The sequence below is a fragment of the Homarus americanus genome, unplaced genomic scaffold (assembly GCF_018991925.1).
Source record: "Homarus americanus isolate GMGI-L3 unplaced genomic scaffold, GMGI_Hamer_2.0 scaffold7626, whole genome shotgun sequence".
Taxonomy (NCBI): Eukaryota; Metazoa; Arthropoda; class Malacostraca; order Decapoda; family Nephropidae; genus Homarus; species Homarus americanus.
Genome location: NW_024718273.1, coordinates 13,520,628 through 13,571,126, shown reverse-complemented (window position 1 = coordinate 13,571,126; position 50,499 = coordinate 13,520,628). Strand labels below are relative to the sequence as shown.

Below are 50,499 nucleotides of genomic sequence, written 5' to 3'. Positions count from 1 at the left end.
CACTTTTTCCAGTTAGTTGAAAATCACTCTTAGGTTCCCCCAATAAATCCTACAATGCACAGTGCTACAGGCTGACTATGTAAATTTGTCTCAGAAAATGAACTTTTTAACACTTATTCTACCCTATATAAAAGATGTGGCTTAGAAAATATAAAACAATAAAATAAGAAAAATTAAGAGCATGGGTGTGTATTTGTGGGAAGTGAACTACACTGACTCTCCAGCCCAAGCGTTGTGTTTATTGGACATACCTGTAATGAAATCATAAAAGTTGTGGAAAAATCATTACAATATTCTTACTGTGGCTTATAAATAAAGAAAATCTAATATGAAACTATTAATAAGAAAAATAAAGAGCGTGGGTGTGTATTTGTGAGAACTGAATGTGTGTGTGTGTGTGTGTGTGTGTGTGTGTGTGTAGGCAGAGGGCTACGACTACGTCGCCGACTCACCACCCCATTGGGTGTGTATGTGTAAGAAGTGAACGTGATGTGGTAGCAGTTATAGCCAAGGCCTTGCTATAACTAAATGGCTGAATTGCCAACCTGATATATTGTTACGTGTAATGAAACTATAAAAGATATGGAAAAATCAGTAAAATGCTCTAATGTGGCTTAGAAATAAAGAAAAATATAAAACTATAAAATAAGAAAAATGAAGAGTGTGATGTAATATCATGGCAGCCACACATCTGTGTAGTCAGCTTGGCTGAAGTGGGCCGCGTTGCCCACAGGGTGGTTTAAGTGTGGAAGGAGTTTTTTCTTTGTACCTGTACATAAAATATGTGTTATTGTATTTTATGTAATGCTATCTGTCGATTTTTTTTATTATAGCCATAAATATGGCAGCTCATCCCCATTGTGTGTGGTATTTAAACCTATGGTACTTGCTGATTTTGGAGGAATTTTTATTTTACTATCATTATTTCATTCTGGTGCCAGTTAGTTGAATCTACTGGTTGCCTGGATACAGGGTAACTGGGATTCTACTGTGTATGTATATCCAAATATATATATATATATATTCTTCATTCACAATGAGCAGAAGAGCCAATTTCATAATCAATTTCATGTTTTCATTCCTAACGATGCCATGATAAAAAAATGTCTAACAGAAAAATCAATAAGTGCAATTCATGTCCTGACTGGGTTCAAAAGGTACTGGTAACTCCTACTGCTGTACTAATCCTTTCATGAGATGAAAACCTCAGCTACGATATAACATAATGGAATATGCACATTTTTCTCCTACAAGAGTTGCATATTCTTTTATCTCATCTTCATCATCAGAAGGATACATTCCATACCTAAGCAGTTTGTCTTCATGCAGTACTGGTATCTAGAAAGAAAGAACAAGTACAATGTATTTATAATAAGCAATTAAAGGTAAGAAAATTATTCAGTAGGTTGAGTGGTACACTGGTACAGTATAGTATAGTACAGTACATATAGGAGACTAAGAGTAAAGTTGCAAACAGATGAACCAACATTGTTTGAGGGCAAAAGTGTTTCAGAAGTATGTACAGTAAAAGTCCAAAAATCCGGATGCCAGAAATCCGGACCACCCGAGAATCCGGACTTTTCAAAAACTCAAACTTTTTTTTTTTAGCGGGCTTTTGTGTTTATGTGCGCCTGCGTGAGCGCCACAGCTGCACAGCGACTACAAGCGACCACGTAGTTGCCACTTTAATACGAGCAATCAAACTGCGACAACATGTGTAATTTTGAGCCCTACTCTTTCCATTTACAGAGTACTGTGCAAGCCCATAATAATGGCTCCTAAAGTAGATAAACTTCGTTGTGTGAAGAGAAAGAACACGTTGAAATTGAGTGACAAACTTGAAATAATTAAGAAACTAGTACGTGGTGTGAGCAATACTGTTCTAATGGAAACATACCACATTGGAAAGTCTACAATTTATGATATAAAAAAGGTAAAGAATAAAATTCTAGAATTCAAAGCTTTTTCTTTAAAACTGCTCGTTTTGAAGCATGCTATATTTGCTAACGAATAGATTATCAAAATGTATCTGTTCATCTCTTCTTTATTCCTCCTAAAATTTGAATTTTAAAAGTACTGCCTGAGAATCCGGAAAATCCGAAAATCCGGACCGACCCAATCCCCAAGCAGTCCGGATTTTTGGACTTCTACTGTATATATACTGTATATAAAAGATGATTTAACATAATTATATGAAATAAAGAAAACATTTTTCATTTATATTTCTCAGAGAGATAAGCCATGTAAAAATCTGAAAAATACACAAAATACAGACTACACCAATGATGGCTACCATTTAAGAGTTAATAATAGCCTAAGACCAGCTCCCTCATTTGGTAAGTATTTATCATTTACATGAAAGGAGATTTACACTGGATTTGTATCTTTTAATTTAGGGGAGGTGTTTGTGACACAATCCTCCATAATTACTTAGAACCATGTGATCACTGAATTACAGTATACAGTATATAACAAAGAGAATATTTGTTTGACCTTAAGGTCCGACTAAGAGCAAACCATGTGATGTAGTGTGACTGAAATCTGATGTGGTTGTCCTGGTAAGGGAGCTTGATACAGTGATTGGAATCATCACCACCAACATCCCATTTTATGGAAATTTTTTATGTTTGCATGGGTTAGCCATGATTACTTGGTGATTAACTGACAGCATGGTCCCATTGCCATCAGGCAAATCTGAAGCAGGTTTTACACTTGATGCCTTTCCTATTACAAACCGAGTTTTACAGACTAGGAACTAAGCATTATACTGTATGTATGATTTGCAAGTGCTCTCTTAGCTGACAACTGTCTGAGGTAATCAATGTTTACCTGCCTACCAGAAGGATTGGACAAAATCCAGATATGCTCATAGCAAATATAAAAAGCCTTCTCAACAGTGGGTATCATTCTGGATCAAAACATGAAAGATAACCACATTATTTCAGATCCTAGTTATGACCTCTAGATTTGTTGGATGTACAGAGTTGTGTTATTTTCACCGTCAAACGACATCTCTACAAGCAGTCACACTTGCATCTATACAGGTGTGGCCACAACCATAAATTTATTTTATCTGGCCCTAAAGATTACAGAAAAAGAAGCTTGAATTCATGCTCCCAAGTAAAGTGTTTGTGAAAATAAGGGCTCCCAAAGCTGTAGGGCACCGAGTGTCAAAGAAGAACTTTACTATTCATACTTAAAAGGAGATATAAAAAGTTTCTTACCTTACAGATGTCCACCTGTCCATTTTCATCAACAGCAGATGGATCTTCATGTAATCTTGAATATTTTGCTAATTCTAATTTAGGTAAAGATTTTTCAATGGGAACCCAAACATATGTTTCTGGACACAGCAGAAAGGAGGGGGTATATTTGCCCTTATAGCGCATTTTGGGACAAGAATGAATGTAGAAGCCCATGTAATACCACTTTAAGGATGACACTCTACGTTGCAGTTCACGAGTCAGTGCTAGTTCTCTGTGGAAAAAAATTAGTGACTTTTGAGTTTAGAAAGATAAAACATATATAATATAATCAAAGGAAAAATTTGAGGAAAAAGAAAGTACCTGTATAGTACCAGTATTGCAGTTTACGACACGACTATAAGAAGTATTCCTAAGTGTCCTAGAGGTGTTATTATTATTTCCTGGAATGTCAAATGTTTCATATAACATTTTGTGTAAAGGAAAGAATCCCTATTCAGCACCCTAAACATGAAAGGCAGAATACACTGTAAATGTGATGTCTGGATAAATATTTCCATGAACGATCCTGTCGACAGTGTAGGAAAAATCCCATTATAATGAAGAAAATATATATCTAGGTATTTTTTAGTCTAGGGTGAAATAAATATTCTTTATCATATTTCATTAATTTACAGATCATTAAAAAGCATCTATTTTTCTGCTAACATCATTATGAAATATCCTAAACTGTGATTGCTGTAGAGTGAAACACCAGGTACGCAAGTCACTGGAGAATGGACAGCGCACATTGTCACGGTCCTTTGCTATCCGTTGACCCGCCGGGTGTTTTTTGTTTATGGCGTAACGGCAGTTAGTTTGAATGAGCTAACGGTGCAGTGACCTTGGATTATATAACCCACTGTGCTTACGTTTCACGAGATTCTTGTTTAACTATTATCAATTCTTGTGTACAGTATTAGCGATGAGTGAAGTGCGTAAAGTAAATCTTCAATTGTGACAAAACTGGGATTTTCTGGAAGCGCTCGCCTAAGACCACTTTCATTGCCAAGGATGAAAAACAGGCAAGGGCGTGTAAAGACTTCAAAGGACAGGATTACAATTTTATTCACAGCTAATGCAAGTGGATATTTCTCGATGAAACACCTGGTTGTTAACCGTGCTGCTCGTCCTAGAGCCTACCGTCATGCCAATATGTCGCAGCTCAATGTTTATTGGACGTCTAATAAGAAAGCGTGGGTTACAACGTCTTTACGCACCGATTGGTGTGACAAGCACTTTGTTCCTGATGCCCAACAGTACTGCCGGGGGAAGAACATTGACTTCAAAGTGATCCTGGTGATGGATAATGTTCCTGGACACTCTTAAGTTTCTAATTGGACACCACCCTACTGTACAAGTTATCTTCCTTCCTCCGAACACCACATCGCTTCTGCAGCCATTTGACCATGAATTCATCAGCAAAGTTAAACTGTTCTACTACAGTATTCAGTCACTATAAAGACTTTCATCAGCAAACACTCATTAGTTGAGTTACAACAAATCGAGGCAGAACTCTCTGACAGTGACCACCTAACCAGGAGGAGGAGGAGGAGATGGTAGACGACCCGACTCCTAGCACCTCACCAACCCGCAACTGTGAAGTGTTATCAGTTTGTGAATTTTGGAAGAAATATAATATTAAAAATGCAGTGGACAGAATTGTTGAGGCTTGGCGTAAGATTAATGTTGCATGTGCTACATGCATGGAAGCCTTTGTTAGCTAACTCCGAGATAAGTGGGGCAGAACAGACCGAGGCAAGCTGGGAGAGGCAGTCCGTGGCGGCAGCACGGTCAGTCCCAGCACCGGAATTTTCAGATGTTCAGGTTGAAGATTTGCAAGAAATCGTTGGTCAACATCAACAGCAACCGACAATTGAAGAAATGTTGGAGGAGGATGAAGAACAAGATGAACAGCAACCAACACAAGAGGATGACGTTAAGCCTGGTGAACCTACAACACGCCAGCTAACTGAGTTGCTCACAAACATAGCACGTTTCGGTGAACAGCTAGAAGAATACGATACCAGGCCTCATCCTTGGAATCTTATGTGCCCGGCCTGCCCTTAATAAGAGTACAGTATAGAGGAATATACCTTGTACATGTCCCGTGTTAATGCTCATCAGCAGGCCCTTAATACTCGGTACCTGTGCAAGGCGCAGCCTGTTAATAACTTGGCAAACATCGCTTTAGGAGATGATGCTGGCACCACTGATGATGATATTGAAGTGTTGGGTGACTTACTGGTGGAAGAGCTGCCTCAAGACTTTGAAGGATTTGATGCTGAGGTTCGAGGAGGTATAGAGGAGGGAGCAGGGAGGAAGCAGTAACCAGCCCTCCCCCTGCCTCGGAACACATCAACCAGCCCCGTCAAGCATTTCACTGATTCCATCAAGGTAAGTTATTCTCCATCATGAGTGTAGTGTATACAAATATTGTTATCAACAATAAATACAATATAATATGTATGAATACATTACAGTAATGTTATTTTTTTGGTGGGTTGGAGGGTTTGGGCAACACCGCACAACTGATTAGGCTTATTTACATGTGTTTCAATGTCACCCGTTTTACGATTTTAACTTACGCGACGCTAAAACCGGTACCAATTAGTCGCGAAACATGAGATCCTATGGTACTTTAATAGGTAGTTTGAAAGAGAAAATGAGAGAGATTTTCATTTCCTATGTTGTATTACAAAAAGAAAGCATGTACAGTATATACAACATGCTGTTACATTGTTACTCATGACAACATACATGAAAAAGTCTATTAGAAATATCTGAAACCTACCTCAAGGATGCGTACGTGCCCAACGATAAAAATGAGAACTCGGGATCATAATAGAGGTAAACCGAGGAAAGGCAATGGGGCAGAACGTCCAGCACCCCTACTGCTATCAAACGTCCATCCAACCAATACTGATGATGGAAAGAACCATATCCCTGCAGTGGGCCAGAGGGTGGCTGCCAGGGCTGGAGAAATATTTACAAGCACTTTACAATTCAACTCAGAGTAATACCTACAGGCATATACATTTATATTCATATGTATCTACTGTATTTCATCATTACATATAATCTCTTATAGCAGGTAAATACTGTACAGTAGTACGTATTACTGTACTGCATTAGCAAAATGCAAACTACAATACTGTATAGACTCAATGTATCATGGATTAGAATTTTGCAGAGTACAGAGTACATATTATGTTCTTAATTTAAGTAAGACAGTACAGTAGTTTGCAAATACAGATACTCAAATTACTCTTCTAACCTTATCTCAAATGTAAACAAAAAAAGCTCAAACTACAATTAAGAATAACTCATGCTACAATACTGTACTGTATATACATATGAACAATGAAAATTGAAAATTTGTTTTAAGTTATAAAAATATGCCATGGAACATGCAATGTAATTTCAGTTTAATACTACAGTGAGTTCTGCTATAACGCGTGTTTTGATAACGCAAATTTGCTCTAACGCGATTTATGAATTAGGAACGATATTTGTATAACGCGAACGCTTGTTTGCTATAACGCGATTTTTGCTTACTATTTCTCCAATTTTGTGGTACAGTGGGGTATGCTATAACGAATCTAATTGGTTCTAGAACCTTGTTTGTTATAGCATTCGTTCGTTATAGGATTAATCCGTTCCAGACCCCCAAATACAACCACTTAAAACTGAAAAATATAATATAAAATTGTAAAAATTGTAAAAAAGTGCATAAATATGCATCTAAACCCCTGAAATAAAGAATATCATTAATATTTGTAATAAAAAACAATAAATTAGAAAAAAAAAAAAAAAAAAATTTAAATAATGTTCATTGTAGGAGTTTCGTTCGTTATAGCATTCTCAATTTTATAGGTAAAACCGTTCGTTATAGGAATATTCGTAGTAGGATCCGTTCGTTATAGCATACCCCACTGTATTAACTGTGAATATAGTAAAGAAGAATATCAACAAGAAGCGTTCTGGTGATAGAATTCCCGGTGATGATCGTAAAAGAAAGGATATAACAATTGAAGAGAAGCTCGATTTTATCAACCTCAAAATCACCCTTCTCCCCCATCAAGTAAAGTGTTACATTTACTGTATGATTTCATTATTAGATATGAATGTAACATTTATTTAGACTGTGCTATCCTTTGTGTTAGGCTAACTACTAAATTTTTTCGATTTCGAGTAATCTGCACCTAACCCTATTTTCTCCATAAGCCCTGTTATTTCTATTACGCGATTTTCTATAACACGATATTTTACAAGAACACAATTATCGCGTTATAGCAGAATTACCTGTATTCCAAGCTAATGAATTTAATTGCACTCATTTACTTTTAAATATACAGTACAGTATGTATATAAACTCAGTCCACATCATTTGTAAGCTTTACATTTATTCAACTAAGAATTAAATTTTCCTAATTTCTGTGTCTATACAAAAACATTTGGTATATTGTACAGTGTACTTATATATATATATATATATATATATATATCAACAACCTCACCCCCCCAGGACTCGAACCCACGATCTTATGTGTGTGACAGGTACTTTATGTGTGTGTGTTACTCTTTCAAGCTTATTCCCATTTAATGCAGGGTGGTCAAAAACAAAGCAAATGTATACACACACATATTTATTTTCACTCTTCCTCACTGTTATTTATCTGATGCTGAGAAATTCCCCTTCCATAACAAAACTCTTTATCTGGTTTATATCACCAGTCACTTCCTACATGCCAGCTTCTGTAATCAGCAGCACATACCCTCCTTAAAAATCACTCAATGCAATGCATGCTTTCCACTCATGTATGTCACACAGAAGCTTCTTGCATGTCTGTATCCCCTCCAGTACATCATTCACTCCCTCCTGACTTTCGTCTCTGAAATTTACACAAATTTGATCAAACTTTCATTTCCTGTACAGATATCCCTGACTATGAATGGGTAATGGTTCTTTGAAAACCATTTGTTAAGTGAATACCCTATTTGTATATCAAATACCATAACACATGGGAAAAATAGGGTTTGGTTCCTCAGTGACAAGAAAACCCCAATAGCATACTTTAAAAAATTAAACAGGTCCACACACAACATAAAACCTACCTAACTACAAGAAAACCCCAATATTATTCCTTAAAAAAATTAAATAGGTTCACACACAACAAAAACCCTACATAACTATACTGTAATTCAGTTACTATCACATTAAAAACTTATATAATATAAATTTGGTACATTACCTCCAGGGAAAATATTTATATAAGTGAGAAATAGGTGAAATAATAGAGTATTTGTACTGTACAGTATCAGCAAATATTCGTAGAGTGAATGTTCAAATAGTGAAGGATACCTGTAACTTTCAATATGTTATACTACCTAGTAAGCAGATTCTGATCTACCCATTGTCAGACACTTATTTCACTTCCACAGCTCCTCATAAATGTATTCAAATTCCCTTCATTCTAGTTACCCTAAAAAACTGTGTACAGGTAGTTGTGTATGTACAGTAGCTAAAACAACTATCTGTGCTGGTGGGGGTCGATATGCTCCGAAATTTTACGTGTGACTGGTGACAGCCCTCATATACCAAAATCTATCGTCCAAGGTCTCATATTCTTTCCCACAAAGTATGCACAGATAGTTGTTTTAGCTACTGTATATGTACAGTACATACAATATAAAATTCACATGTTTTAGCTCATATTAATATTTCGGCTGTCCCTGATTAGGAATCAACCTTAAGCCATGGACATTACCGTGCTGAGGTTACATCAAGTAGCCATCAGTAGCTACAGTATAGTCATATTCTTTTTTTAGCTGGCGGTAATAAGCTAAGAGCGTGCAGTTCCTTGCAGATCATTAGCTCATATATAATATTCGATTAATATTGATACATCACTAATAGATCCATATATAACTGTTAAGCATACTCAATTCTGGCTCACTTTAATGATGAATTTAATGTCCATAAAGATATAACTGCTTGAAAACATTAACTTTTAAGATATGAGTGAAAAAACACAATTGAAATAAAGAATTCTCTATGTACCATTGAAGGCACAAACAAATTCACGCTTTAAGAGAATATATTCATCACTATTTCTTCTCTTTTCACTATTTATAATGTATATGAAGACAAATGACACCAAACATATAGAGCAATGGATAATAATGAAAATTTTATAAAAAGTTGAATCAAGTGTAAACACCAGATATTCATGTAAATGTGTCATCAACTAAAAAAAAAAAAAGACTATAGTAGATGACTAGTTAAGGCCTTAGCAAGGCAATATCCATGAAGTAGGTTCAAGTCCTATAATAATATACATGTATAGCTATAGAGTACAGATACATGTTCCTATGACAAAAGAAGCTGGACCATACCGAAGGGGACCCATCAACCAGGAAGCCTTGGTAGGACATCTTGTCACACTCGTTCTCGGAATCATGGTGGATCTGCAGCTGGTACTTGCGAAAGACAGCATAGGAGGCATTATAGCTGGCTCTGAATGCTGCTTCAGGGAGCTTTACCCTCACTAGCTTCAACTGTTTTGGGTCAATGTAACTTGACTTAGTTATGTGGAGGTCATTATGATCATGGCAATTTCCTTTGGTTGCTGATAATCATTGTTAATGTACTATGTAATTAATATTAAAAATCAAATAGCATGAGACTCTAATCACAAGTACAGTATTATGGAAGATATGTACAATACAGTACTTTGCTATACTGTATACCCAGAGTACTGTTTACTAAAAAAATAAATGGTTTTTAACAAACAGCTCTGGTATATTAGTGTTTTCAATTATATAATATTGTGAGAGTCTTTCAAGTGGTAGACTCTGGTTTAACTCCTTTATGATTCATTATTTTACTGGAAAATGATAACTGTACATTGAGTTATCACTAAATTTTTGTTGTGTGTATGTAAACCAAACTAATGTTTTCTAACATAATAATACTGTAACCTGTAATGTAGTGGCAATGCACTTGTATGTGAATGTCCCAAACTGAAGAAAAAGAGTGTAGGAAATGGAGAAATTATAGGGAGATAAAGCACATGTAGTTAATTGTTTATATAATTCAAGTGCAGTAAATTGAGTCAAGATGTTGAGCTTTACTATATCCTCTACAGCAGGGGTGATCAACCTACTGTCTGATGCAGCCCTAAGGGAGATTTAATGCAGCCCTCGGCAAATAGTTGAAATATAATTAATATTACTGCATATTTTATAGAAATTAGATATAACAAATATTATTATGATACTGATAAGTATCGCACATCTGGCATGTTTGATTAGGCGAGTGAAAGACTCTTAGGAATCTACTCGATATTTTCACTATACAGTAGAACGTCGATATAATGCGAGATACTCGTTCTAAGAGAGGTCGCTTTAAACCGAATTCCACTAAATCTAAGTGTTGTTTCAATGGAATAATTTAGTTTGGTACATGAGAGAAACACAAAATACTAAAAAGACCGAGTCTACCCAGATGCACCTCAGCCCATCTCCTAGAATAAACAAAACATTGTATTTTGTAGTACTATTATGTTAAAAGAAACACTCATAAATCAACACGGCTAAAATTAAGGGATGCGAAATGGTCTGTTTACTGGCTGGGAAGATGGAGGGGTGGGGAGGAGGGAGGGAGTGTGAGGTGATATGTTTGACAATTGATGCCAAGGTCTAGTGCTTATTTATTTATCTGTCCTTAAGAGTGATTAAGTTTTTCTCTTATAAAATGTCACCAAACTGACCTGGGAGAATATAATTAACATTGCTGGAATTCTTATAAGATAGTGATTAGTTTGAATATAAACATGCTATAGTTAGCATTAGAGATACAAATTTTAGTTCTAATTAATTTTATTAAAGGGCCAAAAATATTTTCTCTTGTGCATAATATATGACGTTTATATTCAAATTATTCGCTGTCTTGCAAGGATTCTAGCAATGCAAATTATATTCTCCTGACTTTAGACTGATATTATATGAGATAAAAACTGTAAGCCTATAGCAACCCAACCCTGGCTGGAAAGATGGGGGGGGGGGTGAAGTGAAGTGACAGTGACACGTTTGACAGCTGGGGCCGAAGGTTTATTGAAGTATTTATTTGTTTATTTATGTCCTTAAGATTTAGTTTTTGTTTTTTGTTTATAAAATGTCACAAGTGACGAGGGAGAATATAATTTACAGTGCTGGAATTCTTATAAGATAGTGATTAATTTGAATATAATCATGTTATAGTTTACACTAGACAAAAATTTTATTAATCATTTATTACATTATTTTGAGTACATGTACAATACAGTACAGCTTTGCCCTTAGGACAGTGTAGCATGCCCAGAGAATCATTAGGCGCGAATTTTAAATATGATGCACCAGCTTGACTCGTGCAAAATAAGAAAGATTCGCTTTAAATTAAAACATTGTCCTTAATTGTGGGTGTTGCTTTAAATCAACAATCTTAAATTGAATCGCTTTAAATCAACGTTCTACCGTACACTAATACTCCGTTTAGTACTCAGGATACGTTCCTGGACAATAGAGCGCTACTCAAAACAGCATTCTAAGGAATCATTATACCATTGCATACAGTATATGGATATGCATTCCTGATGACGTTATTTTTTACCTATGAGATATATACAGTACAGTATTGTATATGAAGGGTACAGATATTAATAAACACAGATTATTACGGTAACATATACAGTAATAACTAATTAATGAATAAATAATAAACAATATTGTATCATGAATGACAGTTGTTTGATGAATGAGTGTGAGATGCAGTGTATAGGTGGGGGGGAGGGAGGGATATCATATGACTTTGCTCTGGTTGATGCTAATCCATCTCTGCACCAATGAAATTATGATTCAGGTGGTGATATTAGAGGTAGTGGTGGTGATGATGGGGGTGGTGATGATGGAGGTGGTAATGATGGAGGGTGGGGTGGTAATGATGGTGGGGGTGGTAATGATGGAGGTGGTGGTGATGAGAGAGACTGTGCTAAGTGGTGAGGAGGTGATGTGTCTATTGGCGTTTTTGGTAACACTGCACCTGCAGCACTGCCAGAAGCTATTGAACAGCTGATACCTACCCACAAAATTGACACAAAATTGAATGCAAGTATAAATGAGCAACAGTGTATGCTTTAAACGTTATGTTACATAGCATTTTAAATTATGGAGTGAGAAAGCAAAAAGGTGGTGGTGATTAAGAGAGGTGGGGTGGAAGGGAGTGGTAACTCGCACCGGGTGTTGTCAAGCATTCCTCAGCAGCTGATCTCCAACCCGCCACCACACATTGTGTTTCAGTTAACCACACACAATTTTATGTTATACAATAAGACCCACACTTAATACAGCATGCCCTAATAATTCGCGGATATTTAATTTACGGACCGCGAATATTCGCGGATGTCACCCTGGATGTACCAAGAATGTCTGAGGGTAGTTTTAAAGTTGATGGCATTTTTGCAGCCGGGACAGGGAGCCATTCGTTCTAGAGACAGTAATTTCTTTTACCTGTATTGTACTAAACAGTATATGTGTGTGTGTGTGTGCATTGATACACACACAAAAAACACATACAAACAAATAATATTGGGAAAATCTTCTCAAAGCATTTTGTTGTCTTGTTTCTGATTATTTGTTAGATGATTTTCCCATTATTATTTATTTGTATGTGCTTTGTGGGTTTTTTTTTGTGTGTCTACACACACACAAATTTATACAATACAGGTAAAAGAAATAATTGTCCTAAGGGCGAACACATACCGTAAAGGGAATATACATTTCTTTGCACACGAATAAAAATGTAACCCCCCCCCCACCACGCCGGTCAGCAAATGTTATCTGCGGATTTGGCTATTCGTGGCCATTTTGAGAACCTAACCCTCATGAATTTTAAGGGTATGCTGTATAACAACTTCATGGTTGTCATGGCTGAAGCTTTTATTTTGTTTGCATTCTTAATAATGGTTCTAACAGCCAGGTTAAAAGTAGCACCGACATCCACCTGATGCTCGCCAGCTTCCAAACGCCTCAATACTTGTAATTTTACATCCAAGGAGATACTTTTCCATGGCACGTTAGACATATTATAGCATTAAAACTTGCAGGCCAATTTCTAGACATGAGTAAAAAAGAAAAAGAAAAAATAAAGTCAACAAGACTGTGTGCACAGTGTACAGTAAACACAATGAATTTTGTACTGTAGTTACACTGTAAACAGAGTGGTTGGTGCTTGTTAGCCAAGTGAGTAAAAACAAAGATCTGCTCTTTGTGTGTTGAGTGTTCGGACTCATGACTTTTGACTGCTTTTATTGTTTTTTCTTTCTTCTTTTTCATTTAAGAGCTTAAAGATGCAAGCAAGAGTGCTATAACAAACGGTGCTCCATGGGGGAAGTGCTAACCAGGGCATTACTGAAGCAAAATTATGATTTTGTTAATAAAACCAGTGATTTCTGCAAAAAGTGTTCTGATTATGATTCCTTCTTTAAGTTTACAAGACATGGTTAATACTAATAATCAATGTTATTATTGTGTATATTATTTACTACACTTATTTACATTAAGGTCAATGTGCAGCCTTCACACAGTTGCCCATCTAATGTGGCCCACTCAGGCCAAAAGGTTGAGCACCACTGTCTAGAGCAGAGCATTGTAAACAATAATTTCCAATTTGCATGAGTGAAGGAAATTATGGATCAAGAAAAATATAATACAAGAGGTCCCTGGATTATGTACACCAAACTTATGAACATTTGCCGATACAAACGAGGTCCCATAAAGTTAAACTTTAAATTTACTTTTTATTAATGGGGATTAGCCCACCCGCACACATTAGACAACACAAAAGCCTCCAATATCTTCCCAGGTGGTAGTATCTCCCTCTTTGATAGCTGCCTACTACCCGCTACCCTTATTTGACGACTTAATTTTTACTACCGAAATTTTAAACATTGTTCTGTAAGTACGGTATGCAAATAGGGTATGTGGTTCAACTTAGTATATTTGACTTAAGAACGACCGTAGGAAAGGAACTTGTACGTAACCCGGGGACTGCCTGTATATTAGTTTAAGTACAGCATTGTATATGTCCTTATAGGCTGGTGTGAGTGTTTCTCATGTATGAAGCAAATATTCCTTGACCCCAATGAAATAAAAATAGTGATACTAAACTACAGTGAACTCTTTAACTACCCACCAACCTATTATCTGCAACTGTCAAGCTTTCATCAAATTCACAGTAACGATAAGCCAAAATGTTAAGCAATAGCCATGAACAGAGACATAAGACATTTTGTGGCACAGTCATTTTTTGTTACACTTGGAGCACAGCAACTAATCACCTGGGTTATGTGCTGTTTCCAATTTTGGTACAATATAAAAATGTTACTTCAGTTATGTTATTTATAGTAGTGTATTTAGTTTACATTTATGACAGCATCATAAAAGGATAACTTAAAAGGTATATTTTGGAAATTGGATCACGTTATGATGTGCAGGAGAAAATGAAGAAATGTGTGTGTAGTAGTAGTTTCTACAAGAAGCTCCCTAAGCTTTAACTGATGAGAGAGATGAATATCAACCATCAAATTAATCTTATTTACATATTTTCTCTCTTCCAACTTATATAATACTGTACTTTTTCAATTATCAGTAACCAAATAAAGCCAATGATTTCTTATTCATGAATTCTTTACAATAATTACTTTTTACTGATCATACATTTTGCATAGGCTACCATCATTACCTTTTATCCATAGACTAACTTACAAACTTAAGGTTAGCCTGTTTAATAGAGAAAATAATGGTACGGTGAATGACGACAACTGAAATTACGAGTAAATGCAGCTTCCTGGTCGACAGGCCCCAACAAGTTGCCACAAATGGAAAAGAAAAATGTTAGTAGATAATTACAGGAGTAAACGAGGACTGGAGAAGATAAAGAACCAGGGAGAAAACTGATACTGAGATAAAACACTGAAACTAAACAGTTAGACATCTTTATATTATGAAGACAAATTTGAAAATATTATACCTGTACATGAAAAGATAAATCTAAATGAGTTAAAGTCTTCTTGGCTTTTTTCTTCTCCTTAACCTCCTTGACTCCATGCACATATGGGTGTAATACCTCAAGTGGTGAATTACACAGGAACCTCTTATACTGTGACTCAGAACACCTGTCTGGAGTGTCTCCATGGATGTTAACCTGGTACCTTTCATACACTTGGTGAGCCGTCTTGAAAGTTCGCAGAAACTCAGCACTGCTTGGTTGTGAACGAACTAATTTAACCTGGGTGTTAATGAAGTGTAACATATTATTAATTTATTTATTTATATGTATACCGTAATACACATCATTTCCTGCATTCAACTCAGAGTGGTATGTGTATCATTTTCAAACACTTGGGATACTGTCCACCACAGCCTCCAAAATGTACTGTCCACACCAGCATCTCCAACATAAGCAAAAAAGTTTAAATATTTGTAGAACTATAATAAGTGGTTTATCAAGCACACAACATTGGCACACAATACAGTAGTTGCCAGCTGCTTTTACTGTAAGATATAACTTAATTAAACAACACGAGAATGGAAAAGGAAGTACAGTAGAACTTTGATAAATCAGACTAATTGGGGCAGACTCCAATCCGAAAAATGTGATTTAAATTTAAAAAATTTGCGATGATCCTAAGTTGAAAGGTCGTAATTCAGGAACTGCCTGTATATGAATCATTCATAAAAGAAAAGCACCACACTTTTTTGAGTATTACAATTACACAAGATTTTAAAAAAGAAGATGGTCAGATCCCATGTCCATAAAAGACAAAAAACTTAAAGGAATTTGGTATAGTAAAAATCCAGAAATAAAAACACCATGCCAAATTATGATCCAGTCACATGCCAGTAGATCAGTTGGTAAAGCATTTGCCTCACAAGCAGATACTCAAGGATTCAATTCCCAACTAGCCTTTGTAAACTTACCTATTTAATAACTAAGTATATGAACATGAGAATCTGATTTTGTTTGACTATCCTTCAATGAACTAGCACTGTTAGAAAGTTAAGGTAATCCTCTAGCTGCTGAATGCATTCAGACCTAATGGCAGGAGTCTGCTTCTTTGGTGAGAACTTCCAACTTGGTTTAAGACTGACCTATGAAAGGTATGGGACAAAAGAAATGAAATAATCCTTCCTCCTCAGGGGCTGAAATTCAACAAGCTGCTTTAAACACCAGAGGGAACACAATCTTCATGGTGACAAATTCAATGCAGCACTAGAATCATGCTTATTCATGAATAAAAACCTTTCCTACTGGGTGGGAGAAGGGTTTCTTGCCCTGATCTAAAATAGGCAACAGTTTACCTGTTGTTCCCAAAAATTAAATAATCATCCTCAACTGACTTTATCACAGGTCGAGGATCATTTAACTGAAAATTCTGGGATTGATTATGTTTTAGAATTCAGATGCTTAGGCCTACTTACACAGGTTAAAATTTCCCTTGGTAGGCTTTCAGGAAGGGGCAACTGTAAAGTGTGGGGTAAGTTGACTTTAGGACACACTGGAGATTGGGGAGGTATTAATGAAAGGGTTAACAACACAAATCACTACCACATGTATCATAGAATAAGAATTATAAAAAAGTATCCCACCACAAACACTTGACAATGTATTTAGGACATGTACCACTCCTACTTCACTATCTCCATTATGTGGATTTAGTGAGGAAAACTGCAAAACTTGCATAAGTACCGTACCTTCAGAATTAAGTAAAACATTTAAATTTCACAAGAATTACACTAGTCTAGGTTTCATCACAGCTAATCCACTATGTCTAACACATTTTTTGCAACAAAACACAGATACATGGAAACAATTGACTTAAACTGCAGCATCAACATACCTCAAGAGTATGAGCAGGATTTTCAGGGAGAGGTTCATTTATATAATCTTCCAGAGTTTTTTGGTTGGTAGATGACTTTGTCTCTTTTGTCTGCATGGGAGACTCACCTCTGGCCACTGCTTCATGGGCAAATTTGGCACGTTTAGCTTCCCTACGTTCCCTACGGATATCTTTGGCTTTTCGACAAGGCGGCTTGTTGGGATTTGGACCTAAAATGCAAAAATCAAATTAATTAATTTCACTGACATTTAACTACTGTATACCTAGTGTTTATTTGAACAAGAATTTCTTGTTCAAGAAACAAATTCTAACATGAAATGAGTGTATTTAGTAAGTCAGTGCCTCTCCCCTCTCTCTGTAACATAAAAAAAGAATGAGATGCATAAGTGTTGTATTAGAGACAGAAACACATAATATATGTATGAAACAATCTTGGTTCTGTTCCTATGAGAATCTTGCACATTATATCTGTGTGAAGTCTAGGGCAGCAACCCATATCACACATTGCTCATGTGTGAGATCACCATATAGGCCACAGATACTTTATTGTGGATATCTGATAAAACTTTTTCTAAAATTATAGATATACAGGAATACCCCAGTTATCGCAAAGGATGAGTTCCTAAAATTCATTGTGGATAACGAATTTGTGAATATTAGGGCAAATTTACCCATAAGAATTAAAGTAAATGGGGGGGGGGATGCGTTCCCAGCCGGCAACTTTCACCACATATTCGGGACCAGGGTTGTGTGTATATTGTAGTACTGGTAAATGTGAGGAATAAATAAAAAATTATACTACAATGGACATGTGGGGCTGGGAGAGTCAAACAGCTGAGATCCCCAACACTGTTCCCTCCTCCTCTCACGATCCGCACGCTAAGTTCCGTACACATAAGAAATGTTTATTCCCTTTATATTTTCTATCTTATGATAATCATTTCCTTTATTCTTATTTTTTTTTGCACATTCTGTTTAAACGAGTGTGTTCATGTAACAGTTATAAAAAAAAAAATAAATAAATAAAAAATACATCTACCCAAAATTACAAGCTGAAAAATAACAATAATGCCACTCACAGCTAGGCCTGGTAGGGGGTGGCTGAGATCCCGATGCTGCACCCCCTTCCCCTCCCACAATCCGCACACTAACTCCTGCAGACGTAAGAAATGTTTAGTCTCTTTATGTTTTTGTCCTTATGACAATCATTTCATTTCATTTTTTTTTACACATTCTGTATGAAGGGACGCCGATGGTAGAACGGTACCGCTCTTGCCTTGCAAGCGAGATATCACGGGTTCGATTCCCGGGCCAGTGGAAAAGTTGTTTGGACATACTTCCTAGCCCCCATTAGTCCCTGTTCACCTAGCAGTAATGTAGGTACCTGTTGTAAATCGAAAGTTGCGAATTCGTATTCAGGGAAAGTTGTTGGAGCTTCCAATAACTTGATGACAAAAACCATTGACTCTTCAGGCTTCTACGCCCTTGACCCTTCAGGCTTTTACGCCCTTAACTCATGAGACATAAAGGCAAGCATGAACTTAGCATGCTTCCCTGTTGGATGCTGTAAATGCTTCTGCACTTCACCTTACACAGGATGTAGAGGGGTGCAAAAAAAAAAAAAAAATCTTTATGAACAACTGTGTGCATGTAAACAATTTTTTTTTTTAGAAAATGATGTATATCCACCCGAAATTACGAGTTCAAAAATAACAATAACACAGCCTTGACTGGTAAAGGGAAAAGTAGGGAGATGTAACTACAGGGACAGTCTAACTTGGTGACATGCCAAGTCCACACATACACACCCATATATCTTATTTTATAACAATACATTTTTTTATATACATGTACAAGAACACTCCATATAATGCAATAAAAGAACTACAAAAACAATATAAAATAAACACTGTGAACGAGTGAGCGTGTGGGCATGTGTGAGTTAGTGAGTGAGCATGTGGGCATGTGTGAGTTAGTGAGTGAGTGAGTGAGAGTGTGTGTGTGTGTATGACATTTGTAAACGAGTGTAAACATTTAAACTAGCTTGTCTGAAGTACTGTACCCCATTGCGCATGCTATGTGTAAATGGTCCCACCGATTATCATTAATATCTAAACAGAGTGGGTCCTCATGTGTGGGAAAAAACACGCTCATGTGAAGTGAGCCTTACAGCGGAATATGAGAGCTGCAGCTAGCCTGTGCAGTTTCAAATATTACCAAAGGTTATTGTAATTTTTCATTTGCTAATAAGCGGGATATGATTTGCAAATATCAAATAAGGGGTGTTAAAGTGTCAATTGCAGATAAGTGGGGTTGCGAATAGTGAGGTATTCCTGAACTGTACTATGTCCAATAACCCTAAAGTGTCTGAAAGTTGAATTATATAATGTTTAAGTTCAAACTGTGAGGGATTTACTGTTTTAAACACACGCACATACCACATGATGCCCCTCATAACACCATCTGTGAGGGAGTTACTACACTACATGTCTGCTGTTCAACACTTCAGCGTACAAGATCTATGTGACCTCCTCTGTAAACATTAATCTGTATGTTCACTGTATGTTCCTTTACCTTTCTCTAATGAAAGCTTTTGTTAAACCACCAATGTATGTAATAAGTCATTTATGTCCAATGCATATTTTCAGCCTTCGGGCTGCAGAACTTTTTCGATAAACCGTTAATTATTATTATTATTATTACACATACATACATTTAACTAGTTTCCCAGCACATGATTTTATTACAGTAAAGGTTGAACCTCTCCAATCCGGCACCCTCAGGACCTAACCAGAGCTAGAACATAGAATTTTCCGAACCACGGGTGGTCAATATATTACTGAATCAAAAATTATACAAGTTGAGTGTGTCTTACCACTGTCATCGGCCCACTCGCCCACCGGGGGATCCCAGACCAGCAAAATAGTAAAATCTTGTTGCCCTTATGATATTTTGGTCACCTCGGGCGACCGGGCGTATGTGAATTTCTACCCCTGCTCGTCAATGCAGGATCCACTGTATTATAAGTGATTTATATTGTATAAAATGCATTAATAAATATTATCTAAAAATTTAATTGTTATTTTTCATTAATTTCACTGTTTTGGTGGAAAAGGGGGTAAAAAAACACACACAAAATATATGAAAAGGTCATACTTGGGAACACATCTCATTATAATTGTTTTATTTTACTGGTAATTAATGATTCACGATACGACGATTCACCTTACACCACAATATTGGAGGACACATTTCCATCGTAACTCGAGGCTTTACTGTACTTGAGTATAAACGATAAATAAGCTATTGTAACATATGTATTGGTGGAGTTGTCATTGTTAACACAATTTTAAGGCATTGGCACTAGGAAACATGTACCAGAAGCATAAAAATACAAAACGATACATGACACGAAAAATTCATGCCAGACCATGGAATTAAGGACCAGGGAGGTTTGAACTGTAACACATGTAGTGTTAATCCTGATATTGTATTACAATAATTAAGTTTTGTAAGCTGCGTAGTTTTTATAATGTACTATCATCGTGATATGACAACTAAGTGGTTGGCTCAATATTATTGTTATGGGTATTAGGGTAGACTATCCAGATGGTGTTCTAAATACCCTGGTGCACTATCTATCCTGACTTTGATGGGTTAGAAGAAGTTTACTGTATATGGAAAAGCAAAGAGAATATAACAACTCACCTGCACCTGCTTTCAGAGGTTTGCTGCGGGTACCGGTACTTCCTGCTTTGAGGTCTTGACTAGCACCTCCTGCAGTTTCTTCTTCAGGTACACAAATGCTCTTCTGTGTCTCAGTATTTACAGGTGTCTTATTACTATTCATATTGCCATCATTTGTTTCTATAGCAAAAGAACCTATATCTGTTGAAAAATAATGTTCATAATTATTTAAATGGACGAATTGCATTGGAAATTTAGCAAAATGACTTCAAATTTAGAAGGTAAAATTGCAAGTAAAACTAATGCAAATATTATATTGGGACTAGTTTAAAAAAAGTCTGACATAATACTCACTCCTTGTTGTGTTTATATCATTTGTTGAAAGTGTGACAGAGGATAGATCTCGCTTGCTTTCAAATTTTGGAGTTACAAACTCTGAATTTCCCATTGTGCTCGTTGAGCTGTCTGAAATTAGTATAAGGCGCATATTAATTAATTTACTACCATACACTCTCTTTGTGAAATAACCTAGAGGCCATCTTAACATTCACAACAGATGAGAAATAGGAAGACCACAGGAAATAATCAAAAGTTACAGACAGGAAATACAAGTCACAAGATGAGAGTCTGGACAAAGATATCGTAATAACCACGGAAACTAGAAAAGGTTCAGTATCAGCCATCCTTGACTACAGCAATGTTATACTTCTTCCTCCTCTTCACAAATTTTCAGAACGCTATTCACCTTCCATGACTTTCCTGCTTTCACCTTCAAAAATATTTCACCAGACATACAATAATACCTGTACTGTATTACGCTTTTCCAGAAATTCATTTGCTCTTCAATCAACTTTTAATAAAAAAATACACAACCTTCCACTAGCATGATACCAAAGCTGAGCTTTTCATTTTCTAATACACGTAAATACTTAAATGCTGTATTCCTCTCTTCCTGTATAGGGCTTGAATATTGGTTTCCATCTATCCCCCCCAGGCAGATATCTATTTAAGTCACAATTTGATTAGGTGGCTATGTGTAGCTGACAGGTCATTCACGAGAGATACAACCCACACTAGACCTTTTTAAAGTCAGGGTTGAATCCAGTAGAAGAGATATGTCATAGTTTAGGTTCAAAAGTTGCAGACATTCATAACTGAAATATAGACAATATCAACTATGAATTTTTGGTGTTGAAAGACAAACTGTACAATTGGAATAATGTGCAAGGGAAGACTGTATATCAAAGGACATGTGTACAATAATTTTTGCAAACCTTGATTTAGTTTGCCTTTAAAATATTGGCCTAAACAGGTATCTAGTAATTTTTTCTGTGTATAATAAAGGTACAGTTTTGAACTTGCAATTTGGGCACAGAATTGATGAGAAACAAATATTCTATATTAAAAGAACAATCAATTAGATCTAAACTTGAAATCTACAGTGAAGAAATTAAGGTAATTTTGGTATGGACCAATTCAACATTACAGCTTCACCATCTATGAACTGAGTAAAGTGGTTATATAGAGATAAAAACCATTTTCAACCAGAAGTATTACCCTGGTTACTCACCACTTCCTATGGTTTGGTCTTCCTTCATATCCCCATAACTCAGGTATCGGTGCATGCGCTTGAGTATTTTTTTCTGTGACTTGCTTAATTTCAATTCTAGGGCATCACATCTGGGGAAATAATCAGCTAGTAAAAAATAAGTCTGATACCAGATACAGTATATGTTAAATCACTAAACACAATACAGTACAGTAAAACAATCAAAAACACAAACTGCATTACAGTATCTGTAACTCCAATAGCAGTTTATATACTGTATAGAACTTTTCACTGTCTTTGGGCTATAATTTGCAGTCAATCAATAGAGTTGTAAAAAGTATTGGACTTTGTTACTTAAGCAAATGTATTGTTGCATTGGCAAAATGTTACCCAAGTCGAAGTAAATATATCCACAGTTCAATGTACTCAAGTACTTGTAGAAGTAAAAAAGTATCTCATTCATTAAGTACTCAAGTAATGAATGTAAAACATAACAAGAAAATTATTAATCATCTCAAATATTAAAATAAATCCACAGTAAATTATAAAAATTAGTTAACTAAAGATAAAAATAAAACCCATAACATTACACACGTTTACTTACAAATCTTTCTATTGAGAGTAATCAATAACTGTTTCTCAAAATTAAGGCTGTCCAATCAGGATCTTTTAGCCTTAAATATAAGCCCAGCATGACTCAACAGATGCTCACAAACAGCAGATGCAGGTAGTGGGATGTTAAGCTTGAGAGATAAGTCACATAATGCCAGGAAAAACCTCAGTAGCTCCATTCCATCCCATGGGCAACCAAGTAGCTATCAAGCTCCTCCAGTTGAGGAGTTTGTGGATGATTGTTGCCTCTGTAGCACCAAACAAGGAAATGGTGGAAAGGGAGGCTTGGGAGCTTAAACTCTGTGTTCATTGCTTGGGCACATAGATGAAACAATATGAAAGAACACATATGATTGGTTAGCTTCCAAGATTGTCCTGTGAATGGATATTTAAAACTCTATTGTTTGGGATGGAACGAGTAACGCTTTTTGATTTTTCCATTGTATTGGAGGACAGAACATACTTCACTTTAATGCGTTTCACATAAACGATTCATCATAATAACGACAGCAATGAAATGCGACACCTCAACACACTAACAATACATTTTAACACAGTAGCGTAAGTTGATAATGTTCAAGATTTACCTGTGTGTGATCTGTTTAATGATTTACCAGACTTCACTGACTTTGAGACTGAAGGATCAGTTGGTGGTGGTGATGGGGAAGCAGTGCAATATGAGAGTGTGGGGGGGCAGGAGCAGGGGGGCACTAACACCACTCCCCTGTCTCGTATGACAGCAAACCGTCTCATTAAGCAGTTCAATGAGAGTCTAAAGGTTAGTTATTATTAGTCATTTAGTATACATGCAGTATTAATGTGTGTGAATAAGTGGTTGTAATTTTTTGTGGGGTTTATTAGGGTTATACAGGGTGAAAGTGTCTGAGGGCTGGTACTAAATTGACCCATTTAGCATGCAAACTATATTCACCACATTAATGATTTTCACTTTAACGACCATCTTCGTGGTACCAATTAGTCGTTAAAGTGAAGTATGGACCATAAAAGTATAATAAAACCATACTTAAGTAAAAGTACTGAAAAATTTGATTACTTTTTAAAAAGTAAATCCCAAAATTTTTACTTGAGTACTCAAGTAAATTTACTTAGTTACTTTACAACTCTGCCAACTCTGTACAAAAGACAATAAAAAAAAAATCCATATCTGAAAGTCACAGGGATTCATGTAAAATTTAATCCACCCTTACTCATCTTACAAGAAAATTCAGAACCGTATAAAACCATCTGTATAGACCAACTGCTACTGTATATGATCAGAAACAGCACTAAAATAAGAGTGCACCCTACATCACAAAAGAAATCTTTTAAAAATTCCTCACATAAATACTCCTCTGGCTTTCTGTTCTGTGATCATGTATTTAAGAACACTTGAATTTCTCCCCTCACATACCCTGTACATGCTGTTTACAGAGGCCTTCCTTTACTTGCTAAATATCATACTGATAAAGCTTCAGTGGATAAGGCTGATTACTACCCTCTGAAAGTAGCCTTTATTAGCATTCTGTTGGCTAGAACTTCATCTACTTTTTTTTTACGGAGATTAGCCCACCTAGGCACAGGTCACTGACCCACATTGGGGCCTTGGGGGGGGGGGCAAACTGTAATAATAATAATAATAATAATAATAATAATAATAATAATAATAATAATAATAATAATAATAATAATAATACAGGTACGTAATTCATCGTAAATAAAATTTATAATAAAATACAAAATTAGATATAAAATAACAATAATCCATAGTAAATAAAAATAATAAAATAATGATAATAATAATAATAATAACACTGTAATAATAATAATAATAATAATAATACAGTGGTCCCTCGGTTAACGAGCACAATCCGTTCCAGCAGGTTGCTCGTTAACCGAAAAACTCGTTAACCGAAACCATTGTTTCAATGGGTTTTTGGGTAATTGGTTCCAGCTCACCGAAAATTGCCTAAATTCAACAAAAAAGGTAGAAAAGTACACTTACTTTGAGGTGTGTATGTAGAAGTCTCCTGGATGATGATGATGATGGGAATTAGAATGGGGGTGGAGGAGAAGGAAGAAGAGAAGACATTGGGGTGGAAGAGAAGTCACCCCATGGCACCATTTCACCCATAAAATTTTAGTTCTCTTGGTGTATTTCAAGATTATTTTCTTTAAATCAACACTGCACTGCATTATATATTGTCAATATGTAAAATATATTTCAAAAGGTCCAATAATTTGCTTGGAAACACAGAGAAAAAGCGTTTAGTTGAAGAGAGTCTCAAGCAAGATGTTACCTCCACTGAAAACAGAGAGAGACTAACGCCTGTCTGGTGTGTTAACAGGCTGGATGGCATGCCAGAAACTAGTTTCTTTACCTTCAATTATGTTCAATAATTGTTAAAATGACTAAAAAAGTTAATATTAAACTTTTAAAATTATTGAATAGTATAAACTTCTTGATATTTACTAATATAGTAAGGAATTTAAGCCCTAAAACAGATTACTGTATTGGCGGACTAATACTACAGCTGGTGGACCGCCAAATGCAAGCGAAAACATGTTGAAGTCGGCTCGTAAAAAACTCGTTAATCGAGGGATTGCTCGTTAACCGAAGTTAAGAATCTTATGGAAGGTAAATCGTTAACCGAAATCTCGTTAACCGAGGCGCTCGTTAACCGAGGGACCACTGTAATAATAATAATAATAATAATAATACAGGTAATAATAATAATAATAATAACAATAATAATAATATAAAGAACTATAAAGAAACACAAAAATTAACAAAATTAAAATAAATAGTGAGAAATAATATATGTGTGTTGTGTTGTCAATAGTAAGAGAAACAACTGAGACCTGCAATTGTGTGTAAATGAGGCAGAAAATCAGATCAGCAACCTGGAACTTGGTCAAAATTTTTGTGATGCCGTATGGCAGCAGGCTCTACCATTAGACAACACATTATGCTTCCAATATCTTCCCAGGCGGTAGTACTGTACCTCCCTGTTTGATAGTTGCCTACTACCTACTACCAATGCTGCCTGGTTTGCTCTTTGGCTGCTGATTTCATTGGTGCTTCCCATTCTTCATGTGTTTCTGTTTGGCCTAATCATACTGGAAGGAATAGCAGTCCTACATCATTTGTTCTTCTTACTGCATCACAGATATCCTGGAACTGTGGCTTATATTCAGCAGGTTAATACTGACTTTAAGAAACATATCCTTTCATTGCCCTGAACCCCGAGTTTCCTTGAAGCTTGAAATTCCAGGACTATGACCAGGACTTCTTGTAAACTGTTGGCTAGGCCTGCTTCACATGAACTTTCAGTTGCATGCTGTACAACCACCATGTCATGCGGAGCCTTACAATAAGCTCTGTGCATTAAACACTCTGAGTCCTGCGCCAGCCACTAAAATGCTTTTCCCATTCCCTTGTGCATACATAGAGTCTGGCTCAGGACACTTCATGTGGGTGCTGTGTCCCATATTTCCTGTTGAGAACAGCCCTGAGTGTATGGCAGATCTATTATGTGCAGCTCATCAAAAGCTAATTAGAGCTAAAACTTAAAATAGCTACAAGTAATAGAACCATAAAATTCATAAATATAGAAGCACAGGTCAAAATGTACAGAGTAACTTACTTGATAGTATACATCGGGCAGCATGTTTTGTTCATTGTTGGTTTGTAGCAGTATTTACCACTACGTCGCCAACCACGATCAATTAAGTCTTGATAATCCCCAACACCCATTCGGTGTGACCACATACCTGCCAAGTCAAGTACATTAATATCAGAACAAATGTTTTATAAACATGAAATATCAATACTAATACAGTACTTGGGCTTAGGAAGCCTTCATCAACACTTTACTACATTTAAATCCAAATACATCTAGGTGTTCTTTGTCAGTCTGCTTATGTGTCTGTTAGAGAGTGCACTTACTGTTCCAGCAGCTACAGTTGTGTGTGTGCATGGGTGTACACATGCTTGCATGCATGTGTGAGTGTGTGTGTGTGTTTGTTTCAGTTTGTCAGTGTGCGTGTATCTGTGTGTAGTACAGTACAGCTACTCCTCGACTTACAACCACCCAGACATACGACCGCCCCAATCGCACCAAAAAATTTTCAAATTACTATGTATTTTCGAGTCCCGAAGTTAGTGATTGCGCTGTGTACTGACAAAATTTTCGTTTGTAGTTCCCTTTAAAATGGCTGGCATGCTTAAAAATGAGAGTTTTGTGGTGCTGAGTAGAAAAAGAGACACCCATTTTAGATTTTCTAAGCATTATCTTCGCATTTTCGACTTACGGCCAATTCGACTTACGACCTGGATTTGGGTCCGTAACCCCGTCGTAAGTCGAGGAGTGGCTGTATTTGCATATGTATGTGGGTGATGGCGGGAGACAAAATGTGAGTCAAAAAATAATGTCATACCGTATGTCATCTAGTCCTGATCAGTTACAGTGTGTGCATGAACACTACAGCTGAGATACAGTACTGTATGTTTATATAATAGCCCTTCATCCAAAATTGTCATAGGCTACAACACTGAGATTGGGTTGAGATTAACAGTAAGAGGGGTTACATTTAAGGGAGGCTAAGAGAACACCCAGTTTATGAGACAGACACAACCTAAGGAAGTAATATGCATTTAAATTAGGGTGAATTAAAATGATCAGTTGCATAATGGACCTTGTGGAAAATATTATTACAGAAAAGAACTCTTTCCTAATGGGTTTTATCCTTGATGGTTTTTAATTAGCAGTAAAAGGCTAAAGATCTAGCAAGAGCCGGTTAACAGCTAATCAAATCACTATGTCATAATGGTGGCCCTTTCCCCTAAAAATCCACATGATTAAGGATTCAGCTGACTATTTTGCCTCAGTTCCAGTTGAGTAGACCTGGACCCAGCTGCCTGAATTACAGGGTTGGGTTGGGTTGGGTGGTTCACTGACCAGGTCTGGTGTTATCCTGGATCCCCGATTTTTAAGAATGCTCCCAAAACAATGGAAACATGTCCTATGAAAGGCAATCGAAAATCACTTCCAAAAGAAAATAATGTGAGAATCATGTGGACCATAAATAAAAATAAAAACTAATAAAGGAAAAGATGAAACCCAGGAGGGCTCCAAAATACTGTACAGTATTGCCCAAAACTCCCTCAGTGACTTACTAAAACACTACAAATTAAACTAAATTCTATTATGCCTAAGGAAACATAGTTGCCTTACAAAAAAAAGTAACACTAAAATGATGATGACAGAAAGTTGCCTTCTATTCAACTTGTAATACTAAACAAGAGAGAAAACCAAACAAGTCCAAAGTTGACTCAGGGCCCAATGGGTTGTAAAGGATAATATGGATACAGGACAACTGAGTACTCAACCTTCAAAACATAACGAGGTAGAGATGACACCATTCACACTTAACTATATAAAAAGTAACCGTCTATTAGATTATGTTAGAAAAATAATAAGATCTAATCGGATGCCGAGTGAATGTCCACATCTGAACAAGTGAGGTAATGTCTGTAAATTGTTAGGTCGAAGAGAAGTTGAACAAGCAATATGTACAGGCAGTCCCCGGGTTATGTACGAGTTCCATTCCTACGGACGTTCTTAAGTCGAACCACATATGCTATGTGCATACCATACTTAAAGAACAATGTTTAAAATCCCATTATATCATAGTCCAAGTCCTTATATACATCTAAAGTCACTTAATTTTAATTTAAGAGAAAAGAAGAAATGAAAATAAAAAAATTCAGTAAATGAAAGTAAAAAATAAGTCATCAGGTAAATAAAATACCCGGTACTGTAAATTTAAAGTTTAACTTTGTGGGGCCTCGGTTGGATTGGTGGATGTTCATAAGCCAGACATACGTAACCTGAGGACCTCCTGGATATTTTAACTACATATTTTATGCTCCTGAACTACAGTACCAACTTTAAGACATTTTACCATAGAGCCCCCTGGACCACCCTATGTTTAAACCTAACCTAACCCAACTAGACAAAAGAAAAAACAAAAGAACCTAAAGATCCAAACTTGATATCAAAGTAAAAAAGCTAAAAAATAAACATTTCCGATGAAAATGTGAGTTTTATATGTTTTTGCTATTTTAGGTTAGGTGAAGTTAGGTTGATTAACTTTATGAACGAATATTTCCAAACTGGTAACAAATTCCACCACAAACGCTAGGCAACTAATACACTCTTAAAGTACTGTACTACCATACACACTGATTATAATCAGTATGAACCAAATTAACCTACCTAACCTTTCCTAAATACTACTGTAGTTGCAAACCTTCTATTTTCACCTTGCAAAAAAAAAAAGGGCAGTAAACGTGGAGACAGTCAGCACCAGAAATAACTTATGGAATTGAACCAAAATTTCTGGGATACTATTTGCCATGATATTGAACAGTGAACACAAAAAAGGAAATGGGAATGCACAGAACCTAACCAAAGAAACCTACCTAACTTCCTAGCCTAGGGGCTCTGGGTATTAAGCAAAAAGAATTGACACGTAATTTTATTTCTGGTACCAATGGAAGCAACTACAGGGTATCCTGAAGTGGCACGGTGTAATATTTATGATTTTTTTATGGACGTGAGAGCACGTCCGCACTGAGCGGCTCAGTTGTTGTACTGAAAGAAACAAAGAGCGGACGATAACACGTGCTGATAGAAGATTTTTTGGCGGAATATATACGGTAATTAATTAATTTTTTCACATACAAAACACGTAGAGGCATCATTTTAATATCATATTGGGGTATGCTATAACGAACGGATCCTACTATGAATATTCCTATAACGAACGGTTTTACCTATAAAATTGAGAATGCTATAACGAACGAAACTCCTACAACGAACATTATTTAAAATTTTTTTTTTTTTTTTACTGTTATTGTTTTTTTATTACAAGTATTAATGATATTCTTTATTTCAGGGGTTTAGATGCATATTTATGCACTTTTTTACAATTTTTAAAATTTTATATTATATTTTTCAGTGTTAAGTGGTTGTATTTGGGGGCCTGGAACGGATTAATCCTATAACGAACGAATGCTATAACGAACAAGGTTCTAGAACCAATTAGATTCGTTATAGCATACCCCACTGTATCAGGTTTTTGCCATGTTTTGCCCTGCAATTTCCTACATCCTTCATGCCCTGTCCACTGCTGGTGATGTATGATCATAGGTAGAGAAAAAGGAAAAAAATAAAAATAATAATTAAAATAAAAAGTTGCATTGATTTTACTAGTTAATATGATGTAAAGAACAACTGTGGAGATAAAGGTGGAGCAGACAGCTAACACCAGAAGGAGTAGATCGATTTTGTTCATTTTCCCACAGATGTTCTTTGGATGAGAGTAAATAATAAAAACAGTACAACAATGTACAGAACCTAATAAAACCTGACCTAACCAATCTAACCAAAAAAACCTACCTAACTTTGATATCTACACTCCTCGCCATTGCATTATGCACGAGGTGGCCGACGGGAAGTGATCTTTGCTGAAGTGTCTCACTCCCCCTCCACGCCAGCCAGCTGGGGCTGAGGCAGTTATTGTAAGTCTGGCAGCGACGGGAGATTCGAGGAGAAGTCAGCCAGCAATCAAAATGTTCACCAGTTGCCCGCGTAAATTTTGTGAACGAAGATTTATGATTTTTACCCCCCCCCCCGAAATTGCCCTTATTTATTGCCACAATGCCCATTGTTTCTTTGCTTTTTTTTTTTACCATAATGGGCAAGAGGAAAGATTCAACAAAAAAGCAGATAGCGTCAATTATTTAGTCTGCTTAAGGGCAAGAAACCTGTAAAGGAAATATCAAGAGTTGTTGGTGTGAGTGAACGATCAGTTCAGATTTGGATTAAACGATTTCGAGATGATGGCTTGGCAATATCAGTGCACAGCGGACAGCCAGGGAAGGCTCGAAAAACTTTCCAACGCACGTAACTGTTTTTAAGAGGCAAGTTGATGCTAATTCACGTCGGTCAGCACAGGAATTGAAAGAAAAAACCCTGTACTTCTCGGTGATATTTCTGTAAGGATTGTTCACCGCCGCATCAATGAAGACCTGCAGTTTCGCAGCCACGCACATGCAAGAAGCCACTCCTCACCCTTGTCCAAAGGCAGTGTAGGGTTGCTTTTGTCAAGGCTAATACTCAGTGGGATACGACCAAGTGGCACCACGCGCTGTGAAGCGACGAGGCAACGTTCTCTTTCACTGGAAGTCGTACTTTTAATGTGCACAGTGATTTGCTTGACCCCAAGTTCACTTTTAGCACAGTTAAGCATCCTGAGTTACTAATGGTGTGGGGTTGCTTCTCGTACTTTGGAACTGGTGATCTTGTTGTGCTACCTAGGAATGTGATGATGAACCAATTTAACTACTTGGAGCTGCTCTGTGATTATTTGCTCGGGTCTTTTGAAAAATGCCGCGCTGATGTTTTTATGCAGGACAGTACCCCATGTCACACAGCAAAATCTGTAATACAATGGCTTGTTGACTGTAAGGTAGACTTCACAGGTGATTGGCCAAGCAATTTGCCTGGTCTTAACCCGATAGAAAATAAGTGAAGCATTATCAAGCTTCGTCTACAAGGCAAGAACACAAATACCATCCCCAAGCTGGAGGCAGCCATTTGTGAGGAGTGGAATAATTTAGACCTACACATAATCCACAACTTGGCAGAGTCAGTTCCTTCATGCCTGCAAGAGTGTATCAAGAGAAAAGGGAGGCTTATAGACTACAGGAAGTTTGTTAACTTCTCATTAATTTTTTATTAATATTTCATCTTGTTGTTTATGTCCATCACGATCCCACACATAATGCAATGGCGAGAAGTGTAGTACCAATGAAAGCAACTTTCTTGAAGCGGCAAGATGTAATTTTACGTTTTTGTTAGGATGCGAGTGTACGGTCGGACCGAGCGGCTCAGTTGTTGCTCTGAAACAAACAAACAAACAAAGTGCAGTAGGCAACACGCGACAACACGGAAGATTTTACAGCTGAATATTTACGGTAAATAATCAATTTCTTAATTAATTTCTTCACATACAAAGCACATAGACATCACTTTTGTGTCATAGGATCAATATTTCGTCGTGTTTAACCTTCAATTTCCCTCATCCTTCATACCGTGCCCAATACTGGTGATAGAGTAGAAAAAATTAAATAAAAATTAGTATATTTATAATTAAAATAAAAAGTGGTATAATTTGTATTACTACTATCGTCCAAGAACAACTGTGGAAAAAATAACTTAATTGAATAACTCCCGGTGTTAGCTGTTTGCTTCACTATTACCACTGTGGAAAATATGAACAAAATATATAAATGCATTTGGGTGCTAACCATTTGCTCTGCCTTTACCAAAAGGCCTCTTCTATGAAAGGAACCATCACACAAATAGGTCTTTTTATATTAGTGCATCGTTCTATCTCTCGGTGTTAGAAATATGTTTTTCCAAATGTTTAAACAATGGATGAGTTGTCGGCTCTGAGTAAACACAAGAAATGCACTCTGTCACAAGTCCTGTATTTCTGCTGGTAACAACACATACACCAAAGCTAGCTGCCTCCGGGCTCCTGCTCGGCAGCTGGAGCCAACCTGTGACGTCACAACCAATCACAAAGCTTTTCACAGTTACGTGACTTTTAAGCTACTTTAACCCTTATTTTTTACACTTTTTGGGCCATTTTGTTTTAAAAATCATTACCACAGTGAATTTAAGCGTTTTCTTTACCCATTGACCTGCCATCTTACGAAAAAATTCCGACCGGCAACTCTTCTATTCTAAGACTTTTTCTTCTATGACATTTTTGTTGGAAAATAAGGTTAGGTTAGATTAGGTTTGATTTGTTTTTGGTGATTTTCTATGATTTTTTACACAGAAAAAGGGGTAGGTTAAGTTAGGTTATATTTCTTTCAGTAATAGAAATATCATAGAAGAAAAATGTCTTAGAATTATTTAAACATTCAGAAAAAAACATACAGGGTGTCCATAAATGATTACCCCAAAAACATTATGCTCTCATGCTTTAATCAGGGTAATCATTTATGGACACCCTGTATTTCTTACACCGAGAGATAGAACGGTGCACAGTACAAAAGGACTGAAAGAAAGAACTGCTATAAATTGACCCATAAATGTCCCTGTTGGTCAAACGATTACAATTAAGGTGTATGGAAAATGATAGAAAATATCATAAAAGCGATATTATGCAAATTGTATGGTAAAATTATCATTTTGTTCATGCACCTATTTGGAAGTTGTTCAATACACATCAAAACCATCGAAAAAAACATAATTTCAACCTAATCTTAAAATCCAAAAATTTGCTACATGACCTTTAACGATAATAACAACAATTGTATTCTTCATCGTTTTTGTCATTTTCATGAGGTAAGAAAATTTCTATGGTGACATGTCAGCTAGTTGATGGTTCAGGCATGCAAGAGGTGAATAAAAATGCCAAGCATGACTTCTGGAACCACTCACACACACACCATAATTTTGAATTCCCAAATTACATGGGTCAATCTTGGAACAGTGTAGGTCTCTTAAAGGTAAGAACACCGTCACTACATGAAAATTCCAGGAGCACCCACTTATTCCCTGGATGGTGCATTCCTCCTATATACGGTATCTCATCCATTCTTCTGGGGAAAAGTTAAATATACACTGTAATACACATATTTAGTCCTACAAATAACACCTTGTGAGATCAATTTTCACATCTTATCTATGTACAGTAATATAGCCCCATGACCAAACACTCAGTGCAGGTAAACACTTGTTGCAATGTTAAGCATAAACAATGTTCTGCAAATAATATTACCATGACTAAAATTTGTGTTCTTATTTTTACAGTAGCCACACTCATAGCCACTGTGGTCCGCCATATACTCGACTATAGTGAAGGACGGGTCCCTCCACTCAGCCATGTTCACCACTTGGCTCCCTGGACCTGCTGCTCTGTGGCCTCTGGTGCAGGTGATAGGGGTTACGTCAATAAAATAATATATATTGCAAATATGTAGATTATTTTAGTGTAAATTATTGAACTGTTTAATTTTAATATCCAAATAACATAAATAATAAGTAAATGATGTACTATATTTCTGTATTCTCTAATATTTTTATTTTATTTTATCAGTTCACTCGCCGTTCAGGGGTTCGAACTGTACTTTGTTATTTTTTAAGGGCCTGGAAAAAACTAGCGCTGTTTGGTTGGGTCACAGCATCCTTGACAAAAACTGTGGATTGAACCCTGGACACTAGCGACAAGCAAGTGCTTTACTGTTACTTTTATCCTATTCGCCACTGATCGGCTCGCTAGCCGCCCGGGCGATCGGTCACGTCTCTGATTATTTTTCCTTTTCATTTATCTTCTTCAACAAAAGATCGGCTCGCTAGCCGCCCGGGCGATCGGTCACGTCTCTGATTACTTTTCCTTTTCATTTATCTTCTTCACCTAAGGATCGGCTCGCTAGCCGCCCGGGCGATCGGCCACGTCTCTGTCATGCACTGTTGGCAAATACTGGGCATGTACCGGCTCCTGAATGTACCTGAACCCGCTCCAGTGTTGGTCAAGTCTTGTCTTGAAAGAGCTCACACTCGGTGCCGTCACAACACTCTCTGGTAGATTGTTCCAAGAGTTTACAACCCTTACTCCGAAAAAGTTTGCCCTCACGGTTTTCTGGACTTGCGGCTTCTTCAATCTTGAACTGTGACCCCTTGTGGGGCGAGCGTCCGCCAGCTCCAAGTAAGGACACTCAACTGAGTAGTGCCCCTTGAGATGCTTATACACCTCAACTAGGTCCCCCCTTGCCCGTCTGTAGTATAAGCTAGGCAAGTTCAGGCGCTCCAATCTCTCAGGGTAGCTGAGGTGCCGAAGTGCAGGCACCAGTCTGGTGGCCTTCCTTTGAACATTTTCAACCAACTGACAGTCCCTAGCATATCTCGGGGACCAGATGGGGTGACAGTACTCCAGATGGGGAAGCACTTCACTCCTGAAGATCGTTACGAGGGACGGACCGTATAGATATCTGAACGACCTTCTTATAAGACCCAATAAATTATTTGCCTGATTTACCTTCTTCTAGCAATGGCCCGAGAACTTCAGCTCATTGTCAACATACACACCTAGGTCCTTCTCACACACAGTCTCAACTTGTGCAGTTTCATCATCCCGTTGGGACATATGATACGCCTCCTTACCGTTGGTACGCCCCAGGTGCATCCTCTTACACTTCGTGACATTGAATCTCAGCAGCCATTTCTTCGACCATTCTTGGAGCCCACAGAGGTCCTTTTGCAGTTCTTCACAGTCCGCTTGGTTCTTAATTTCCCGAAATAACTTGGCGTCATCGGCAAACATTTGTATGGAACAAACAAACAACAGCGGGCCCAATACACTGCCCTGTGGTACCCCACTTGTGACAGGTACAGATGACGATTTCGTGCCATTAATCACCACACACTGCTTGCGGTCATGTAGAAAGTCTTCTTATGAGGGCCTGAGCTGCCACCATTCATGAGGGCCTGAGCTGCCACCATTCATGAGGGCCTGGGCTGCCACCATTTTATAAGGGCCTGTGTGTCAGTAACAATTCCTTTTACTCTCATACTTATTACCATGGGTAGCGTGACGAGAAGGCTCGTGGGTAGATGTAATGATAGTGACAAGTAATAGGGAAGAAATAACGGTAAATACTGTAGGTCAATAATAGACGCAATATACAAATACAAAATTTATTTAAACATTAATATGAAATTAGGAGAAAGAATTTATATGTGCCAACAGACGAAATATAATACTAGGCCCTCAGGCTCAACATACTCACACCACTACTGGGTGAACATACTCAATAACACTTCCAACCCTACTGGGTGGACATACTCAATAACACATAACTCTTATAGTCACTTAGCACCATAAAGACCAGGGCAAATGCCACTACAACACTCAGTCGTCAGGAGTGATACTCAAGCAACAGCCACGGGGTCCAGCCACCATGGAGTACTTTCCGACGAACTCTGAAGATCCCAGTGGATTAATCCCACCACACAAATAGCCCGACTGAGTTAGACACTCATCCACCAATGATGGGGCTGGTAGTGGTGTGTGGCTTGGTGATCCGGGGTCACCTCGCAGGCCGAGCATTAGGGCCAGACGAGCCAGCTATGGGGGCCATAGGTAGTCTGAAGTGTCTGACGGCCGGGTCTGACGAAGGTAACTGATCCTACTGGACCTCGGACATCTCCCCAGACATAGTGGATACCACATCCACGCTACAGACACGGCCTAGGCTGCGTTAGGGACCTGTATGGATGAAGGGACGGGCACTTACTAACGGTAGAAATGCCCGCGGCACCCACTCAAAATAGGCCAGGGAGTCCACCTACTTCTATTTCGATGAATTAATTTACTGTACACTCTGACGTTGAAACTGAGACTATGAACTCAGTTTCATTCCCTACTATTATCCTCACTAACAATGCTCTGACTCAGCTATCAAAAGCAAAATTAAATTGATTACAAAGGGTTGGATGGCAACAGGGCCCAACATACAGCGTCTGCTACGAAATCCGCGGATTATATTCAAAGTTCCCTCAAGGAAACAGAGAAAACGGGGGACGTTCCACTGGGGGACTCGGAAGGTTTTGTGGACGTTTGAGCGTAATGAATCCTTAAGGTTTTCAGGTTAGCCGTCATCACGATCATGACATTCTATCCACGCTAGGACATTTCCCCGAATTCCGTACCCTTCCAGTTTGATTTTCAGCCTTTCGTGGGGTACACTGTCGAAAGCCTTGGTAAAATCTAAGTAAATATTGTCGATATTACCAACCCGTTCCAGAATATGGGTCCAAATATCCAATACCTTGAGCAATTGTGTTAAGCAGGAGCGCCCCGGCATAAAACCGTGTTAGCAATCTTTTACAAGGTTGTTTCGTATTTGATGTTCCATTGCGGCATCTCTGATAATACTCTCAAGTACTTTACATATTATGCTGGTCAGGCTCACCGGTCTATAGTTGTTCGTGGAGTGACGATCGCCCTTCTTGAAGATAGGACTCACATAAGCCACTTTCCATTCACTGGGGACCATTTGTTCATCTAAGCATTTACAAAACAGAATCTTCAGGGGCTCTGCAAGCTCGTTGCACAACTCTCTTAGCACTCTAGGATGCACCATGTCAGATCCGGGACTCTTATGGACTTTTAGCCTGGACAGTTTATTTCTAATACCCTCTTCTGTGAACACAACGTGGGTCAGTGCTGTGTCGAACCGTCTGTCCTCAAACGCAGGAAGGTTAGTTGCATCCTCTCTTGTGAACATCGAGGAAAAGAAGCTGTTCAATGCCTCAGCTTTATCCTGGTCAGAATCTGCGTAACTACATCCACCAGCCTCAGGTCTGATACTCCTACTCGCGTTTTCAGTTTCGATTTTGCATAACGGTAAAACGCCTTTGGGTTTGACTTGACCTTGCTTGCAACCAGCCTCTGGAACTCCTTTTAAATCCTCCTACACTCTATCTTTGCTTGGTTTCTGGCTCTTGTATACATCCTCCTGTCTTGCTCATCGTTTGACCCAACCCAAAAGACTTTTTTTGTAATATAATTAAGGATGATGGGATAATAACTGAAATATTAATGAGCGCAGTTGAGGGCATGAGGGCCAGGGGGAGGCAAAGACAGGGTTGGATGAATGAGAGATTGTGAACTCTTGGAACAATCTAAAAGAAGTGTTGTGACAGCACCGAGTGAGAGCTCCCTCAAGACAAAGCTGAACAGGTTCAGATACATTCGGGAGCCAGTTCATGCCCAGTACTTGCCAACAGTGCGTAAAAGAGAAGTGACCAACCGTCCTAGCGGCTAACGAGCCGATCAGTGGAGAAGAGGAGAACAGTTAATAAAGTAAAAAGAGAGAGATACAAAACCTTGGATTGGTAAAAACAGCCCGAGAACGTGAGGAGTGGATGACTGTTGTCGCCAATCTTCTGATATGAGGACGGTACTCTGATTGATTGATATATCAGCTAATAAGAGTATATTGTTATGAACCCCTTTTGTCGCTTACCAGCTTCCGCTGCTGGTTACCAGGGGCTAGATCGTGTATATAGAAGCAATAGATACATCATAATTGTCGTCGAATTACCACTAGGTGTCCCGCCAGTCTACGGTAATTTCCCTATGATCGGTATCAGTGTACAGACAAAACAATAGATTTCCATCAGGTTACAGAAACACACTTGTGAGCTGTAGTCTTCTTTAATAATAACTAAGTCTTCACAAAACTGTTCACAGGGTATTTCTTTACCACTGGACTTCTTCTTTACTTCGAATATATACAGTCAGTACACTACCAATGTACAATTCCTTAAGTGTGTCTTTTCACTTTAAATTACTCACAACAATTACACAATTCTTAAACACTAATTATATTTAGCTCTGACTAGGCTTGTGTACTGACCACGGTCGTACATGTTAGTTTACGTGAAATCAGACGATTCATATTATGCTCAATAGCCATAAAACATGGAGCTATAACTTTTTATTGAGTCACCCATTTAAGACGTCCGTTTTCTTAGCGCTTCAGTACACTTGAGACCTTCGTTTTCTCTAAAGTAGAACCTAAACTAAACTTCTCTAGTAATACCTATTAATATCCCATATGATGATTTAGAATGCAAAATTATGCATGAATGCATATGCGTTCCATTAGGTTAGATATGTCTGCTTACAGAGGAAACATTCAAGATCCATTGTGAGTGATGTTGAAAGCTTCAACTGTATTTACTTTTAGTAAAATTGTCACATAAGCTCAGTGTAAAGTTTGTCAGTGAGAGTAACGGATCCTGAGAGTGTCCTTGGAGATGCCCTGAGTTTCCAATTGCTACTGAAGTTAGACCATTTTAAATCTCACTCATCAGATAATCTGATGATTGTATTGAAATTATTGTCAGTTTTGTATTTTAGTAAATCACTTATCTAACAATTATGAAGTGGACCTTAACAGACCACCACACAAACGTCACGTGGGCCAACTTCACCTTTATCCTCTTCACCAATGATTGGCTCGTTAGCCGCTTAGGTGATCGGCCGCGTCTCTGTTATGCACTGTTGGCACGTACTGGGCATGCACTGGCTCCTGCATGTATCTGAACCTGATCCAGTGCGTGTCAAGACTAAGAGAGCTGTGCAACGAGCTTGCAGAGCCCCTGAAGATTCTGTTTTGTAAATGCCTGGATGAACAAATGGTCCCCAGTGAATGGAAAGTGGCTTATGTGAGTCCTATCTTCAAGAAGGGCGATAGTCACTCCACGAACAACTATAGACCGGTGAGCCTGACCAGCATAATATGTAAAGTACTTGAGAGTATTATCAGAGATGCCGCGATGGAACATCTACTACGAAACAACCTTGTAAAAGATTGCCAACACGGTTTTATGCCGGGGCGCTCTTGCTTGACACAATTGCTCAAGGTATTGGATATTTGGACCCATATTCTAGAACGGGGTGGTAATATCGACAATATTTACCTAGATTTTGCCAAGGCTTTCGACAGTGTACCCCACGAAAGGCTGAAAATCAAACTGGAAGGGTACGGAATTCGGGGAAATGTCCTAGCGTGGATAGAAGACTTTCTACATGACCGCAAGCAATGTGTGGTGATTAATGGCACGAAATCGTCATCTGTACCTGTAACAAGTGGGGTACCGCAGGGTAGTGTATTGGGCCCGCTGTTGTTTGTTTGTTTCATAAATGATATGCCTGACGTTGTACACTCCTCCATACAAATGTTTGCCGATGATGGCAAGTTATTTCGGGAAATTAAGAACCAAGCGGACTGTGAAGAGCTGCAGAAGGACCTCTGTGGGCTCCAGGAATGGTCGAAGGAATGGCTGCTGAGATTCAATGTCACGAAGTGTAAGAGGATGCACCTGGGGCGTACCAACGGTAAGGAGGCGTATCATATGTCCCAACGGGATGAAGAAAATGTACTAGTTGAGACTGTGTGTGAGAAGGACCTAGGTGTGTATGTTGACAATGAGCTGAAGTTCTCGGGCCATTGTGAGAAGAAGGTAAATCAGGCAAATAAATTATTGGGTCTTATAAGAAGGTCGTTCAGATATCTAGACGGTCCGTCCCTCGTGACGATCTTCAGGAGTGAAGTGCTTCCCCATCTGGAGTACTGTCACCCCATCTGGTCCCCGAGATATGCTAGGGACTGTCAGTTGGTTGAAAATGTTCAAAGGAGGGCCACCAAACTGGTGCCTGCACTTCGGCACCTCAGCTACCCTGAGAGATTGGAGCGCCTGAACTTGCCTAGCTTATACTACAGACGGGCAAGGGGGGACCTAGTTGAGGTTTATAAGCATCTCAGGGGGCACTACTCAGTTGAGTGTCCTTACTTGGAGCTGGCGGACGCTCGCCCCACAAGGGGTCACAGCTCAAGATTGAAGAAGCCGCAAGTCCAGAAAACCGTGAGGGCAAACTTTTTCGGAGTGAGGGTTGTAAACTCTTGGAACAATCTACCAGAGAGTGTTGTGACGGCACCGAGTGTGAGCTCTTTCAAGAGAAGACTTGACCAACACTGGAGTGGGTTCAGGTACATTCAGGAGCCGGTGCATGCCCAGTATTTGCCAACAGTGCGTGACAGAGACGTGACCGATCGCTCGGGCGGCTAGCGAGCCGATCTTTTGGTGAAGAATATAAATGAAACGAGACGTGACCGATCGCCCAAGCGGCTAACAAGCCGATCAGTGGCGAAGAGGATAAAAGTAAAAAAGACTGGTCTTGAAAGAGCTCACACTCCGTGCCACTACAACACTCTCTGGCAGATTATTCCAAGAGTTCACAACTCTCACTCCGAAAAAGTTACCTCTCACAGTTTTCTGGGCTTGCGGCTTCTTCAACCTTGAGTTGTGACCCCTTGTGGGGCGAGCGTCCGCCAGCTCCAGGTAAGGACACTCGACTGAGTACTGCCCTTGAGATGTTTATACACCTCAATTAGGTCCCCCCCTTGCCCGTCTGTAGTATAAGCTAGGCAATTTCAGGTGCTCTAATCTCTCAGGGTAGCTGAGGTACCGAAGTGCAGGCACTAGTCTGGTGGCCCTCCTTTAGAAATTTTCAATCAACTGCCAGTCTCTAGAATATCTCGGGGACCAGACGGCAATTCTTTACAAGGTTGTTTCGTATTTGTTCCATCCGTATCCAAACCTGGAACATACACACACACACACACACACACACACACACACACACACACACACACACACACACACACACTGACATATTTCCAATGAAGAGGGTAGATGATACAGATACACAGTTCTCTTCCATAATTTATACATTAATAGAAAAGGAAATAAATTTAACAACGAAAAAAGACAATAACGGGAAACTAATGGAGACAAATTCCAAACCACAGAAAAGAAAAGATGAATCTGCCATAAATGTGACAAATACGAGAAAAGAAAACAACCCACAAAATAGAGATACAAGACAACAAAGAGAGATGACGAAATATAAAAAGAGAAACAAGGAATCAAAGAAAGAACCAAAGATAAAAGAGCGAGAAGGAATGCACATAAGAAAGAGGACAAAAGATAAAGGGGAGACAGAAACAAGGCATTGAGGCGAGAGAGAGAGAGAGAGAGAGAGAGAGAGAGAGAGAGAGAGAGAGAGAGAGAGAGAGAGAGAGAGAGAGACTGCAGTTACACAAACTCTACCCATGTATAGAACTGTAAACAAACACATTTCACACTGGAGAAATCACTGAAAAAGAAACCAGAATAATCAAATAAATCACACGTAAATTACAAACGAACTGCAGGGTAAACAAACCACTCCCAAAGAATCTAACTAAACCTATAATCAAACACACACAAAAAAACTTAATAAATAAAAATAAAAAAAATGTTACGTATCTGAGGAGTAACCAGACTACTGTGTACAAATTACAGGTAAACAAACCAAACAAAAAACCACACAAATTCAAAGCAAGGTTACACAAACCATATATAAACCACACGCAAACAAATAGCTGACAATAAATTAAAGGTAAACAAGTAAAGTAAAATCAACACAGAATAGACAAATCACAAGCATCCAAATTATAAACAAATACAAGTCAATCACACAAGATCACTCGGGACAAACACCCCCCATAGGCAATCCTTTAAAGACACGTAACATGGGTAGTGTAGTATAAGCCTTGTCGTTAAGTGTGGTTAAGGCAACGAGGTTTTATGGTCACTACTTAGGCCGGACAAAAGACCCCTCGGACAAAACCCATTCAGTTAAAGTGCAAAATAGGTTAGGTATTACAGTCTTATGATATAATGGGATAAAATAAATGTAATATTTTACATGTCAGAGAAGTGTTCTTAAACTGTAAATAATAAAGAATAAAGATGTTTTTTAAAATTTTCATTATTATTATTATTTTATTATTATTTGTCTTAGGCCACGACAGCTGTTAGAGCACACCATCTCGTCCTTCCTGTCAAACAAGAGCTGTTCTCATACGACTGAAACTAAAATTATTACAGTTTATATAATAAGATAAAAAATTAGTAAAAACAACAATATTGACATGACTGAGGCCTTGGAGTATTGCAGACCATTTGAAAACACCTGATGAATACAATACGTATATCTGAAAATTATCACATATGAATTCCCAATATCCATAGTGTTCAATAGCTATGTGATGATGTAAACATGTCAAATGGACCAGTAGAACCATGTAGCAATAAGAGAGTTTCTTTACGGATTTGTTGTAAAAAAAAATGTGTTTAAAATGAGAAGGGTTAACTAGATACGTGGTGTGAGAGGTGTGAGAGGCGACTGGCCACAGGGAGAGACCGAAAACAAGGGATAGGATGATAACTATAGGGAATAGGGAAACACGTAATGCATAACGGGACATTGACTTAACATCGTCACGTATTATTTTTGATCGGTAAGTTAAGGTGTGGAATAGGGTAGGGCGTCGGAGTTATGTAGGACGTAGGTGGAATTTCTCTGACAGTTTCAGGGCCACACACCGGCAAGATAGTGAGTGTCCCAGATCTCTTAGCTGTGGCGGGACCATCGCTGGGGAAGCCACATATTCCCAACTCTCTAAGTGTATTTAATTTAGTTAGGAATTAAGGACTTCAAATCTCTTGTAGGGAGCTCAGTAAAATGGGAATTAATAATGAAGCCTTCCTATTTAATTCCTACTAGATCAGTGGTCTTAGTAAGTATAGTAATTTGACTCTCACGTGCCGAGAAGGGATCATATTAACGTTTTCTGTTGAAATGACTGCACTGCTTAATTTATGAGAAAACACGTGATAAGCTATTTCCGATGTTTTGTTTTTTAATGATATCTGAATTATTATCTGAGCCTTCACGTTACAAATGAACCCACAACACACAAACCCAGCACAGACAACTCAAAACACATATAAGCGCACCAGAGTGGGCAGATAATTTTTTAATTTGCCCCACGAGGGGGCTAGTTTATTGGGCACCCCCTTGCATCCAGTGCAAGGTGAAGCGCAAAAGCGTTTACAGTGCCCAACTGGGAAGCATGTGTAGTTCATGCTTGCATTCATGACTCATGCATTAAGGGCGTAAAAGCCTGAAGGGTCATGGGTTTTTCCAGCAAGTTACATAAAGTGACAGAATGATGAGTGTGTGGAGGGAAAATTCCCGGTACAATTCATCTGTTTTTGGCAAAGCGTGGCAGGTCCCTAATAATGTCAAGTGCCAGGCCTGTCACTAGGAGGAGGGATATCTGGTCAGGGAAGGACGAGGTGTTGGTAACGGCTGGGGAACTGTAGGAGGAGGTCATAGGGCAAGTGAGGATGTAGTGAGGGAGGGTGTGAGAGTCGCATCTACGCCAAGAAGGATGTCCCCCACCAACCTCTATACGTCCCCCTTGAAGCCGACACCACCGACGTACACGCCATCACAATCACACTAAAAGGTATGTCCCTCAATATTGTCAATGTCTATGTGCCTCCCTCCACCTCTACTGCACCTGTCCTACCACAACATATCACCTCCACCCCAACCCTTCTTGTGGGGGACCTCAATGCCCGACACCCCAGTCTCTGCTCCCAGGGGCCCTACCCAAACTCCCGGGGTAACTCCTGACTTTCTTACCTACAAACCACTGATGACCCTGTTACCAACACCTCTTCCCTCCCTGACCAGATATCCCTCCTCCTAGACCCAGGCCTGGCACTTGACATTATTAGGGACCTGCCACGCTTTGCCATAAACAGATAAATTGTACCGTGAACCCCCCCACCACACTCATCATTCTGTCACTTTATGTAACTTGCTGACAAAACCCATGACCCTTCAGGCTTTTACGCCCTTAATGCATGAGTCATGAAGGCAAGCATGAACTATGCATGCTTCCCAGATGGGCGCTGTAAACGTTTTTGTGCTTCACCTTGCACAGGATGACAAGGGGGTGCCCAATAAACCAGCCCCCTCGGGGGCATATAGAAAAAAATATATAGAGTCGGGTTGGCCACAAAGTTTACAAACAGTGCGGCCAGGCTCAGGGTTGCCAATGTACTCCCATAGGTACCTGTGCCCTAGGCGCAGTCTCATGTACACAATCTGTTGGGATCGAGTCAGGGATTGATACTCTTTGTAGTGGCGGTTGTCGTCACCGGTTACAGCGTCATAGTGGCGTAGTGTGACGCTGCCCCGTTGTTTCAGGTGTGTCCAATGTTCGTCGAATGCTTCTCGTTGTGCGGCGTGTATGCGAGATTTGGGATGATTCAGGGAGAGGGCGAGGGTGGCTACAATATCTTCTTCTTGTGTCGCTTCTTTGGCAAGCCGATCAACAGTGTCACAGGCAGTTATTCCTATATGTGACGGGATCCAAATAAACTTGACACGGGTGTCATCAGTTTGTTTTAACCCGGTGACGGCGGATAGGGTGTGTTGGGCGGCAGGGGAGGCAGAGACGAGCAAGAGAGGAGCCATGTGGACGGGTGTCAGCTGACGGTTACAATTATAATTATGGGGGCGGAGACTTCACCCGTCCCGACAGGAAGAAGTGGACCCTCGCCAGCGTGTCACTGGGTATGACAAAGGAGGACCTGGGAGTGTCGCATTTTATTTGGCGAATCGTCGTAATAAATAAATAAATATTATATAAATAAATAAATAAATAAATAAATATTTAACGATAGTTCTTCGTATTCTTGTATCACACTCTAAATAAGCGGTATATCGTGAAATATTCTCGCGGATATACTGTTTATGACGATGATTCACGAAGCATATTGTTATTTTCTGTTGAATATGTGTCAGTCGGTATGGTCAACAGTAAAATGAGTTCCTTTTCTGAACCTGAAAATTAATCACGTATATCTAGCAATAACTGGCCAGTCCTAATAGTCCTCCACAACGTGTATTGAGCGATAAATAAGGTCTAGGCATAACTACGGCATCGTTTGTTTGCCACAGTGCCTGTACTGTGATATATAACTGGTAAAACTGTATGAAGTGTTTTGAGGACCACCGACACTGATTAAGATTGAAATATTTAGCGTTTTTCCCCCTTGATATTTTTCCCATATGATACTGAGTATAGAACAGGTACTTATATAACAATGGTATAAAATTTTCAATATCTGTTTTCAAATTATATTTTGGAAGTATATTATTATTATAATTTGTATTATTATTAATATTATTATTATTATTATTATTAGTAGTAGTAGTAGTGATAAAATGCAACAACTGACGTAGCAATTGCTAGAGAACTTGAAAAAAAAGTAGCTATAGCGCAAGAGGTGGGAGCCTCGAACTGTCTAATACCGTTAACGATAAGGGCAAAAGGCTTCAGCCTTAATAAACAAGGTTTTACAGATGCCATTGCTCTAAGGTACGGTAGGCCAGTAGAAGATTTGCCCTTCCAATGCGTGTGTGGCTCATCCTACGTCGTGGCTCACCCTACGACATTGATCGCACCATGGTGTGCAAGAAGGGCGGCTTCGTATGCATAAGGCATGACGAAATAAAGGATCTTACAACAAATATACTGAAGGAAACCTGTCACGACGTCACGGTGGAATCGACCCTCCTCCCATTGGACGGTGAGAATCTTTATCACAGGTCTTCCAACACATCCAACAAAGCCTGGTGTGGACGTCAGCACTCGAGAATTTTAGACGCGGGGACAGCGAGCCTTCTTTGACGTCAGGATATTCGACCCCATGGCCGCATGTCACCGTAACCCATCTCTCGAGGCTGCACACAAGAGGAACGAAAACGACAAGAACTGGGAGTAATCGCAGAGAGTTCAGAATGTGGATCACGGCAGCTTCACTCCTCTGGTGTTCACAACTTCTGGTGGGATGGGACCAAGTGCAAGATGCTTCTATGCAAGACTAGCCGAGGTATTATCTGAACAGAAGCAGCAGCCCATAAGCCACGTTGCAGCCTGGTTGAGATGTCGACCGTCCTTCTCTCTGCTTCGGTCTGCATTGCTTTGACTCAGGGGAACGAAATATTTAGCCCCAAAGCCAACAACAGTTGCAGATACTGACTATGAGGCAATAGTCACTGAATGCATACAGTAGATCTGCTACTTAACTAACTCAACACAGCTAGGATAGCTACTTTTGTATTAGGATATTTAATATTAAGTAATAAAATGGTGGCGATGGTGTGGCTATTGGGGGAGGCCACGTTAAAAAAAAATATTATTATTATTATTATTATCATTATTATTATTATTATTATTATTATTATTATTATTATTATTATTAGTAGTAGTAGTAGTAGTAGTAGTAGTAACTATTATAAACAGTACAGGAAGTTCTAGAAATTTATTATAATTATCTTTACCAACATAACCTTTAAAATTCTTGTTAACAGTGTGAATATTCTTGATGATTCACCCGCTTTCATAATATATCTTATAATGGTTCAGTGGGAGAATCAAGCTCTCTGTGTACAGGCCATTGTCATATATTAAGTGACCTAGCGTATGGCGAATCCGTAGAGAGAGAGAGAGAGAGAGAGAGAGAGAGAGAGAGAGAGAGAGAGAGAGAGAGAGAGAGAGATTTTACTCGTAGTTTAGTTAGTCTACCTACTTAAGTGTGTCTGTCTACGTGTCTAGTTGTTTCTCTGTCCCTCAATAACTTTCCTGTCTGTTTTTCTACCTGTCTGGTTCTTACTCACCCAGTCCCCCTCTTATCTCTCTCTCTCTCTCTCTACTGTTCCTACACGCATCAACAGTAGCACTCGTACATCAGTCTCCCTCACCTGTCATGGCTGCCATCACCGTCGTCATTACCAAGTAACTCAGGTAGAGACCTTAATTAATAAGACGATGCTCAAGGCTGAGTGACGTGGGTGGGTTCGTGACGTGAATGGATGAGTGACGTGGATATGTGTGAGGGATGGATGAGTGACAAAATTGCAGAGAAAAACACATTACACGCACACGGACATACACACTATATAAAACAGACATACAACACTCACGCACATGAATAACACACGCAAACAAAAACATATACAGTAGGGCACATATACTAATAGCACACACACACACACACACACACACACGCACACACACACACATGCGCGCGACACGGTCCTTGAATGACAATACTGAGTTTTAGAATTTATTCCCCTAGAAAAGGTAGAAATATTGTATTTTTTTGTCAAGTAGTTTAGCAGTGAAATTATATATTTACACATTGTCTTCAGTGAGGGAGCTTTTGGCGCGCGGAATATAACGGGATAAATATTCCGTCGTGTATGTAAAAAAAAAATGCGTGTTATTATAATTATTTTTTAAAGTGTTCATCGTGATTTTAAATCTTAAATTTTTATTTTTGTTGTATTATCACAACTGTATTGTTATCATCATTTATGTATGTTGGTTGCACGGAAGAAGCAGCGACAACTACAGCAAGAGTTACGGTGAAAATAACTTATTGACCTAAAATTCTTAATTATTTAGTTAATAGTTAATAGAACATCCAAGTCAATATATTTACTTTCACGCGATAAAAAAGTCAGTCCTTATATTTACATCGGCGCAAACTTAAAAAAAGAAAACATTGCTCCCATAACATGTAAGACGTAGAACTGAAGAAAATACTGAAGTGTGAGACTGACCCAAGTCACCCAACTGTACTGGTTACATTGTAGTGGATTCCTCCCCTACAACCGCCGTGTCGCTGACCAGCCGACCTTCTTCAAATTCCCCAGCGTGCGCCTCGTGGCCGAGGTCGGCAACCAGCGCCGCCTAACATAGCGGAGGTCAACTATCAACTCACGCCTACCCCCGTTATATAAGACCCCACTCCGCCGTGACCACTCTTTTTCTTCCTACAGCCACCAGCAAGCAACACCTCCTCCTCCTCCACTCCTGCCTTGTAGTCCTCGCTCCCGCCGGCGACCATGGCGACCCACAAGCTGCCTGTCCTCCTCTGAGCACCCTCACCAACCAGCTCTCTCTACACCACGCTTGGACTCACGCTGCCACCCCCCAGCACCAAGCTGCATTGTACATCCAATACAATATGTATACAGAGAGCACATTATGAGTTTCCTTTCTCCAACCCATCCTGAGTGTGAACCAATATCTCATAACCCCACAACATCATGAAGCTCTCCATTTACTGTCACGTAACACGCTACTTTAAGTAACACAAAGACAGGGCCAGGTTGGTGGTAGGATGATGGCAGGGAGAGACATGGTGATGGCAGGGAGATCGATATGGTGGTAGCAGAGAGACCGATATGGTGGAGGCAGGGAAAAAGGCTGGGTGGTGGCAGGGAGAAAGGCAGGGTGGTGGCAGGGAGAAAGGCAGGGTGGTGGCAGAGAGAGAAAGGGAGCCAGTGTAAGTATTCATGTCTACTTTCTTTTTTGGGCGCGAATCCCTTACTGCTTCCCGGTAGTACAGCGGTAATGCCCTCTCACCTCTGTGTTCAGGTTCAATCCCCGGCCCAGGCCAGATGTGAGAAGAGTGTTAACTAGTTTGACCTCGTCAAACATCACAGGTTCTCTCCGGGTACTCCGATTTCCTCTTGTACGGACAGTGGACAATGGAGGGCGTAAATAAACTAACAACGATCAGACTAACTGCCTGAACTGCTAGTAAGCTGATAAGTGGTGAAATACTAAATAATAAAAAAAAAAGATCAAGATGGCGACCAAGATTGAAGAAGCCGCAGGTCCAGAAAACTGTGAGGGCAAACTTTTTCGGAGTGAGAGTTATGAACTCTTGGAACAATCTACCAGAAAGTGTTGTGACGGCACCGAGTGTGAGCTCTTTCTAAAACAGACTTGACCAACACAGGAGCAGATTCAGGTACATTCAGGAGCCGGTGCATGCCCACAATTGCCCAGTACTTGCCAACAGTCCGTAACAGAGACGTGACCGATCGCCCAAGCGGCTAACGAGCCGATCAGTGGTGAAGAGGATAAAAGAAAAAAAAAACTTTAGTGGTACCCAGCACCCGCCCCCACCCAGACACCCTGACGCGTATCCGTGCCTCTTGTGGTGAATAACACGCCACGGATGGTGATTGTCAAAGTGCCAGCACCAGCTACGACCCGTGATGGTCAAGATGGTGTACGACAATTCTTCACAACACGACCTAACTCTGAGCCACCGTTGTAGAACAAATTGTTAACGCGAACCACAGTAACAAAAAAACAAATATATCTTCCTATACCTTTCATAGGATACTATCAATATATATATATATATATATATATATATATATATATATATATATATATATATATATATATATATATATATATATATATATATATATATATATATATGCAAAGAGAGAGAGAGAGAGAGAGAGAGGTATTTATAAAGGATGATGATGTCACAATGAAGCAAGTTACTCAGATTTGATGAACGAGTATGTGCTGGCGAGAGCGCTGGTTCATTCTGTATCTGCCTAACACACTGTGTAGATTAACTTGCATCACCCCTAAGGAACGCTTTAATCAGTGCGAAGTATGAGTCACCTCCCATCTCATATATCATTTATAAATTACTTGATGCACTATGGGAGGGGCGGGTCAGTGTTTGGCGCGAGACGGTGTTATCCAGGCACGTAGGAGGATGGTCTTGACACACCCTCAACCAGGTGACACCCTTTTAAGAGGAGTATTTACTTCCCATGAATCATATGTGGTGACCTGGTTGTAAACAGTGACAAAAACACGGTTGCTTAAAGAATCAACACCATGATCCCGAGAAAGGGGCAATATTACGTAAGAACAAAGAGAGATGATGTTTGCCACCGCTATGAGTTATCGACCAATATTTCACTTGCCATTGCTAAAATAACTAATTCACTCAGGTGCCGTGACTGTGCCAAATACTGTATACACGAAAAACGCTGATATTTACACTCAACCCAGACA

General features: G+C 38.8%; 1 protein-coding gene across 4 annotated transcripts; it reads right to left on the bottom strand.

Moving 5' to 3' along the window:
• Positions 1-997: 997 nt before the first annotated feature.
• On the bottom strand, positions 998-34,037 carry LOC121859420 (arginyl-tRNA--protein transferase 1-like). 4 transcript variants are annotated; one of them, XM_042356213.1, is made up of 11 exons: positions 33,894-34,037; positions 26,675-26,801; positions 22,440-22,549; positions 21,224-21,334; positions 20,891-21,070; positions 18,262-18,336; positions 17,183-17,391; positions 15,409-15,570; positions 6,037-6,218; positions 3,225-3,477; positions 998-1,338 (listed from the first exon to the last, which is right to left on the bottom strand). In XM_042356213.1, the coding sequence occupies exons 1-11, from the start codon at positions 33,997-33,999 to the stop codon at positions 1,207-1,209; spliced, it is 1,647 nt and encodes a 548-aa protein (XP_042212147.1). In that variant the 5' UTR covers positions 34,000-34,037; the 3' UTR covers positions 998-1,206. The 4 variants fall into 4 exon arrangements, with proteins under 4 accessions (XP_042212147.1, XP_042212148.1, XP_042212150.1 ...); XM_042356214.1 differs by lacking the exon at positions 15,409-15,570 and adding an exon at positions 9,642-9,803; XM_042356216.1 differs by lacking the exon at positions 15,409-15,570.
• Between the last annotated feature and the right edge of the window lie 16,462 nt (positions 34,038-50,499).

What these genes read in the sequence shown, in the direction of transcription:
- LOC121859420 (XM_042356213.1), bottom strand. Translation starts at nt 33,999, where the DNA reads ATGGCTGAGTGGAGGGACCCGTCCTTCACTATAGTCGAGTATATGGCG. An exon ending in TGCCCGATGTATACTATCAA is followed by an intron (nt 22,550 to 26,674) that starts GTAAGTTACTCT and finishes TTATTTCCCCAG; the next exon opens with ATGTGATGCCCTAGAATTGA. An exon ending in AGACCAAACCATAGGAAGTG is followed by an intron (nt 21,335 to 22,439) that starts GTGAGTAACCAG and finishes TACTAATTTCAG; the next exon opens with ACAGCTCAACGAGCACAATG.